This window comes from Petromyzon marinus, unplaced genomic scaffold, assembly GCF_048934315.1.
Source record: "Petromyzon marinus isolate PM22_M1 ecotype Great Lakes invasive population unplaced genomic scaffold, UKy_Petmar_22M1.pri1.0 PM_G_Scaffold_119, whole genome shotgun sequence".
NCBI classification, from domain to species: domain Eukaryota; kingdom Metazoa; phylum Chordata; class Hyperoartia; order Petromyzontiformes; family Petromyzontidae; genus Petromyzon; species Petromyzon marinus.
In genome coordinates, this window is record NW_027422672.1 from 323,701 (window position 1) to 395,163 (window position 71,463).

A 71,463-nucleotide genomic window follows, 5' to 3' on the forward strand; every position below is an offset into this window, starting at 1 on the left:
ACCACAACAGCCACCACCACCACGACAACCGCGATGCGAATTTCTCACCTCAGATGTCAGTGCACGGGCGGAGGCAACTCCCTGTTACCTCGCGACGTCACGCGGCAGCAGGTGGCATGACGTCCCTTCCGGGAGACAATACTCTCCTCCCACAATGAGTCTCTACAACTGAATAAATTATGCTAACTAGTTTGGTCCATTTGTCGAGGATGTTAATGATCCGCCAGTCACTGGGCGTAGCTTTACCCAAATAAGGATTGTACCGGAACAGATTTCGACAGTGACCAAGCGGAGGTGACGTCACGCTCAAGAGCGCACCGAATACCTCGGTGACATGACGTCACTTGCGAAGGACACCGCCGCCTGGCGTTTCACGCCGATGAGATAATGCTGAGTGGTGACGTCACAGAGCGGAGTTCGAGTTTGTTTATTTAGATTAATTTTCCATTGCTCCCTCTCTTGAACAGAGACCCCTTGGGTGCGTAAGCTCAACAAGAACGTAGATATTATTGTGTGTACACTGTGTGTGTGTACAAACTGTGTGTGTGTTCAAACTGTGTGTGTGTACACTGTGTGTGTGTGTACAAACTGTGTGTGTGTACAAACTGTGTGTGTTCAAACTGTGTGTTCAAACTGTGTGTGTGTACACTGTGTGTGCGTACAAACTGTGTGTGTACAAACTGTGTGTGTGTACACTGTGTGTGTGTACACTGTGTGTGTACACTGTGTGTGTACAAACTGTGTGTTCAAACTGTGTGTGTGTGTACACTGTGTGTGTACACTGTGTGTGTGTACAAACTGTATGTGTGCACTGTGTGTGTACAAACTGTGTGTACACTGTGTGTGTGTACAAACTGTGTGTGTGTACACTGTGTGTGTGCGTACAAACTGTGTATGCGTGCACTGTGCGTGTACAAACTGTATGTGTGTACACTGTGTACAAACTGTGTGTGTACACTGTGTGTGTGTACAAACTGTGTGTGTACACTGTGTGTGTGTACAAACTGTGTATGTGTGCACTGTATGTGTACAAACTGTATGTGTGTACACTGTGTGTGTGTACAAACTGTGTGTGTGTATACACTGTGTGTGTACAAACTGTGTGTGTACACTGTGTGTGTTCAAACTGTGTGTGTGTACACTGTGTACAAACTGTGTGTGTACACTGTGTGTACAAACTGTGTGTGTGTACAAACTGTGTGTTAAAACTGTGTGTACAAACTGTGTGTGTGTGTACACTGTGTGTGTGTACAAACTGTGTGTGTGTACAAACTGTGTGTGTACACTGTGTGTGTACAAACTGTGTGTGTGTACACTGTATGTGTGTGTGTACAAACTGTGTGTGTGTACACTGTGTGTGTGTACAAACTGTATGTGTGTGTGTACACTCTGTGTGTGTGTGTACAAACTGTGTGTGTGTACACTGTGTGTGTGTGTACAAACTGTGTGCACACTGTGTGTGTACAAGCTGTGTGTGTGTACACTGTGTGTGTGTACAAACTGTGTGTACACTGTGTGTGTGTACAAACTGTGTGTGTACACTGTGTGTGTACAAACTGTGTGTGTGTACAAACTGTGTGTGTGTGTACACTGTGTGTGTGTACACTGTGTGTACAAACTGTGTGTGTGTACAAACTGTGTGTGTGTACACTGTGTGTGTACAAACTGTGTGTACACTCTGTGTGTGTGTACAAACTGTGTGTGTGTACACTGTGTGTGTACACTGTGTGTGTGTACAAACTGTGTGTGTGTACACTGTAGGGGGCACAGGTGGTGCATTGGCCAGTCATCTCAGTTGTGGTGCCACGACCACGGAGCAACTTCGCAAATACCACAATCCCCTCCCGGCCCCCGACTAAGCGCACAACCCGCACACAGCGCCACCCCCCTAGTAGTGTCCTGACGGGGGGTTTCCTGGCACATCGGGTTTTAATATAAAGGGCGCCTAGAGGGAGAGTCCCACGGTTTCCCGGTGCCAGGAGATTGGCCGGCCCCCCACAGGACAGGTTACATTGCGGTGCCCCTAAATTGGCTGAAGATTTTATGGGCGCAGAAGGGAAAGGTTCACTGGACCAACCGCGATGAGTTACTCACGACCTTGGGATAGGCGGAGTGTGGAATAATTGGCCAGAAGAGCAGACCAGTGGGTTAGAATTAATGAGCACGGGAGGACAATGGGTGAGCGGCAGCAGACCCCGTGGCCCTCCATTTAGACGGCGCAGGTTAAGCGCGCGATTGGCCGCGCGGTACAATTCCACCTTGGGCCTTTTAAGTTTAGAGAATGAAGGTGGGAGCCCCGGGACGATTGGGGCAGTTGTCTTCAACCTCCGGGCAATCCAGACCCACTGCCTGCCGTCCTGCCTCCTCGAGCCGCTCGCAGCATCCATGTGATGCCAGCAAGTGCTGCTATGAGGCAGCGATAGGCAAGGGTTTCGCTCGTCCTTCTCCCTCTGACTCTCATAGCGTCCGTGCGATGCCGTGAGTACAACAATGAGGTGCATGGTAGGACGTTTGTGTAACTGGGGGCATAGGCAGAGTTAGGCTAGGTTCTCCTCACGAAATATTCCCCCTCCAGGTAGCGGGTTTTTGTGCCGTTAATAAACTTTAGTTCATTTCTGTGTGTGTGGGTAGAGCCTCGGCGTGGAGTCTGTGATTTTTGTGGGGAGACGGTGTGCATGAGAGGGTGTGCATGAGAAGGTGTGCGCGGGGCTGCAAGGTTTCGGCGTGGGGCCCGCTTGCTGGCAATCGCGCGCACTTACACAGCGTGTGCATAGTAAAAACAGCCTTAGCGGCGAGGCGTGCACCCAGAGTCCTGCCGCAGCCATCCCTTTTTCGTTATCGTTAGCATTGGTACACAGCGGATTAGGGCCTCGCCACGGTACATTCTAAATCCACTCACACGCTCACTCACCCTCATGCAGAACAAGGGGAGTACATTCCAACTCCACTCACTCACACGCTCACTCACCCTTATGCAGAACAAGGGGAGTACATTCATACTCCACTCACTCATACGCTCACTCACCCTCATGCAGAACAAGGGGAGTACATTCCAACTCCACTCACTCACACGCTCACTCACCCTCATGCAGAACAAGGGGAGTACATTCCAACTCCACTCACTCACTCACCCTCATGCAGAACAAGGGGAGTACATTCCAACTCCACTCACTCATAAGCTCACTCACCCTCATGCAGAACAAGGGGAGTACATTCCAACTCCACTCACTCACACGCTCACTCACCCTCATGCAGAACAAGGGGAGTACATTCCAACTCCACTCACACGCTCACTCACCCTCATGCAGAACAAGGGGAGTACATGCCAACCCCACCCAAAAAAGCACACGAGTCTGGAATCGATCCCAGACCCATTCTGGTGCACCACTGCCCCCCAATAGAGCGTGATTCAATTATTTCTGTCAATATGTAGCGTTGACTTCGGATGCACCTCATGTAACTCCTGAACCCCGTTAAATCGGTTGCATTGGATTGTTGCAGCCAACTCTCTGGGAACCAGTTCCTTCAACAAAGTGCGGGCTTGCGTGTGGCGGTCTGAGTGTCTGGCGACAACTGGAATTGGACTCTGCGATGCCTGTAATGTGAAGGTTTCTGGTCTTTTTCACAAATGTCCAGCAGGGGCGGATCAAGTTACAACAAGCAATACAATTTTGTTAGGAGTACAAAATAGAAAAAAGTAATGCAAGTCACTAAAAATGTACGAATATAAATATAGTATCTAAGTACAAATTAAATGAGTACATACATGCCTGCCGATGTATCAATACCGAACGCAAGCTAGGGCAAGGCAGTAAAACACCAACAAAACAGTCCCAGACCACACCAAGACAACACGCAGTCATTTAATTAAATGTTCTGATCTGTGTTCTGACTTTACTGCTTCCTAACTTGTATTCTCCTGCAAGAGATGATGACATTCTAACTTGCAACTTTCATCAGCTAGCTGAGACCAGGCCACTGTGGCTTTGAATGGTGTCCTAGATGGACACCCACCACCGGAATGGAAAATCTTACAGATGTCAAGCATATGGTCAGCGGGCAGATCACCTCAACAGTAGGTCCTGGTGTCAAGGACATGGGCTCGCATTCGGTGTTCTGTTACTATATAGTCCAGCAGATGTTCCTGCTTGGACCCAGTGTGCATCCATGATGCTGTGTGGATGCGCCGATGCCGGAACAGCGTGTTGGTAAGCCCAATGTGCTGCATAGAAGTCTAGCAGCCTCCTACCGTTATTATTGAGCTGTTCTGGCCGATGCCTTCCAATCACTCTGGCCCAGGTGCCAGTGTCATGACCCACTCAGGTATTAAAGTCATCCGACAGGATGACTCCATCCCAAGGGGCGACTTTAGCTAGTACTTGTGACAGGTCATAGAAGGCATCTGACTCACCAGCCTTGCCACCATCCCTCCACTGGTGTTAATAGTCGGTTGAGGCGTAAGCAACCACCATTACCATTCCTCGCGTTTTGTTTATGGGAAAGCCAGACCATAGAAGCCTGGGACTTACAGTTTCCTAAACCTCAGCGCCATGCTCCCACACCTGTTGTATATATGCCTCTTCCAAAAAAAATGTTATTGTGTAATATTGTCTATTTTTTATATCATGGCTCCTTGGAGACAAATATGCGTTCCCTGCATGCTGAAGCTTGGGAAAACCAGATGACGAAGCCAAAACAGCACTATAATGAGAAACGGGTAAACATAATACAAGAGACATTGATCAGATGGGCATGATGAGAATAACCAGAGCTGAGGAGGGCCTTAAAGCCGTCGAATATTTCGCTTCTCAGGAATAAACCTAACTCATGTAGCAAAAGGTGAAACGTTAATGAAAGGCCATAAAGGAATAACTCTTCCATGGGCAAGGAGTGACTCAGGGAATTTCTGAGAGAGCAAGGGAGGACCCATGGCAAAACACCATAAACTCACTGCACCCGAGGGCAAACACAGGACAAAGAGACGAGAATGTCCCTTGCTGTTTCACTCTCTGAATTAACAAACCCGAGTGCCTGGAAAGTTGAAACGTAAAAATGCCAACCCGCTGCATGTGAATATTGTTAAACGTCATGATTTTAAATGTTAACTTTTGTGAAAGGATACATTGTTACATGACAAAACAGAAGGTTTTGAATACGACTAGTTGCATGTTTTATTAACATTCACTTATCAATATGTAATCAGCGTCTCCGACCTGGGTTAAACTTCAGTTGTATTTATTCTCAAGATGCAGTACAGCACGTGTCTTCCTTCGCGGCTGGCTTCTCTCTTGCTCTCTGGACGGCGGCGCACGCTTTGCCTCCCGCCGCCGTGGCACTCGCTCTCTCTCCGCCTCGCCGCTGGCTGACGGCGTGTCGGAGAGAGGGGAGGCTCAGCTGGTGGAGCCCGCCACGTGGCCGATGGGTGGTAGCGCAGGTGGTGACGACGTTCGAACCCGGGCTCTTCACACACCGACGACCCAGAGTCCTCTGCTGCTTCTGCTTATATCCCTCTCGGCGGTGCTAAGCTCTGCCTCTAGCCACGCCCCTCTCGGAACATTCTAGAGGGCTCTCGAGGCTTCCCGCTAGCTCTACCCATTTACCTTTCACCCAGATGGGATCCCCCTTACTGATTGGATGTGAGACAACATAGCACGTGTCTGCAATAACCCCCCGGTCGTCCTGTAGGTGACGCACTCTCATTACAAATACATAAGTGCCATGATATCTGGGTTAAGCATATAAACTTGTTAACGATTTATGGAAGTTTTGTATTGAAGTATTCTACCAAAGGATCATCCCTAAGATAAACACGTACAAATTACATATTGTCTCCACTCTCACTCACTTTTCTCCTCACCCTCCTCCTGTCACTAACCCTTCTCATCACGCTCACTCACCCTTCTCCTCACTGTCACTCTTCTCCTGTCACTCACCCTTTTCCTCACTCTCACCATTCTCACTCTCACTCACCCTTCTCCTCACTCTCACCATTCTCACTCTCATTCACCCTTCTCACTCTCACCCTTCTCCTCACTCTCACTCACCCTTCTCCTGTCACTCACCCTTCTCCTCACTGTCACTCACCTGTCTCCTCACCCATCTCCCTCGGGGCAGCAGCGGCCCGAGCACGGCTCTGCCTCAGGGCAGCATCGGGGGGCGTACATGTTTGGGAGGGGCTCATCTCTGCTTGGATGGTTGCTCGCGGTCACGTGACACACTTAAACCAATCCGGGGGCGTACATGTTTGGGGGGGGGGGCGCACCTCTGGTTGGCTGCTTGCTCGGGGTCACGTGACGCACTTAAACCAATCCGGGGGCGTTAATCACAGTCACAGAATGACAGGACAGATCTGTGATATTATATATGTAGATAAAGAATAGTAATAGCATTTTGCTGTATATGTTTAAAACTGGTCTGCAAGATTGATAATACGTGATAATGATGATTTCTGCTGAATAATCCATCGTGAAACTATCTAATGCAACAATTCAGAAATGTCAACTCCATGTATTGTTTAGGAATACATTAACATGGCTTTATAATTTAAAATGAGCTGTATGTATCAACAGCTGGTGTTGTTACATATTCAAATACACAACTATATACATTTGGATGTATAAATATATTCCTACTGAATCTATTATAATGTTTAATGTGAGTCTTTACTAGCTCATTTGGCCCAAAACACACCTGTCATTCAAATTATCACTCAAATTAAAAGTTTAATATCGTATGTACATTTTTTTTTATCACCACAGGATTTACTTTTTAAAATCCTGACACTCTGGGATTTGACTCTTCTCCGTGGATATGAGTCATGAAAACAATAAGCTCATTAGAGACTGGTAGAACATGCACACTGAACATTTATTTAAATAAATTTGTGCCACATTTTAAATGTTTTAACCTGAAAACATTTCGAGTGGTACTCCCAAAAGCAATAGAAATAATTAGGATTGGTTTAAAATAAACCAATGTTAACTTCCCTAGCTTCCATAAGACATACCAATACAAACCCTATTGTGCCCTGGTGGATTAAAATGCAGAAAAAAATTAAGATAACAAATTTTAACTGTAAACGCAATCATAAGATTAGCAAATAAATATGTCCCATACATTGACCACATTCGCAAACGGAAAACTCACAAACACCGGTGTTTAACTTAAATTGCAAGACCGCAAAAAACGCAAGACGACAATCAACGCCGCCGCCGCCACCGCCGCCCGTTGTGCCTACTCATTCCAGAAGACCCTGTTGAGGACCTTGTTGACATTTCTGATCAGAGTGGCATTGTATCTCCACAGCGTGAGGTCCACGACCAGCGAGTCGAGCGGCAGGTCGGGCTGCTTGGGCGATCGGTAGTGGTGCATGATCGCGATGTCTCCGGGCACCGTCTGCGAGATGCCCAGCGCGTTGAGCGTACTGTGCACCGACGTCTGCAGCACCGCGCGTGGGTTCAGGATCATCTTGGTCGGGTTGAAGACCTCCGGCTGGTTTGGCTCCCGTCTAATGTGGCGCATGATGTTGACGCCCGGGATGGCGTTCCACGCCTGGAACTTCGACCCAAACTCTTCCGATACCGTGTAGGGAAACACGTGGGTTTTTGAATGTGTAAATGTCGGCGCCGTACTTGTCGTTCAAGTACCGCATGAGGTCCTTCCAGTTTGTGTGCTTCAAAGGGATGATCACTTCGTCGATGTCCGTGAGGACCAGGTAGCGCGTGCTGTACATGTGCCGAGACACGCAGTCGTTCAGCGCCGCTATCTGGCCATAGTAGTGCAGCTCGCCTGGGTGCTCGGGGTAGTGCCACCCTCTGGACACCCGCACGTAGTCCGTGATGGGCCACTGAACGACCTCGACGAGGCCGGTCTTGATGTAGTAGAGGAGCACTTTGTTCAGCTCAGAGCTGCAGCTTGTGTTGTATACCGTCACGCGGCCCGCACCCAAGATGCGGTACATTTCGATCGCCTGCACGAACTGCAGGACGTTGCCGTAGTTCCCGAAGAGCGTGGAGATGCAGACGCTGAATTCCTGTGTGAAGGTGGGGGGCATGTAGAGCCGATTTCGCACGGGCATGAAGACCCACTCGGCCTCCTCCTCGTCCGGTATTGTGCGCATGCGCTGGACGGACACGTGTCCCAGCTCGCAGTCCAGCGGCTCCGTGCACAGGAAGTCGGCCGTGCCGTACGGGAAGTCAAAGTGATCCGAGTGGACGTAGGCGCTGGCGGTGACCGTCAGGATCTCCGAGTGCCCTCGGCAGCAGAAGTGGCAGGAGAGCACGTCCGGCTCATACCGGTTGGCGATGCCGATGATGCGTGTGCTCTGACCGGCCTCGCGCTAGTCGTGGTACGCCGACACCAAGAATATCTTGGTGTCGCGCACGCGCATCATCGACGTGTTCTGCAGCGCTCCCCGTTGCCCGCACAGCGTCACGCGGTCGATCTTATCAGAAGCAGACCCCGGCTTTGGCCTGAAGACGGACGAGTTAACCTGGATAACCTGGATATAAGCATGCGTTAAATGTATTACTAAACAATACGCTCCCAGCAGCACTGAGCCTGCAGCTGTCAGAACGGTGAAATAGTTTTTTTTATTTCTCTCAATTTCAACAGATGATCTAAATAGTCGTGGCCAATAATAATTCGTTTTACACAAACATCAACATATTTCTTTGGTGTTATTTTAGTCTTAATACTGGCCAATACTAATTATAAAATCTATTGAAATTGAGAGAAATACAAAATATTGTCAACCAATTACACAGCCACCACCACAACCAGAGCCACCACCACCACAGCCACCACCACAGCCACCACCACCACAGCCACCACAACCACCACTACCACAGCCACCACCACAGCCACCACAGCCACCACCACAACCACCACCACAGCCACCACCACAGCCACCACCACAGCTACCACCACCACAACCAGAGCCACAACCACCACCACAGCCACCACAACCACCACCACCGCAGCCACCACCACAGCCACCACAACCACCACCACAGCCACCACAACCAGAGCCACAACCACCACCACCACAGCCACCACCACCACCACAACCACCACCATAGCCTCCACAACCACCACCACTACAACCACCACCACAACCACAGCCACCACCACAGCCACCACAACCACCACCATAGCCACCACAACCACTACAACCACCACAACCACCACCATAGCCACCACAACCACCACCACTACAAGCACCACCACAACCACCACTACCACAACCACCACCACAACCACCACCACCACAACCACTACAACCACCACCACAACCACCACCATAGCCACCACTAACACGACCCCAGGCCGCCACCACTGCACCTGCCAGTCGAGGGCGCTGTGCTCCTGCTGCTGCTGTTCCTCTCCGTAGAAGCGCCGCTTCGCGTCGCCCTTCGGCTCGCACGCGAAGCTCAATGCAACCCGCGGGCACCGGCGGCAGCAGCAGCACAGAGGGCAGCAGCAGTAGCAGAGGGCAGCAGTAGCAGAGGGCAGCAGTAGCAACAGAGGGCAGCAGTACAGAGGGCAGCAGCAGCAGAGGGCAGCAACAGTAGCAGCAGCAACAGAGGGCAGCAGCAGTAGCAGCAGACGGTAGCAGCAGCAGTAGCAGCAGCAGAGGGCAGCAGCAGTAGCAGCAGCAGAGGGCAGCAGCAGTAGCAGCAGAGGGCAGCAGCAGCAGCAGCAGAGGGCAGCAGCAGCAGAGGGCAGCAGCAGCAGAGGGCAGCAGCAGTAGCAGAGGGCAGCAGCAGTAGCAGCGGGCAGCAGCAGTAGAGGGCAGCAGCAGTAGCAGAGGGCAGCAGCAGCAGAGGGAAGGGCCGCACCTGATTCAAGAGCTGAATGGCTCACAGGGTTATACCAAATACATGGAACTGAATTGAGGCCGCGTTGCCGCCAGCACCACGTGCTTCCTGCTGACCTCCGACCCCGCCGCGCGCTTCCTGCCGACCTCTGACCCCGCGCTTGAACCACGACCCCGCTGATCTATGGCTGATTGTGTTACGTTATGTAAAACATAAATATACCATATACACTTCGTATTCACAATGTACAGCTAAAGTTGACAGTGTAAATGTATTACAATATTCTTGGTTCTTTGCGGTAAAGTCACAAAGATAGAAAATAAAAATAATAAAATAACATTTCAAATAAAAATAATAAATTGAACATTAAAAATAATAAAATCATAAAAGCGATGGTTTCTGCCTGTAAATTTTGCGTGCAAACAGTTGCTGAGTAGAGGCCCAACGCGCGAGGCGGCCAGGCACAAACAGCACTCTGATGGGAGCTGTGGTTGATGGGAGTGGAACGCGGTTCTTGATCTGAGCCAGAGTCATGATTTGTTGTACGTGCACGTGTGACATTCAAGGCAGGGGTAAGCCTGTGGTCACAATCCTGCCTTGTGCTCAAAATGTCAATGAGCCAGCAACAAACAGTGCACTAGAAGATGCAAAAAAGAAGCGTCAACACACTTCCTGCAATAAGCAAGGTAATAAGAACTTAAGAAAAGTGACGAGGGGTATTTTATGTTTATATTTGGTGTTTGCAGTTTCTCCCCGTGGTCCGGTTTTCCCTCCGCATTTTTGAAACATGCATTTGGAATATTTGGCTGCTATAAATGTCCACCACACACAACATAAGCACACTTCGCTGAGCTATAATGTGTGGCCAGGTTGCTCGCTTCTGACAAAAATATCTGCCTGTGTGTAGCTCAGTGGGGCCTTTCCTGGTGAAATGAAAAATAGTTCAGAGTTTCGTTTTTAGTTTATTTCAAAGTCGAGCAGTGGGAGGAAAGAAGGAGAGAAAGAGAGGACTGCAAAAATTGGCTGACTGTGATGACTTGTGGGGCTCAACATAAAAAATCGTGTTCTTGGTGACAGAACGCCTCGAGGGCGTGTGACAAATTTTCTCGGAATGCACCAGGTCATCAAAACACTCAGAAGCTAAGCAGGTTTGAGCCCGGCTAGTGCATGGATGAGTAACCACCGTGTACAAGAGGGCTGGGGCAACGCGGTGTGGTAGGAGAAGGCAGTACAGGAAAGTTCATTGTTGTAGAGTTCTTCTACGCTCCCACTTCATACGCACCTCCATTCTCACCAACCTGCACTGACCGGCGCGATGAAATGTGTTCAAATAACGCACACGGACCGCTCGGCATGGGGAGGCATTCATCCCGCAGTTGATCGACGTAAAAGAACAGCGGATTAACATGATGGGGGCAGAGAGAGAGAGAGAAGTTGGTGTTGGAAAAGATGTTTCAGAGTAAAGCCAGAAGTGAGCACCACAGTGTGTTGAGGAGCACACTACCTGCCACTGCTGACGTAAACATTCCATTTCTAACCACAGCGGGACCGCCAAGTCCATTGGAGAGATTGCTGAGATTTGCTTTCATAGACGTTCTTCAGCTCTTCAAACGTGACTAAAACAACGGTCTCTTAGAGATGATGCACTGATTCATGTTGAATTATTAACCTCACGATGCATCATCGTGTGTGCGTGCACATGTAAGAATAATATTTGTTTTGGTGAAATCGTATACGTATGTTGCATGTCATGGGATCGTGTAACCCTCGCAGCAGCCACTAGTGGCCGATACATTCACCGCAATTTTATATATAAAAGAAGAATGGATTATTTAATCAATTCGCGACCCTGAATTGTGACAATTCATTGAAATTGCCTGGTGAGTTGGGATGGGGGCAGAGGGTTGGGGGTTACACCACGGAATAAATGTTTGCTTTCTAACCTTAGGCCTTCACCCAGCAGTGGATCGATCATAGCTGCTGATGACGGTGTAGTAAATGTGGCTTTGGGAAGTACGACAAGGACTCAACAGTACCGTGGAACTTGTGCTGTGTAAGACATTACATTCATAATCATTGTAAACATCCTGCATGTGTGTTCCGTGTATACATGGTACTGTGTTTGCGCGCACACATCGTGTACGTGGCGACATGGATACTGTGGAATATTGAGGAGAGTTGTAAATAAAGCGTGTTCGAAGAAAGACAAAAGTTGTCCGAGTGAAATCGAACACTACATATCTACCCGATCCAAATTCACATTGGTCCGGTGGATCTTTGCACCGCTTACCATATATACGCGTAAATATATACAAAACATTTACCAAAAAATATTGAAGGTACAATTCACGCACGCGTAAATATGCACATGGAAATAAAATGGTCCGCACCTAGAGAATGAAATGTTTCATGCCAAAATAATCCCGCGGACCCACCCGAAGTGAGACCTGGGCTGGAGGGCCCACCGTGGGCTCCCTGGATGCGCTGAATGGAGCTCTCCTGCGCATCTCACTGCAATTGGATAAATTCTCGCTCCAAAGGTTTCATTGCCTTGCGACGGACGCCTTTTAAGGGACGTACAAAAGGCGTGCCCGTTGTGTAGATCAGGAAGCCGATTCACTGGAGGAGCGGCGCTTGACGTCACCTTGCGGGTGCCCCTTTCTCTGACGCGGGGCCACGCGCCACGCATTGCCGTGACGTCGATAACAAACGGCGTGAAATAATGGAAAACAACAGCAAAGGTGGCAAACAAAATAAACGTTCTGATATTATTTTAACGTGACCATCACTAAAGGATTCGTGTACGACGGTGTTTCACCTTATTAGTTGGCTGTGTCGGGTGGTAGCGGCTTTAACGACACATTTAGATATTTACGCGATCTAACCCACACACCTCTGTTATGGATGAACTGCTTCGTTTTGCAAGTCGTCAGACTGGACGAAACGTTTGCGTTTCGTCCAGTCTGACGACTTGCAAAACGAAGCAGTTCATCCATAACAGAGGTGTGTGGGTTAGATCGCGTAAATATCTAAATGTGTCTGACAGGGTGACTGTAGCTGTGACACACAGCTACAGTCACCCTGTGTGACACACAGCTACAGTCACGCTGTGTCACACAGCTACAGTCACCCTGTGTGACACACAGCTACAGTCACGTGACACACAGCTACAGTCACCCTGTGTGTCACACAGCTACAGTCACCCTGTGTGACACACAGCTACAGTCACCTTGTGTGTGACACACAGTTACAGTCACCCTGTGTGTCACACTGCTACAGTCACCCTGTGTGAATTGTCTTGCAATTAACGTCAAGCTGCAAACGTTTCGTCCACTCTGACGACTTGCAAAACGATGCAGTTCATCCATAACAGAGGTGTGTGGGTTAGATCGCGTAAATATCTAAATGTCGTTAAACCCGCCACCACCCGACACAGCCAACAAGTAAGGTAAAACACCGTCGTACACGAATCCTTTAGTGATGGTCACATTAAAATAATATCAGAACGTTCATTTTGTTTGCCACCTTTGCTGTTGTTTTCCATTATTTCACGCCGTTTGTTATCGACGTCATGGCAACACGTGGCGCGTGGCCCCGCGTCAGAGAAAGGGGCACCCGCAAGGTGACGTCAAGCGCCGCTCCTCCAGTGAATTGGCTTCCTGATCTACACAACGGGCACGCCTTTCGTACGTCCCTTAAAAGGCGTCCGTCACAAGGCAATGATACCTTTGGAGCAAGAATTCATCAAAATGAAGTGAGACGCGCAGGAGAGCTCCATTCAGCGCATCCAGGGAGCCCACGGTGGGCCCTCCAGCCCAGGTCTCACTTCGGGTGGGTCCGCAGGATTATTTTGGCAATAAACATTTTTTTCTCTAGGTGCGGACCATTTTATTTACATGTGTATATTTACGCATGTAGGGTGCGAAAGAAGATTCAATGTAACATGGGGGACTCACAGACGACCCGTAGACTCATAGATTCACCCATAAACTCACAACAGACACCCACACACAACAGACACCCACACACAACAGACACCCACACACAACAGACACCCATGGGTGAGTCTATGAGTCTACGGGTCGTCTGTTAGTCCCCCATGTTACGTCGAAACTTCTTTCGCACCCTAAAGCCGAGTGTGCGGTGCAACATCGGGGAGGTGATGGGGATTCGCCTCCCCGTGGAGAGGCAACAGGCAGAGTCCACGCCTCGTTGCCATGTCGTCATCTCCTGGCGAGCCAGGGGGGGCTGCGTGGCTTGTCGATTGACGGCCACGGTGAAGGGAGTTGGCACAGCATCATTTGTGGGGGTGGACGCCCACCTCCCCACTCCCCGTGAGCAGGCAGGGCGTGACGTCCACCCCCTCAACTCCCCCCTCCTCCTCCTCGTTGGCCACCTCTCGCCGGGCCCCCGCCGATCGAGTGATCGCACCCCCCGCCCCCGCACCAGCTCCGAGGGACATCTCTACACGGCCGGCTCACCGCCGCCGGCGTTCTCCCGCGCACGCCGAGCGCTAAACAAAGAAATCGGCTGCTGCTGTGTCAGTAACACGCGCGCACCTCCTAGGATTAAGGCCTAATCTGCGTGCCCGCAATCCTAACTGAAAATAACTGGCGGCTGTATGAATATGTAGTGGAGTAGGAAGGTGTGTAGTGCAAACAGCGTGATTACATAACACAGACAGTACGTGTTATGTTGGATCAGCCTGTCGTGAAGGCAAATACAGTGCAGGTTATGTTAGGGCAATTAAGCTGGGAGAGCCAAGGACGGCTGTGATTGGCTGGAGCTGTTGTTAAGGCTAGAGTGGCGCCTAAAGGTCTGGGTGAGAAACAGGTGCGAACGACGCGGAGCGTCGTTGGGGCACGGACTAATTAATTGGGGAGTAATGAGAGCGGGGATAAATTGGGGAGTCGGGAATTGGAGCGAGGTTGTTGAAGTTGGAGAGCTTGGAGTCAGCAGCAGGGAATTGAAGGGTGGAGAACTTGGCGACAGAGTTGGAGGGACAGAGTTGGAGAGACAGAGTTGGAGCCGGAGCTTGGAAACAGCATAGCGATAGCGGAGCTGAAGAAGAGGAGCAGCCAGCAGTGGCGACAGCGTAGCGATAGCCAAGCTGAAGAGAAGTAGCCAGCAGTGGAGAGAGCGTAGCGTTAGCAGAGCTGAACAGAGACTAAGCAGTTAGCAGTGGAGAGAGCATCGTGATGGTGATAGCGGTGAATAGAGACGAAGCAGTTAGCAGTGGAGAGAGCATCGTGACGGTGATAGCGGAGAGCGGAGACGAAGAAGTTAGCGGTGGAGTAAGCGCAGTAATCGTGGGGAGTGGAGAGACAAAGGTGGCGAGCGAGTCGAGTGAAGCACGGCGAGCGAGCCGTGGCGACATGGATACTGTGAAATATTGAGGACATGTGGAGAGTTGTAAATTAAGCGGTGTTCGAAGAAAGACAAAAGTTGTCCGAGTGAAATCGAACACTACAAATATGCACCCCCCCCCCCCCCCACCGTGGATAAGCCTTAATCCGCTGTGCACAGGTGCTAATGCAAGCGGGAAAGGAATGGCTGGGACCAGGCTATGGGGCACGCCTCACCGTTAACGCGAGCACGGCCGCTCCGTGTGCTGCAGTACACGGAGTGCCTCACGCGCACCGCGCTCAAATCACTCGCACGGCGCTGCAGACGCGCGTCTCACACACCACGCCGAAACCCTCGCGTAAACCGTAGCGGGTCGTAGAGATGGCGATCTACGCACACGGCGGTGGAGTGGATTTAGCGCACCCCGAACCCCACCTTAATCACTCACGCTGCGCTGCAGACGCGCGTCTTCTACACACACACACACACACCGCGCGATACCCCGTGTAACCAGTGGCGGTCGTATAGACGGTAATAGATGTGTAGTGATGGTAGCATCACTACTGCGTACACACGCACACGTGTGACGTCACTATGCGGGGGAGCGTCACTACCACGCCGGTCTACACACACACATGACGTCATCCCGGCTGGAGGCGGGAATGACGTCAGGGCCGGTTCTGGACTCGGGAGGCCACGAGGGTGGTGTGAGGTCGTGGCCCTCTCTGTGACCAAGGCTGGACACGTGACTGGACCCCAGTGGGGGCCGGGGGCCTAGGGGGCACCTCGGGGGGCATGTGGACAGCAGGGGGGGGGGGGGGGCTTCGAGAGGGTTCTTCGAAGGGAGGCATGGCCAAGACGGAGCCCGGGCACGCCGAGGCCCATATAAGCAGCCTCCTCACGAGATTCGAGGCTGCCCGTATCAAGAATGAAGATGCATCGTGAAGACGCCAAGAGATCCATGTGTAGGTCCCAGCCGGAGGACTCTAGGATAGCGGTAGACGTGTAAGTCCCGCCAAGACAGGAGGCTGTACCTCCCTAGGGTATCTGAGAAGTGTGTGTTAGCTAGAGTAAGTCGGTGGTCACCACCCTATGCGTAATGTAAGAGTTAACTGTTGTGTTCATTAATAAAAAGTGTTGCCTCCCAAGAAGTTGTGTGTGCACCTAATTCGAATTCACTACAGATGCGCACCTCACACACCAACCCCGTGCCAACACTCTGCAGCCCTGCGCTCGCTCTCTCACGCACCCCGCCCCCCGCACGCAGTCGCTCCACTCAAAAATCACAGACACCATGCCGAAGTTCGCCCACACGCGCACACAGAAATCGCACCACACCGTTCTTCTGAACTGAAGTTTATTAATGACGCGTCTAAAGAAAACCCTGTGCGGCCCAGTAGTAAATATTCCACGAGCAGCACGTAGCCTATCCCTATTCAATCCCTGGGTGTACCCCCCACACTCTACTTCTCAACTCGCAGACACACTCACGGTGTCGCACGGAAGCTGCGGGAGTCGGAGGGACGATGATCCAAGAGGTCTCCGCCTGGGGTCGAGTCGTAGCGGTGCTCGCCAGCGTCCCTTGGACGCCGCGAGTGGCCGGGAGTCAGACTGGGGTGGCTGGACGGCTGGAGGAGAACCACCTGAACGTTTTTTCACCTCCCTCCCTTTGACGCCCTGGGAATCCGAAGATCCAGGGTCACGTGGTGTTATCCTGCGCAGACCAATCGAGCGCCTACCTATCGATTTTAAACCGATGTCCCCGCCCTTACCTGGAGCGTGACTTTCCATTGCGCCTTGACCCATTGTCTACGCACCCCTCCTCACAACCCCCTCCTCCCCACCCGGTCCTCCCCACCCGGTCCTCCCCACCCGGTCCTCCCAACCCCGCGCCAGCAGAGTGTTCTGCCCTCGAGGCCCCATCTCCCGTGTTGCGTGCGCTTCATTGCGGCCAGCCTGTAAAACTCTATGCACCTCTGCGACTTTTTAAAGCTGATTTTAGGGGGGGCCGCCGTGTAATCCGGCCTGGGGGGGGGGGGGAGGGGGGTCGGCCAATCTCCTGGCAACGGGAAACTGGGGGACATCCCTGCTAGGGGCCCTTCGGATGAAAGCCCGTGGGCCAGGCACCCCCCTTCGAGACCCTACGTGGGTGCGTGTGTGTGTGTGTTAAGTGGGAGTGTGCGTACGTTCGTGTGGAGGGGTGCGAGGGGATGGTGGCGCCGGCGGAGTTGCTCCGTTGCTGTGGCACCACAGTATCTATGGAATCGATAGTCATATCTATTGACTATAGTATTATCAGCTAACTATAGCAGTGTCCGCTTACTCTATAACAGTATTTAATTACTCTAAAGTAGCATCTACTCTGCAGCAGTATCTACCAACTCAACACTAGTATATACCGACTCTATTGCAGTTAACTTCTTACTCAGAGTACCGTGGTGAGGCCTAATCTCGTGCAGAGCCCCCGGCCTCGCCTAGATTGCCCAGCCGGCCGAGGTGGCATCTTGGCAGGCTGGGGCTGGGCTGCCACACCACGCTGCTTAACATACCAAGCACAGATTCATTTTTCAAAATCGGTCCTCAAGCTGGAACAGATGTCTCAATTTATTGAAATGCACTTTACTTTTTTTCAAATACAGCAAACCTCCCCCCCATCCCCGATCCTGTTAAAGCCATGCTTTGTACTACATTACAGCCAAAGTTTACAGGAATCTAAAGCAATGCAGTAAAAATTCAACGAAGCAATGTTGTAAAGCTACAGTTGGCCAACTTAATTATTTGCCGGCCATTTCACCACAGCGAATGCACCGATATAAATTCCACAACATTTAATGCTGCCTTGTGAAATACAAACACAACTCAATTAAATTGTCATGTCCATGGTTATTACAGCTTAAGACTGGTCGCACAAAATAACCAATTTTAGGAGACAATTAAAGCTTTAAAGTTAAGTCCGACTTTACAGAAATGTTTTACCTCACCCATTAGACTAAGGTTAAAAACTATACTTACAATTATAAATGTGTAAAGTGTTCAACAAAACGAGGTGTGTATCTTATTTACACACCATAGACATTAAAAGAATCGCATATCAATTAACAAAACCCACATACAGTCCTCGGACTACCCCTCTACGTAACGTTTCTTCAGACCAAACAAATGTGTTTTTAAATCAAGCAAACCCCCAATATATGTGCACTCTGGGAGGAAGTGTGGTTCTCTGCAACCTGCAACAACAAAAGCAAGCATTGTCGACATCAAGAAGGAAAACCAACAGATTGTCGTCGACCCCACAAAGGGCTCCATTCTCATTTGGAGAATTTGGTTTGCGTGGTCCCGATTTAGGCCAAGATTCGGTGACAAGGTGTCTCTCCAAGCTATCCAATGCCCTTCGTCAATCTCTAAAATTGGGCACGAGAGCGTTGCCAACCAACTCCATTTGAAAGAAACTACTCTACATTTGTATTTTACCAGGTACGACCCACGGAGCTATAGAGCGCTCTTTCAGGAGAGACATGGCCACTGTTCTGCCCCACGGCAGATATGGAGCTGTGTTTACAGAAGAACTTCCTGATATGATGGTGCCGAGTTTGGTCACGTGACCAGGAAGTGACGCGTTAAGGGTCTCGAAGCGACGAGGCAAGGCAGGGGTGTCAGTCCTTACAAAGAGTACAACATGGAGGCACAATTACCATCTCAGTGAAGACGGGTGCATCTGCTCCTTGTGGGACTTTAATAATCATTGTCTGCAAGTTCGTTTATCGCCATATATATAAAAGGCAAAGTTGTAATGTGTGCCTGTTCAAAATGTTTAGCGTACTTCCCGACTTGCAACCAACTGGAAATTGGCCATGTGGGTACTTACCAGACTGTATACCACGCAAAAATGATAAAAATACACTTTTTTTTTTAGGGGGGGGGGAGCTCAATAATGGATATATTTTTTGCACGGCAAGTGAGCTGTGGCGTCAAATCTGTCACGTGACCCTCGCATGTGGAAGCGTAACGCATTGTATTGTAGCAGTTAGCATTGTCTGTGTGTGTGTGTATCTGTGTGTGTCTGTGTGTGTGTCTGTGTCTGTGTGTGTGTCTGTGTCTGTGTGTGTCTGTGTGTGTGTGGAAGCATAACGCATTGTAGTGTAGTGGTTAACGCTACGCTGCGCTATGAACCCGGCGACCCGAGTTCGATTCCCGCTCGCGGCCACCAAACGAGTAACTGCTTGGGTGTCAACATCGCCACTGGGGAGATAAAGGTGGCAGGGCGTGCTGCTGGCCACCAAACCCCTTCGTGTTCTTATAATACTGGGACTCCTGTTATGTTAGGATTGCCGTTATAATGCTGTAAATGCCTTTATAATGCTGTTAAATTGTTACGATAAATATGGAGGCCTAGTTAACAACGAAGCCTGCCACTTGCATTATTGTGAATAGTTATTTGTAATTAGATAAGTCGAGCCAGACTTGTGCCCATGTAACTTTAATGTATTCTTGAGAGCAAGGATGAAACCATTTATTTCAATGGTATCAGGTACTGGGACCGTGATCTGATCCCATCCCATCCGTGAAGGTAGGATGTCATTCCTGACTTACAGTACCCCGGGGTTTACAAATTGAGTTGTACCTGCGGTGATTGCTATATCGGGGAGACAAAGCGACATGTCTCTGGCCGAATTCGCGAGCACAAATCAGATTTGAAACACATCAAAACGAATTATTCTGCCGTGGCTGATCACTGTTACAGCGCTGTGGGTGATCACGATATAATTTTCTCCGATACCAAGGTTCTTTGCAAACCCACGGGTTTTATCAGAGATGTGTTCACGAGGCAATTCAGATCTACAAACAGACACAATTTCAACCGAGAAGATGGTTTCAAATTAAGCAACCATTGGAAAGATGTTCTAAATCGAACTAAACATTAAACTAATTTTCAATGGTACAGTATATTTTTCAAGTAGTGGTACCCCAAACTTTCGCAGCTCTTAAAAATTCCCTTTTCACACCATCAATAGGTCCACCCGCACGTACACCACCTCTATGCTCAGTCGGCCAATCAAATGCTAATTTTTATGCTAATTCCTTTGTCAAGGCACCTTGTTTCCTCGCACACAGCTTAAAGGTCCGCGGTCTGAGCGTGGCTGTGTTTCACTCCAGCACTGTCCTCGAGACAGCCTGATCCCTTCACCCGATGAAGGCCGCTTGTGTTGTGGCCGAAACGTCGTGATTTTTGTTGTTTTATTTTTTACCTACGTGACTTTACCGAATAGAACCAAAGAGTATGGATCCTTGCAGTCACGAAAGCTTTAAATCTAGAAGTGTACCCATGGCTACAACCACGAGAAGGCGAGTAGAGTCAAGGACGTAATGAATGGGAAGAGGAATAGAAAGGGGTAGAGGAGACAAATGGAAAAATGGGATCAGAGACAATGCTATAAAAGGGTCTCTCTATCATCCTCCACGGAGCAGGGTATTTTCACAGGGGGGGTTTTTGGGGGCAGAGGGTAAGGGACTCAGCAGGGATGGCCACACAAGTCACGTGACTTCCTCAGGGAGGCACGAGCAGATTCTCGATATTGTTTTGCAGCTTAACGGGAGTGCAGGAGCGGGAGCTGCCCTTACCTGCACGTGCTCCTCCTCCTCATCATCATCATCTGTCTAGTCCTGCACCTTGGCCGGCAGAGGAGACCGCACCCCTGCTTTGGGCATGCCCGGCCGCCTGTCCCCGCCCCACAGGGTCCAGCGGTTGAACCGGGACGCGTGGCCCCAGCTGTGCCAGAAGCGGCGAGCGCGCGCAGCCGGGAGGTTCACCCCGAACGTCTGCATGTTCAAGCGCTGCTCCTCCGCCAACGTCATGCGGCAGTTCCTTACAAGATGGAAGGGAGGGGGGGGCGGGGGTTGTGAGCACAGCTGGTGCATCTTGCCAGTCATCTCAGTCTATCCATGGCCACCTGGGGTCTGTCCCATGACCTCCTGTCAGCGAGCCTTCGACATTCCACGTGTACCTTCACCGAGCAGTGAATGGCGCGTGTTGGTATTGGAGGTGGAGGGAGGAGATAAAGACGCAGCGCTACAACTTCTTGCCCGTGCCACTACTACTGGCAGAAGGGCCACAGTAAGTCACTCATTTTCATTTTGGCAAATATCGCAGTTTTTACACCGGCACACGAAAAATGCCTGCCACTTGTAAAACACGTCACGGGATTCTTTGAATGTTCCCTGCCAAGCAGCAGGCGTACATCCCTACGGTTAATGCGCCCGCAGTATTATAAATCAGAGCAGCCACTAGATTTGCACCGCGAATAGTTTTGTTGTTACGCGACAACGACTCTTTCTGACGCTCCGAGCAGTGGCTCACCCCACACCATGTTGAAGAGTGGCCTGTGGATGACGACAGATCACGGTACTACAGAATTGCTCGAGTGAACGCTAAACCCTACATTAGAGGTTCCCTGCACGGTTCCACACCATCCTGCGTTTTAGAGAAATGTTCGCCTCGTGCCCAGTCAAATAATTACACGGTTCTTCCTCTTATTTTCGAGCTTTGATTTTTTCCCGAATCAAGCGCAACTCCGCAATTCACGCGGCGTGCATTTTCTGCGCAGAGTAATTAAAGTTAACGTCACACATTTGCAACGCCCCAAAGTTTCCAGATATTCAGGAGGCGTAGTCAACCGCATACGAGTGAGAAGGCAGCCAGCAACGGCACTAACAATTGCCCGAGATCTGTCATCCTATATTAGGATGGTTAGGCCAACTCCATTTGTGAGTTTTTATTACACGAGGGACGAAACCAAAGAAAACCCACACGTGCAAAGGTGGGAGAGTGAAGGGGGGGGGAACAGCAACCCCATCTCCGTACAGATGGAGATGAATCAACTTGCTGTACTGCTACCTCCTGGCAAGTCGGTGCACATGGCAGAAGATTGTGAACCACCAACCCGTTGCCTCCTCCAGGCGCTGTATATAAAGGTGTGCCGCCACCACTGCCCGTCCGAGACCATCAACCCCGCGATGAGCAAGGAGACCCAATTAAAAATCACAAGTGGCAGAAATGCCATTACCTGCTGCCATCTTTGGAAATGTTGTCAAAGAAGCATCTTGTTTTGTCGTAGAAGCATTTGTCAGGAAACACGGCAGAGCTCCTGCTGGGACCCCTCTGCATGTCTGCAGCACAAAGGGAGACGTCAATGTCAGAAACTAATTAAGGGATGGCCTGGACAATTAAAGACAAAGATCCCCACCCCGTTTCGCTTCAGACTATCGGGGCAAGTGCTCTTAGTGAGTGGCACCCCGAGGCCGGCACGGCACACGAAGGCATGGGTGGGCCTAGCACCATGCCCGGCCACCTTCGTCTCCCTCATGGCGATGGCTGAGGTGAGCCACTAGAGGGGGGCGACGGTACAGATTTGTTGAACCAAACTTTTCAACAGAAGACGCCGTGGCAGCAGTGGCAACAGGCCACCGTGATGGACGCTCGTGGAGATTGCTCCTCGTGAACAAAAATTGTCAAAAGTGCATCATGGTCCTAAAGGGACCAACATTTAGTACAGGGGATTCTCCAAAATTTTTTACCATTTGTTAAAATACAACCATTCACCAATGCGAGTCAGGGCTAAACCAATACGACCATAAACTTTGCATTATATTTCAGGCCCATCAAGCTATATGGCTCTTTTTCAGAAGAGACCTGGCCACAAATGATAGCTCAACGAAGTGGCTTATTACATGAAAATTTATAGCAGGTAAACTCCAATAAGTGCACGTTGATTCTAAAATGTGGAGGGAAAAACCGGATGACTCAGAGAAAACAGGTTTTTTTGGGTTAGATCGTGATCCAACCCAAAAAAAAAATCTATCATGGATGATATTGGTCGCAAAAGCCTACAAGTTAAACCGACCCAGAGAAAAATCCACACTACCACGGGGAGAGAGACGCATGCAAACTCCAAATATACAATGGTCAGGGTTTTGGTGAAACCCACGAGGCAAGGTAGCCCCCCCCCACAGCCGCCTAATAATTTGTTGGCACAAGAGAGGCGGTGTAAGACAAATCCACTGTTGCACTGCACATCCATGCTTTACATTGTCCAAGCTCCACTCTTTCTGCAACCCACACCTGACCAGAGTGATGCGAGGCCCTCACCCACAAGTGCAGTGACAGCCAAGCTTACTAAAGGCTGTCACATGCGGAGAGTTTCTCAAGTTATCATTCCTCACGATTACTCTAACTCGTATGAAAAAAAGGGCCTAATATAAATGTCCACATAAGCTACTTCATTGAGCTATCATTTGTGCCCAGGTCGCTTCTGAAAAAGCGAATATCTCAGTGATCTTTACCTGGTAAGACAAGATTAGTTGATTTTTATTTTTTCAAGCGATTTGTTCACTTGACCTATAGACTGTGCACTCCCATCGTGTTTTTGTATTGTATGTTGTTACATTCTGACCCGCCCCCACTGAACATCTGTGGACAAAAAAACCTTTGTAGTGCATCGAAATCCCCCAGTGGACAAATAAATATTCTGATTCTAAAAGGAGACATCCCACAGGAGTGGTGGTGGTGGTGTGAAACCGGGTCCCTCAAAGTGCTCCTTTAAAAAAAAAAGGTCCACCACCTTCTCTTTGCTTGGCCTTGTTGTTCTGGAACTCCTTGTCCAGCTCCTCGCGGTCCAGCTGCGCGTTGCTGCTCTCAAAGTCAAACTCCGCCTGAAACTCATCGCCCAGGTTCAGGGCCTGTGCCTTCTGGGGGCGCCCATGGCGGCTCGAGCCTGCGGGGAGAGAAAAATAAACGGCAGCTCGGTTTGTGATCCACCAACGCCGCGGTGGTGGCGGTGGTGAGATGTTAACTACCTAGCCTGGTACGCAAGAGCTCGTGGGTTCTATCCCGACCCCCTGCTGTATACTTGGAAGTTTGCATGTTCTCCCCAAATGTGAAACATTTCCTGCAAACTTTCTCCATTGGAATAATGCATCAATGAGTACACCCTGCTGCAAAGAAAAAAAAACTTTTGCTGTACCCTCATGGACAAATGTGAGTCTCTTACTTTCGACCCAGGTTTCCTGGGTAAATATTCACGACCATAAAAAAATAGCGCACCGGCTGCCCGGTATTCAGGTCGGCACCAGCGGCCAAGAATCTGTTATTCTCTCCGCCCTCTGCACATGTTCAAAAGGCCATTGCCAAAGTCCAGGCTAATGCACCGCGTCGCCTTTGAGGCAACGTCAGTGATAAAAGCGGCAAGGGGTTTTTGCCTTCCCACCGCGATTTACAAAGCCCCACGACGAATGCGTCCACAGAAGCTGTGCACGGCGAGCCTTCAATACGCAAACGCATTAATTAGTCTCCGTCGGTACGAGACGCCGACTGTAAATTGGGACACGTTGCTTCAAAACGAACTTACAAATTTGATGAAAAGATGAATGACGGCATGGGGGGGTGGCGGGTGGAGAGGGCGAACACCACCCACACCACCCGTAGCCGTACCTGCAATCTGCTTCACGGGGGCCCTCCGCCACCGCCGCCGCCGCCGGGGCACCGTCTGCACCCCCCGCTCCACCGTGCCGCTCTTCCTCGCCGGCTGCTGCGGCGTGGCGTTGACACGCGCAGCGGCCGCGCCGGCCGTGGGCGCTGCCGCACCTGTGGGCGATGGGCACAGCCGGCGCGCACCCACCGGTCGTCTCGGTTCGTCAGCCCGTCGGGGGGGGGGACACGTGGGACCCTCTCGGTGCCTCCCGGCAACGACCGGCGACACTTCATCTGGCACGGGCGCCGTGGTGACGTCACCGTCACTTAGTGGCGAAAGGCGGCTGTTGGTATTATGGGGCGGGGGGGGGCGTTCTACAACAGCTGTGTGGGCAAGACACAAGTGCCATAGCCCTCCATCACCCATCGTGGTGTCAGTGTCATCATCATAATTACCACCACCACCCCTCCCCCCCTATCGTTCCTCACGACTGCAGGTCACACGTTTGTGTTGTCACCAGGCAGAGGGGCTCACCGCACACAAATCCCAGCGTATCCGAGCGTGCCATTTTTACGTCGCTTCGAGCGAGGCCGTCAAAACCGCACAGATCACTCAGCGGCCAAGCGCAGCGTTTGCCGACCACCCCGTTTGCGTCTCCAACATTTTAGAAAAGGAAACTCCGCTTTCATTTGCTCTTGATGCAACCAATTGCCACAGCCACGTAGGTAAAAAATAAAATAACAAAAATCACGACGTTTCGGCCACAACACAAGCGGCCTTCCTCAGGTGAAGGGACGAGACTGTCTGGAAGACAGCGCTGTCCTCCAGACAGTCTCGTCCCTTCACCTGAGGAAGGCCGCTTGCGTTGTGGCCGAAACGTCGTGATTTTTGTTATTTTATTTTTTACCTACGTGACTTTACCCAATAGAACCAAAGAGTATGGATCCTAGCAGTCACGAAAGCTTTAAATCTAGAATTGCCATAGCACCACCATTCATATATTTTGTCAAAAATGATGATTTCGCACGGGTTTAAAATATAAAAATATTAGCACACGTTTGTCGTTAGGGGCGTTTGCGCGCAACTTTTATGGGTCGGGCAGCATTACATTGGGGGGGTGTTAACATTAATAAACGAGACGGTGGAACGAGGGTCACCGGGGCTCTTGTCCACAAGCCACGGCAGACTTCACGACTCGTCCTCTTGCCTGCAGAGGGAGGCCTCGGCTGCACCAACACGGGCGGCACGAGGATTCACGACGCTTCCGTTAAAGTCGGTGGCTGTTGTAACCTTTGCCGCAGCCTTGCAACCCCTTTGGTTCCCAATCGTTCACAAACAACGTGCAACGTCAACAGACGTAAGGGGTTTGATGAAACAAAGCGGTTGCACTCGGCCCGCGCGCCCGCGCCCAATCTGTATTTCGATGATATACCTTCGAAAGAAATCCCCAGAAAGGGGATCTTGCAACCCCCAAGGGGTGCGTGCACCCCTGGGTTAAGAACCACTGGGCGAGACGATCGTGGGGTAACACAGTAATATCAATTTACAACTCACACCCCTTTCACGTCGTCGCTTTATTATGAACACCGCTAACACAATTTACGTCGGTGACAGCATCGATCCTTTCTCGTATCCCCATCGCCTCTTGCTTCACCTACCCTGTAAACTACCCTGTGGTGTCGCGCGCATGACGACATGTACTGTGCTTTCGATAACAAAATACATTATTGATGTACGGTATTTTGGGAAAAAATTGCTTAAATTTACGTCGCACATTTCAGGAACGCATCACCAATGTAAATTGGGGTACTGCTCTACAATGCCCAATGTTCTGCTACACCATCTGCCACCCAACAAATCAAATTTGTCACCTGGAGCACCACACCAATTTATGTGGTTTCGGCAAACCAGAATGTTGAAAAAAACCCAAAAAAACAATCATATTTCCGTACGACGTCTCATTGGACATTACAAAATCGGGCATCAGGTGTTTGGTAAAAGATGCAGGTGGAGATCCGATCAGAAATCCTCTCTTCTCTCAATACCCAGCCAGTGAACAGGGTGGCCACAACCTCAGCACCACGATAGCACCTCGTTGAGATCAATATAGCAAGTTGCCTCTGGCAACCTCGTTTCTCACAAAACCACAGATTTTAAAAAAGAAAGTCTTCGTTCATCATCGCCATGGAGAAATGCATCGTGCAGGACCTTGAAGCCGCAATTAAATTTTGTTGGTGCAAATCTTAATTGGGTTAAGTTGTGGAAGAGGGGTAATTTTAAAACGTTTTTATTTTTTATCAGGCAAGACACCGAGCTATATTTGCACTTTTTCAGAAGCCACTTTACCACAAATGATCGTTGAATAAAGCGGCTTTCTTGATAAACGCCGTTATTGCAAACAACAAAACCCATTTAGCACCACATTTGTATTATCTCGTGGTAGAAGAGTGGCTCTCGCACAACTACGAACCCAACGACGCAAAAAATAACTCGATTCTCAGCCACATCACGAGCGAATTATATCCAAATCGGTGGCTGGCTCCCCACCTTCCCATTCACCACAACCGCACAAGTGAAGCGTGGCAGGTGAAATAACCACCCCACCCCGCATGACAAGACAGCGCGGCCTTCGCCGAGCAGTTCATTGACAGGGCACCAAATAATAACGCTTTAAATGACGGGTTATTTTGAAAAGGCGACAATTTAAAATACAATCACTGGGTATCACCATCAAGTGCAAAGTAAAAACAAAAATGCTCGTCCGCATGCACTACGCATTATCATCATCATCGAGCTGTTATACACAGAGCCTTTTATTTTCCTGCATGCGCTTACGGAAATAATTCCATGAAGATAGCTGCAACTCAACTGCGTTCAATTAAGATCGCATTGAAATCACGCAGTTGCCTCTAAACGAGCAAAAGGCGAAAACGACCCGAGGCAAGGCCACTGGGCAACGGAAACCACGTGGCATTAAGAGGGCAAAGGTGCAGCCCTGCAGTGCCGATGTTTACCGCACACCGCACCCCCCCCCTCCCGTACCCGCAGCTCCTCCGTACGCAGGCTGCACGAAGGGACGGTGCCCGACCGCTGTGGCCCAGGCGTCGTGCCGCGCGTGGCCCGGGTGGCCGCCCGTGGCACCGCGGGGGGGTCCGGTCGGCGTGCCCGGCGCGGAGTGGCAGCTCGCCGCCGCTCCGATACCGCACGTGTGGCAGCGAGCGGCGGCCCCCCCCGGGGTGCCCGGCGAGGACTGGACGGGGGGTGAGGGTGGGTTAGGCAGCGATTAGAACAAATGACGACGGACGACGTACGCATGTCAAACTTCTTATGCACCTTCTTGGTTCTTTCGGTAAAGTCACCACCACGTAGAAGGGAAACAATAAAATAATAAAAATATAAAACTTTAAAATTCTCACGACGTTTCGACTGCAACACAAGCAATCATCATCAGGTGTAAAAACCACAGCAAGACATTTTTTTTTTTTAAAGTGGCGGGTTTTTTTTTTACGTTAGCACCACGGAGAGCGATTTGGCAGTTATTCAGATGGACGAGTCCATCTATGTTCGGAAAAGAGGAGGGGGGAGACGAAAATGATGGATGCGGTCTGAAAGCCACCGTAAGCGTGAACAATCAATTAAGACCCAGAATGGTTTATCAAATCCTTCCAATGATTGCTAAGCCAGAATTCCTTCCTCTCGGTTTAAATTGTCTCTGTGTTTGTATATGTGGATAGCCTCATGAACGAATCTCTCATGGTAGCCAGATGGCTTACAGAGAACCTCTGTAAGCCATCAGGCTACCATGAGAGATTCTCCCGTTTCAGTCTTAGGAGGAGGGATAATTGCGATGTCATCACCCGAGAGCCAATCAGGTGCCAAGGGTTGCGCAATTCAGCCACTGGCACGCTGGCACCCGGGCTCGGATCTTGGTAGCCTCTTCCATCTCCTCCTCCTCAACCTGTAAAAACCCTCCACAGCTACCACTGTTAGCTAACTATTGTAACTCTCAAATGCAACTTTCATCAAGCCCCCCGAGTGTGAAGTGCAGTCTCCAACCTCGTATTCTCCACCATCTCTGGCTTCCTCGATTCCAGTGCCGTGAAGGGAAAATTTGCCCGAAATGCGGCCGATCAGCGTTGACTTTTTTTTCCACATTTTGTCAACATGTTGCCAAAGATGTCCCTTAAAGGCTTAACGGACGTTCGGGGCAAGTGCAGTGCGAGCAACTACGAGGCCGGCAAAGCACACGGAGGAGGTGGGGAAGCCAGACCCACGCCCGACCGCCTTCTCCCCAGTGGCGATGTTTATACATCGCACCAGGTGCTCATTGGATAGACCTCAGGAAAAGCCCGGGACCGTTTCAGATGATCGTCACCTGGCGTTGGCCGTAAGTGGGAATCAAACCCCGGTGGGTCGTAGGCGGGTTTGTGGTGCAGCGCATCAACCACTGTGCCACCGCTCCCCTAAACCATGGCACTGCTGCAGTGGCAAGATGTTAACTACCTCGCCTGGAGTACAATAGGTCGTGGGGTTTGATCCAGACCCCCGACGCCTGCATATTTTTGGAGTTTTCAACGTCCTCCCCCGTGGTCACGTGGATTTCTCTGGGTCATCCAGTTTCTACCTCCACGTTTTAGAACCGACGTGCATTTGGAGTATTTGGCTGCTGGAAATGTCCACGCGATAAGCCGCTTCGTTGAGCAAATCATTTGTGGCCGGGTCGCTTCTGAAAAGAGAGTTAAGTAGCTCGGTGGGCCTCACATGGTACAATAAATAAATAGTTTAATGGTAAAGAGCGGCGGCACCTCTCACCTGCACCATGGCCACGTCGTGGTGCAGAGCGGACAGCATGTACTCGCACGGGGTCAAGTCCTTGATCTCGCTGATGCGAAAGACAATGTGTTCGAAGACCTCCTCGCGAGGGGCAATGGGACGGTCGGCGGGGCGCCCCTCCGTCCCGCGCAAGCACACTGCGCGCACACAAAGACGCCCGCCGCCGGTACAGACCTCCACGTACCCGTTTGGTCAAGCGTTGTTACGGTCGAGAGCACCTATGCAGGTCGGAGCAGGTGCGTGGTTGTGGGTTTTGGGCGCCACTGTGGTGAGAAGTTAACTACCTCGCCTGGTATATATCGAAGGTCATGCGTTTCATCCCAACCCTGACAACACCTGCTGTATATTTGGAGTCAGCGAGGTTTTCTCTTCCCATGGGTCGAGCGGATCCCCCCCCCCCTCCAGGTCCTTCGATAAGCCACTTCGTTGCGTTACCTACCATTTGTGGGCAGGTCGCTTCTGAAAGAGCGATATAGTAAGTGGGCCTTACCCGCAACTTAAACAATTCTTTAAAATAGTTTCTAGCTGGTTCAGCTACCTTCATCCTCCCCAGTGCTGATTTAATCATCTTTTTTACTTACACACCACACCAGGTAACTTCACTTGAAGGCAGTCTACCTACGCGAAAACCAGAATGTGTTGGGATACAAGGCCACCACCGACGACGTTGTCTGTAGCCAGGAATCAAATCTAGCTCGCGGGGTTCTGAGCTGCACACATTTCTCAACTCTGCAAGCCATGCAAGCCAAAAATTGAGATTCATTTATTTCCTGTAACAAGCTATATTAAATATTCTTGTTTCTTTCGGTAAAGTCACGTAAAAGGGAAATAATAAAAATAAAACATAATAAAATAAAAATGAAATTTATTTTATTTTTATTTAAATAAAATTAAAATGAAATTTATTTTATATGTATTTTATTTTATTATGTCTTAGCTGTATTAAAACCAATAGCCCATCATCCATAAGCCATATGCCTGCAGGTATTGAATGTTTATGGGTATCAACATCACAAATCCCTATCATCACTGTCGCAAAGAAGAAGTTCTCCATTGTGCCAATTTAATCCCGACAGGTGCCGTTGGCCCAAATCTGTGAATCCGTTTAGAGTATTTGGCGGCTAAACGTTCCCACGCGCTAAGCCACTTCGTTGCGTTACCTACCATTTGTGGGCAGGTCGCTTCTGAAAGAGCGATATAGTAAGTGGGCCTTACCCGCAACCTAAACAATTCTTTAAAATAGTTTCTAGCTGGTTCAGCTACCTTCATTCTCCCCAGTGCTGATTTAATCATCTTTTTCACTTACACACCGCACCAGGTAACTTCACTTGAAGGCAGTCTACTACGCGAAGCCCAGAATGTGTTGGGATACAAAGCCACCACCGACGACGTTGTCTGTAGCCAGGAATCAAATCTAGCTCGCGGGGTTTCGAGCTGCACACATTTCTCAACTCTGCAAGCCAAAAATTGAGATTCATTTATTTCCTGCAACAAGCTGTATTAAATATTCTGGTTTCTTTCGGTAAAGTCACATAGAAGGGAAATAATAAAATAATAAAAATAAAACATAAACTCAAAATGAAATTTATTTTATTTTTATTTAAATAAAATATAAATGAAATTTATTTTATATGTATTTTATTTTATTACGTCTTAGCTGTATTAAAACCAATAGCCTGTCATCCATTAGCCATATGCCTGCAGGTATTGAATGTTTATGGGTATCAACATCACAAATCGCTATCATCACCGTCGCAAAGAAGAAGTTCTCCATTGTGCCAATTTAATCCCGACAGGTGCCGTTGGCCCAAATCTGTGAATGAAGGCAAAAATGAATCTGGAACATTTCCAAATTAACTGTTTTGGGGCCGTCCAGAAATGACGTCACGCACCTGGGGGGGGGGTCAGACATTTGTGACGATGTGTGACGACTGGGGGGGGGGGGAGTTTGATAAATGTGACGTCACATCAAAATGCGCAACTTTAAATATAGACAACACGTTCCACTTAATTAGACTTTTTAATGTTTTCTCCTACAAGATCAGAGTGCAGCGGCACATTAAATACGCACTACAATGACAACAATAGTTTAAAGCGATTTGAAGCGTGTTTTTTTTTTGCGGGGGGTGAGGGGGGAGGGGGCAGAGCTTTGTGACGTCATATTTGAGGGCGGGGGGGGTCAAAAAAATCGTTCAGAATCACGTGACGTCATTTATGGACGGCCCCTTATGTGGCACCGCCGGGCTCTTTGGCCGGGTCACGCGCCGTCTATGACCAGCCGCGTCTCATTGCCCTGTGACTACCGACCCGGCTTCAACACTTGATTTTTGCACACAGCGTTTTAATAAGTTTTTTTTGTGTGGAATATTTGCTGGTTTATTCCAGAATGTTTCTGTTACGCGTTGTCGCTTTAAGATGTTCTGTGTTCAAATGTTGTTTGTTGCGGTTGCACCCGACTTAAGAGCCGCATGGCTCACAGGGGTATACCTAATAAATGAAACTTGAAACTTGAACACGCGCACGCACCGAAACCACGAACTTTTTCAGGTCAACGGGGTTAATCGCGCGTTCGTGTTGGCATAGCTGTCAACCCCTTATCAGTGCCCCTAGATTGTTACAGATCGATTCAAACCCTTATTGGTCACCCCCTGCCCTTATAAACATCAACGTTTAGCCAACGAGGTCCCGTTGCCAAGGGAGAAACGCAAACAGATGGACGAAACAATGTGTGCCCGTATTGAAACGGCTGTGCACCCAATAACCTTCGTTGAAAAATACTTGAAACCACTGCGACCCAGAACCAGCAAGAACAACAACCTCAGAACATTCGTGATTAAGCGGGTGACGAGTTGAAGAACTTTGCCCCAGTACAGCTAGAGGCGCCGGCCATAAATGACGTCGCGCGATTTTGGACGATTTTTGCCACCCCCCCCCAAAAAAAAAATATAAAACATGCTTCAAATCTCTTTAAACTATTATCATTGTAGCGCGTATTTAATGTGGCGCTGCACTCTGATGTTGTAGGTGAAAACATTTATTAAAAAGTCTATTTAATTAAGTAGAACGTTTTGATTTAAAGCTTTCGTGACTGCAGGGATCCATCTTATTGGTTCTTTCGGTAAAGTCATGTAGAATGGAAATAAAATAAAACATAATAAAATAACATTTTATTAAAAAATCAAATAAAGTAAATAATAAAACATAATAAAATTTTATTGAAAATTAAATGTTATTGCTTTATTTTTATTATTTTATTTCCATTCTACGTGACTTTACCGAAATAACCAAGAAGATAAGTAGAACGTGTTGTCTATATTTAAAGTTGCGAATTTTGATGTGACGTCACATTTCTCAACTCCCCACCGCCCCTCGTCACACATCGTCACAAATGTCTGACCCCCACGTGACGCATCAATGGCTGTTATTTTAAACATTTCTGGGCAATTCCCACTGAGATTAAGGACTCTCTTACAAATCCAGGTTAATTGAAAACGCAAAAGTACATACAGCAATCCAATACAATCATGATTTTATTTATTTCTTTTCATTTATTTTATTGATTTTTTTCATCTACGTGACTTTACCGAAAAAAACCAAAGACTATCTTATTTGTCGTTTGAGCATCTTAACACCTCCTGTTTGATTGCTCTGAAAAGGGTCAAACCCCTCTTTAATACCCCCCCCACACATTGACCCCACGACACCCACACCAATCTGTCCAGAAGGCGACAACGTCGCCGACACGTTCACCTCCTCCTGGCAAACTTTCCCCAGTCCCAAGGCCTCCTCCTCCTCCTGCTGCTGCTGCTGCCCGAGCGAGTCGCCTGTTAGGACGACTCAAGCGGCTTCATTAAACCCCTAACCCGCAGCTTCGCGGTGTCCACAGTCATCCCGTGAACCACCCACCCCCACCCCCCAGTGCGTAACCTTTCGCCAAGACGACGGTGGAGTCGTCCGTGTTGATGTCACAGAGGATGCCCTCGTAGCGGATGCCCGCCATGGAGAGCAAGCTCATCCTGACGCCCATGCAGGCCGCCCAAGTGGCCATGGTCGCCGGCTCTGGCTACGGGCGACGAGAGGGGCTGGTGGGGCCGCCTTGGTGGGGCCGGGCAGGAGGAGGGGGGGGAGGGGGGAACTTGGCCCGGATCGTGAGACGACGACGATGATGATGGTGGTGGTGTTGGTGGTGTTGATGGTGGTGGTGTTGATGATGGTGGTGGTGTTGGTGGTGTTGTTGATGATGGTGTTGATGATGGTGGTGTTGATGATGATGATGATGGTGGTGTTGATGATGGTGATGATGGTGATGTTGATGATGGTGGTGTTGATGATGATGGTGATGATGATGGTGGTGTTGATGATGGTGGTGTTTATGATGATGATGGTGTTGTTGATGGTGATGTTGATGGTGTTGATGATGATGGTGGTGTTGTTGATGGTGTTAATGATGGTGGTGTTTATGATGATGATGGTGTTGATGATGATGGTGGTGTTGATGATGGTGTTGATGATGATGGTGTTGATGATGATGGTGTTGATGATGATGGTGGTGATGATGATGATGGCAACAACCCACCGCGTGGCCCCCACGTGTTCACGGACACGCCACTGGCACTGCAATGCACTCTGGGTAGCGCCAAGTGGGCGGGATTGTGGGGGGAGGGGGATTTGTTTCTCTTCCGCTCAACGTCGTGGGTTTTTTGCTTTGTGTTTCATTTTAGTCATTTTTTATTTAATTTTTATTTTCTATCTACGTGACTTTACCGAAAGAACCAGGAATGTGAACTGCATGAAATATAAAGTGGGTCACGTGCATGCCTCTCGACCAATAGAAATACGCGGCGTTTTTTTAAACCGAGGGGCAATTCCCCACCCCACCCACCCTGCCCCCCGTCCACCCCGCCCCTTACACCCCCACCCCGCCCCCTTACACCCCGCCCCCTTGCACCGCCCCGCCCTCTTCCACCCCGCCCCGCCTCCTTCCACCACGCCCCCTTCAAACCCCGCCCCTCCTCCACCCACGTCTCTCCGTGACGGTTTGAAGGCCCAGTTCAGTTTTCAGTTTATTTTAGCCCTGTGAGCGATTCGGCTCTTGAATCGGGTGCAACCACAACAAACAAAAAAAACAAAAACACGAACAAGAAAAACATCTTAAAGTGACTATGTGACTGTGCAAACAGAAAATCCATGAAAAAAACAGCAAAATATTCCTGAAAAAAGTAGCCGTACACCAACGCTGTGTGCAAAAAATCCCAGTGGGATGCAAGTCAAACAACAACCACAAAAACTTAGATTAAGGCCATCAGTTTAACTCCGTACTACAACAAAACAAACATGTCCAAACCTAAAAACGTTTTCCAAATCACCAAAAAATAAAGCCATAATTGCAGCGTAATAGTGATCACAGGGACTGTGACCGAATTTTTACAATTAACTACATAAATAACATGTAACACCAAATCCTAGAGCCATAGTTGGCTGCATGAGTTACTCCACAACAACAGATGCATCGGTCTGAGTATCAAATTACTCAATGTACCTTTAAGATCAGCACGCTAAATCAAAATACAGATAATACTTTGCAGCGTCATCCGGAGCGAAACATTTTATTTTATGTTACGCCAATGAATAGCAGTGGCAGCTAGGGGTGTACAACTCCTCGAGAGCAGTTTTGAGAGAAGATCTCATTGGTAGCGATTCAAGTTGCAGTTTATTGGCAATAGCATTCCAGACGCTGGGGGCATCAATAGCAAAGGCCCTTCCTACGGCAATAGGGAATGTGAAGCTGGTAAATGAGCGAAGACCTGAGGTCAAATTTGTTATTTGAAATAGAGTGGAGATCCAGCAGGTAGTCTGTGGATTTTTTTGTAAGTACATCGTGAATAAATAAGATCTGGTGCACAAGCCGTCGAACATTAAGAGACGTTAAGTTTGACCCAATGTAGAGATCACAGTGGTGAGTCCTATATGTGCAGTTCAATGTAAATTTTAAGGCCGAGTGATAGATGGAATCAAACTTCTTCAGTACAGTACTTGGGGCTGATTTATACACGATGTCACAGTAGTCAAGTAGAGGCAGTATGGTAGCTTTTATCAATTCCAAACGGAACATTGGGGGGAAGCAGTGCTTGTGTCGATACAGAAAACCAATTTTTATTTTTGTCTTTTTACCAATATAATCAATGTGATCTTCAAAATTCAGTTTTGAATCCAGGATGACCCCAAGATACTTATAGATCTTGACTTGCTCTATTTTATAATTATTTAAGGAATGTAATTGGGGAAACATGACTTCCTGCTTCAGTCCTGGTGAGAAGCATAGCACCTTGGTTTTGTAGGTATTCAGGACTAGTTTAAGAGCAACTAGCTGATGTTGTAGTTTGTTGAAATCACCCTGTAGCTTAGCAATCACGTCATCCGGAGAGCGGCCAGCAGTAATCACTATTGTGTCATCTGCAAAAAGATTTACCCTGGAATGATCCAGGTCAGTGCCCAAGTCATTGACATAAAGAGAGAAGAAAAGGGGGCCGAGGATGGAACCCTGTGGAACCCCTTTTGTTATCTTAACACTGTTTGACCTCCAACCATCTGTGAATACAGTTTGGGTGCGAGAAAAGAGGTAATTTTGTAACCATTTTACTGTGTTTTCGGAAAAACCGAGGCAACTTAATTTACTAAGCAGGGTGTTGTGGTCTACTGTATCAAAAGCTTTGGACAGGTCTAGAAAAAGACAGGTACAGTACTGCTTATTATCAAGGCTACTGTAAATGTGATTCAGAGAGTCTAATGCAGCAGATGTGGTGCTGTATTTTTTTCCGAACCCAGATTGTTTCAGATGTAGTAGATAGTTGGTGGACAGGAAACTGCTAATTTGGTAGGTCAATAATTTTTCAAAAATTTTCATCAACGGGGACAAAATTGAGATAGGTCAGTAGTTATTTGGATCATCTTTAGGGCCCCCTTTGTGAAGTGGACGGACATAGGAATGTTTCCATTCTAGAGGAACTGATGCTTCTTTGATGGACAGGTTGAAAATATGGGCTATATGTTTGTATATTAGGTGACCAACAGTTAGTAGAGCAAAGACGGGAATACTATCTGCTCCGGAAGAGGAAGACCCTTTGAGGTAAGACAGTTGTTTCAGAACATTACTTTCGTGGATTGTCTGGAAACTAAATTCGTTTAATGTTTGGACAGGGGTGTAGGAATTTGCATGAGCAGAGGTGACTCCCAATACATTATAAAAAAAGATTAGAGGCTTCAGAAAAATGAAGGTTAAAATTGTCAACTATTTTTTTGGGATCTGAAAAATATTCCCCATTTCGGTTAAGCTCAACGGGCAGATTGTCTGTTTTGGATGCCTTTTCGATATATTTGTTTTCAAGAAAATCCTGGCATTTCCATGTGATTCCAGGAGAGTGGAGGAAAAGTAGGCATTTTTTGCATGCCGTATTTTTTTGACGTATCTATTCCTTAAAATCCTGTATTCTAGCCAGTCATTGACCAAATTACTTTTCTCAGCACATGCCCAAGCCTTGTCCCTAGTTTTCATTAGCTTTGTAATCAAATGATCAAACCATGGTGGGCGGTTGCATTTAGTTTTAAATCTAACCAACGGAGCATGTTTGTTAAGAATTTGGAGAAACGTGTACCTGAAAGTCTCCCAAGCCGTAATCAGGTTGGGGATATCACAGACCTTGTCAATATCCGAGTGAAGCACATCATTAGCAAATGCCTGAGTGCTGAAGTGTCTCATAGAGTGCTTCTCAACCAATTTAGGGGGGCTTTGGGTCTGGCTGATGATCTCACTCCAAAAATGAAGGAGTGATCACTAAGGTTATTACCCAGAACACCAGTCAGTGTGAAATTGTGAGGGGCATATGTCAATAGGACGTCAAGCAGAGTTGACTGTCCCGAATATTTTAGGTTGGGTCTTGTGGGGACATTTATTAATTGAAACAGATTAAATTCATCTGCAAAATGTGTGGCCACGGCCGGCGGGTTTAGCCAATTCCAATTTAGATCACCCACTAAAACTATTTCACCTTTAGGGAGGTGCCCAAAAAGCTCTCTCAGTGCAGACGCAGCTTCAACATCCTTCCCACTAGGCGGTCGATAGCAGCACACTACCAATATCTGTTGATTATTTGGGAGCGTTATTTTGAGAGCGAGACCTTCAAAGCAACATTTTTTAAACAAGGAGTGAGCTAGTGAACAAGCTCCTCAGCCGCCACCATTTCAGTCTCCGACCGCCAGCGCTTCCTCTGCGTCTTCGCCATCAACAACTCCAAGTCCTTCGAGGACATCCACCAGTACAGGTGGGTCGGTGTGTGTGTGTGTCGGACTTAACGCATCCACAAGTACAGGTGGATGTGTGTCGGACTTAGTGCATCCACAAGTACAGGTGGGTCGGTGTGTGAGTGTGTCGGACTTAGTGCATCCACAAGTACAGGTGTGTGTGTCGGACTTAGTGCATCCACAAGTACAGGTGTGTGTGTGTGTGTCAGACTTAGTGTATCCACAAGTACAGGTGGATCGGTGTGTGTGTGTGTCGGACTTAGTGCATCCACAAGTACAGGTGTGTGTGTGTGTCGGACTTAGTGCATCCACAAGTACAGGTGTGTGTGTGTGTCGGACTTAGTGCACCCACAAGTACAGGTGTGTGTGTGTGTCGGACTTAGTGCATCCACCAGTACAGTGGGTCGGTGTGTGTGTGTGTGTGTCGGACTTAGTGCATCCACAAGTACAGGTGTGTGTGTCGGACTTAGTCCATCCACAAGTACAGGTGTGTGTGTGTCGGACTTAGTGCATCCACAAGTACAGGTGTGTGTGTGTCGGACTTAGTGCATCCACAAGTACAGGTGGGTCGGTGTGTGTGTGTGTCGGACTTAGTTCATCCACCAGTACAGATGGGTCGGTGTGTGTGTGTCGGACTTAACGCATCCACAAGTACAGGTGTGTGTGTGTCGGACTTAGTGCATCCACAAGTACAGGTGGGTGTGTGTGTGTTGGCTTAGTGCATCCACAAGTACAGGTGTGTGTGTGTCGGCTTAGTGCATCCACAAGTACAGGTGTGTGTGTGTCGGACTTAGTGCATCCACAAGTACAGGTGTGTGTGTGTGTGTCGGACTTAGTGCATTCACAAGTACAGGTGTGTGTGTCGGACTTAGTGCATCCACAAGTACAGGTGTGTGTGTCGGACTTAGTGCATCCACAAATACACGTGGGTGTGTGTGTGTCGGCGGTGGGTGGCTTACTGCAGCTACCATATCATGCGTCTTGTGCTGGAAGAAATAAAGCCTCCAGTTAAATTTTTGACTTGTTACACTGGTCTACAGCCAAAATGCTTTCGAGAAATAAACATGTAGTCCAACTTTACTAATTCTGTGTCACTGAGCTGTCCACTTGACACCACCTGAAGAAGGAGACTTGTGTTGCCTCCTAAACGTCGTGATTTAATTGTTTTCTTTTGTTTTATTTTATTTTTCCTCCGTGACTCCACCGTACAAATTCTCAACATTGTTTCGTGAGGAGTCGACTCCTTTTTAATCGCATTAAGAATCGACTCCCATTGACTTGCACGGGGAATCGGATTGTAGAGTTGTGTTAGAAATCGATTGCTCATTGAATTGCATGAGGAATCGACTTAGGGTCTGAATCAATTCCTTGTCGACTTGTGTTTGGAACCGGTTCGTCGTGTGGAGTTGGATCCGGGTCCGGGGGGTTCAGCATTGCCTGGTGAGTTTACACTCAACACTCACCACTACTCACCACTAGTACACTCACCACTACTCACCACTACTCACCACTCACCACTAGTACACTCACCACTAGTACACTCACCACTACTCACCACTAGTACACTCACCACTAGTACACTCACCACTAGTACACTCACCACTACTCACCACTAGTACACTCACCACTAGTACACTCACCACTACTCACCACTAGTACACTCACCACTAGTACACTCACCACTACTCACCACTCACCACTACTCACCCCTAGTACACTCACCACTACTCACCACTAGTACACTCACCACTACTCACCACTAGTACACTCACCACTCACCACTAGTACACTCACCACTACTCACCACTAGTACACTCACCACTACTCACCACTCACCACTAGTACACTCACCACTACTCACCACTCACCACCAGTCACCACTAGTACACTCACCACTGGTACACTCACCACTGCTCACCACTCACCACTACTCACCACTAGTACACTCACCACTAGTACACTCACCACTCACCACTAGTACACTCACCACTACTCACCACTAGTACACTCACCACTCCCCCACTCCCCCTCCCTCCCCCCCAGGACGAGGGACTTTGTCACCACCATGGCCAACACGGCCTTCCTGTCTCACGCTCCGCGCCCTGTCCCTGATGCTGCCCCTGCTGCTGTCCCTGCTGCTGTCCCTGCTGCCCCTGCTGCTGTCCCTGCTGCTGCTGCCCCTGCTGCTGTTGCTGCCTCTGCTGTCCCTGCTGCTGTCCCTGCTGCTGCTGTCCCTGCTGCTGTCCCTGCTGCTGTCCCTACTGCCCCTGCTGTCCCTGCTGCTGCTGTCCCTGCTGTCCCTGCTGCTGCTGTCCCTGCTGCTGCTGTCCCTGCTGCTGCTCCTGCTGCTGCCGCACTGCCGCTTGGCTCCCCGCTGTGCCGCTGGTGGCTCGGCTTCCTGGGCGCTCTCAGACGCTGCTGCTGCTGCACCACCAACACCACCGCCGCTGGCTGTGGTGTTGGTGGTGGTGGGGGTGGTGTTGGTGGTGTTGGTGGGGGTGGTGGTGGTGTTGGTGGTGGTGGTGTTGTCGGTGGTGGTGGAGGTGGTGGTGTTGGTGGTGGTGGGGGTAGTGGTGGTGTTGGTGGTGGTGGCGTTGGTGGGGGTGGTGGCCGTAGTGTTGGTGGTGGTGGGGGTGGTGTTGGTGGTGGTGGCGGTGGTGGTGGTGGTGGCGGTGGTGTTGGTGGTGGTGGTGTTGTTGTTTGGCCGGATTGAGGGGGCTAAGCGGGCGCGGCACGGGCTAGAGAAGAGATGGAGTGATGTGGTACAGGAGGACGTGGAGCTGAGTGGACTTGCCGATGACTGGTACCAGCGGTGTCAAGATCGGCCTCTGTGGAGGAGGCTCGTGAAGGATGCTACTGGGCAGTTGGAGGCAGTCGCCCTCCAACAACAACGGAGGGCGGAGGAGCGACGCTCACAACAGCGAGCGGAGCGCCGGGTGGCTAAAGCACAGCAGGTTGGCACAGTAGGGGGCACAGGTGGTGCATCAGCCAGTCATCTCAGTCAGTCGACCCGTGGCACCTGGGTCTGCCCCGTGACCTCCTGCCAGCGGGCGTTCGACACTTCACGTGGCCTCAGGGTGCACATAGCCTGGCACAAGCGTCGTGGTGACGTCACCGCCACTTAGTGGCGAATGGCGGTTGTTGTTGTTGTTGGTGGTGGTGGGGGTGGTGTTGGTAGTGGTGGTGTTGGTGGTGGTGGTTGCGGTGGTGGCGGTGGTGGTGGTGGTGGCGTTGGTGGGGGTGGTGGCCGTGGTGTTGGTGGTGGTGGTGTTGGTGGGGGTGGTGTTGGTGGTGGTGGTGTTGGTGGTGGTGGTTGCGGTGGTGGCGGTGGTGGTGGTGGTGGCGTTGGTGGGGGTGGTGGCCGTGGTGTTGGTGGTGGTGCTGGTGGTGTTGGTGGTGGTTGCGAGTAACCCGAGAAGTGGGCGGTTGGGGTGGTGAGGGCGGCTGGGACGCTGCGCTCACTCCTCACGCTGCTCACTGACCGTGAGGACGACGACCAGGTGAGACCACGCACAAGGATATGTGTCTGTGTGTGTGTAGGTCGACTCAGCCTCAAATGAGTACCTGGAGCGATGTGTAAACATCGCCGCTAGGGAGACAAAGGCGGCCGGGCATGGTGCTGGCCACCCACCCCCTCGTGTGCCGTGCTGGCCTTTAAAGGCGCTCGCTAACAGCACTTGCCCCTACAGTCTGTTAAGGCTATACGGGGTATCTTTGTCTGTGCGCGGCACGGGCTAGAGAAGAGATGGAGTGATGTGGTACAGGAGGACGTGGAGCTGAGTGGACTTGCCGATGACTGGTACCAGCGGTGTCAAGATCGGCCTCTGTGGAGGAGGCTCGTGAAGGACGCTGCTACTGGGCAGTTGGAGGCAGTCACCCTCCAACAACAACGGAGGGCGGAGGAGCGACGCTCACAACAACGAGCGGAACGCCGGGTGGCTAAAGCACAACAGGTTGGCACAGGAGGGGGCACAGGTGGTGCATCAGCCAGTCATCTCAGTCAGTCGACCCGTGGCACCTGGGTCTGTCCCTTGACCTTCTGCCAGCGGGCGTTCGTATTATGAAATAAAAGGCATAATTTTTGTATGTAAATATCTTATCTATAAACGTCTCCGCGCGCGTGCGCTTGCGAGGGATTTGCCTCTCGAACCGTGGGGTTGACATCGAAAAAAATGTGCCAGCCAGCACGCCCTAAGCCCCACGGTGGGAATAGGCTCTTCCTTTTTCATGTCCATCACCTTTAAATTAGTCACAGCGATTTCATGGGATTTCGCTATATGAATTTATTTACTGCGCGACATTGACCGTACCAACTCACGCCAATTGCTTGGGGGGGGAAGGGGGCGGTGGACCGCGCCAAGTGTTGTGCGTTCAGTGGAGCTCACACCGGACATTTTATTTCACGTGTTTGACAGAACACCCGGCAGCCGCCTCCCCCCAGGAGGGACCCCGGCGGATCCCAGGACACCCAACAGCCCCCTCCTGCTACGGGGCAAGGGATATTGCGACTGCCCCTACTGGACTATGTCAGTCCTTACAGGTAAGTTGTACACAGACCGTCGCTACACATAGCCCATGTACACGCCCCTCCCTACACTATTATCAAACAAATAAGTTGCCAAATATTACAATGATAATGTTCGTGCGCAGATAATAACTCGGGTTCATTGTTTACTATTCCCAAACAAATAAGTTGTCTGATATTACAATAATAATAATGTTTGTGTGCAGATAATAACTCGGGTTCATTGTTTACTATTATGAAACAAAGAAGGTGGCAGATATTCCAATCACTTTCTTTGTGTGCAGAAAAATACTTTTTAAATTCTTAGGTTGCTACATGTTTCCTTTTTGAGCTGTGTTTTTATGACGCTGAGACCGTGCACTGCCAGTCTGTGATGTGGCTTGTTGCCTGCTGATTAATTCACGCCAGTGCACCGCCGCTATTATACACACTGCTAATTTATCTTTTGCCCATTATGAGTGTATGCCAGTCTATAATCTGTTGCCTGCTTCTTTACCTCACTCAGTGTACTGCCAGCCTTTCATGTCGACTGTATCCTGATTTTTCAGCTGCTGCCCATATTGCCAGCTTTTTATGTCGACTGTAGCTATGCTTATGTCATTGAGTCGACATACTGCCACTCTATAATCTAGACTGTAGCCTGCTTCTCAACTTACCTGTGCATACTGATGCTCATTCATGTACACTTATTTCAGCTGATTTCTTCTATGCATTTCTACTATTTCGATTGCTCACGTCACACTATTTGCTGATACGTAGTACTGCGATGCTCATAGCTGTGCCATCATCGGGGATTCCTGTGCACGTCGATGTGTGTGTGTGATTTGATGTGGGGAGCGATAGTGTAGCGGTTAGCGCACTGCGCTATGAACCTGGCGACCTGGGTTCGATTCCCGCTCACAGCCAACACCAGTGACGATTATCTGAACCGGTCCCGGGCCTCCCCTAGGTCGACTCAGCCTCTAAATGAGTACCTGGTGCGGTGTGTAAACATCGGCACTAGGGAGACAAAGGCGGTCGGGCGTGGTGCTGGCCACTCACCCCCTGGTGTACCGTTCCGGCCTTCATAGGTGCTCGCTAACAGCACTTGCCCCTACAGTCTGTTAAGGCTATATGGGGGATCTTTGTTTGTGATTTGATGTGTGTGTTTGAGTCCATACGTGTGTGCGTGTAGGACCATGCGTGTGTCTGTCTTTTTCTAACGGACAACCCCCGATGTGTGTGTGTGTAGGTCGATGTGTGTGTGTGTGTGTCAGTCCAAGGGTGCGTGTCAGTCCATGTGTGTGTATCAGTCGATGTGTGTGTGTGTAGGTCGATGTGTGTGTGTGTGTCAGTCCAAGGGTGCGTGTCAGTCCATGTGTGTGCATCAGTCGCTGTGTGTGTGTGTAGGTCGATGTGTTTGTGTGTGTGTGTCAGTCCAAGGGTGCGTGTCAGTCCATGTGTGCGTGTCAGTCGCTGTGTGTGTGTTAGTCGATGTGTTTGTGTGTGTGTTAGTCAATGTGTGTGCATGGCTCCATGTCAGTGTGTAAGTCAATGTGCGTTTGTGTGTCTATGTGTGTCAGTCGATGTGTGTGTGTACGTCCATGTGTATGTGTGTCAGTCCATGTCTCTATGTTAGTCCACATGTGTGTGTGTAAGTCCATACATGTGTGTGTGTGTAAGTCCATGTGTGTGAGTTGATATGTGTGTGTAACTCCATGTGTGTGTATCTAAAGTAGAGTCCATATGTGTGTGGGGCAATGTGTGTGTCAGTCTATTTATGTGTGTGCGAGTCTATGTGTGTAAGTCAATGTGTGTGCGTGGGTCCATGTGTGTGTATATATACGTCCGTGTGTGTGTGTGTCTTACTCGATATGTGTGTGTGTGTAATGACGTGTTTTTACGTCAATGTGTGTGTGAGTTCACCTTTGTCTGTGTGTGAATCGATGTGTGTGTGAGTCGCTGTATGTGTGTAACTCCATGTGGGTGTATCTAAAGTGGATGTCTATGTGTGTGTAAGTTCATATGTGTGTGTGTGTAAGTCGATGTCTGTCTGTGTGAGTCTATATGTGTATGTGTGTGTGCGTGTAAGTCGATGTGTTTCTACGTGTGTGGGTCGATGTCTGTGTGTAAGTTGATGTGTGAGTCTATCTTTTTCGCCCGGGCAACGCCGGGTACTTACCGCTAGTAAAATAATAAAATATAAAACAATACAATTGTAGTTTTATAAAACAATACAATTTTATTGTTTTATAAAATTGTATTCTATGCTAATTCCTTTGTCAAAGGGTACCTCTGCGGATGTGTATACTTTAACTTAGCTATTTCAATGAGCCATTTCAATGCTAAATTATATGCTAATTCCTTTGTCAAGGCGCTTTGTGTTTTTCTTCTCACACAGCTTAAAGGTCGTGATCTGAGCGTGGCTTCTCACACTCCAGCGCTGTCCTCCAGACAGTCTCGTCCCTTCACCTGATGAAGGCCGCTTGTGTTGTGGCCGAAACGTCGTGATTTTTTGTTATTTTATTTTCACCTACGTGACTTTACCCAATAGAACCAAAGAGTATATTTAATACTTTTTGCATTGTTTACAGTCTGGAAGCTACCCACATGGCAAATTTCAAGTTTGTTGCATGTCGGGAAGTATGCTAAACATTTCGAACAGACACACATATTCACAAATTTCGCTTTTATATATACAGACGAAGGGGTGGGTGACAGCACCACGCCCGGCCGCCTTTGTGTCCCCAGTGGCGATGTTCACACACCACAGCAATTACTCGTTTGAGGCTGAGTCGATCTAGGGGAGGCCCAGGAGCGGTTGAAATAATCGTCACCGGTGGTGGCCGTGAGCGGGAATTGAACTCGGGTTGCCGGGTTCGTAGCGCAGTGCGCTAACCACTACACTACAATGCGTTAAGCTTCCACATGCGTGGGTCACGTGACAGATTTGACGTCACAGCTCACTTGCCGTGCAAAAAAAATGCATTATTGAGCTCCCCCCCTCCTCCCCCCAGAAAAAAACACAAAAGTGTATTTTAATATTTTTTGCGTGGTGTACAGTCTGGAAAGTACCCACATGGCAAATTTCAAGTTTGTTGCATGTCGGGAAGTACGCTAAACATTTTGAATAGACACACATAATCACAACTTTGCCTTTTACATATGTATGGAGATAATTTCGGCCAGGGCTGTTCTGTGTCAGCGACTCTGAAAAATCTGCTGACACCCGGCACACCACGTCCAGTGTGTACCTTTCGCTATCGCCGTGGATACCGGGGCTGTGCTGCCCACTCCACTCCGCACCAGCGACCCGGAAAATATTCAGTGACAGATTAAGCCCTGATTATTATTCACACAATTACACATCCAGTGGAATTTGAACACGTGATTTCGTGCTTACGGGACAAGGTGTTTACTCGGTGGGCCATAGCTGCAGCTCCCCAATGCTGCATAAACCCACGGTTCTTGTTATAATTCCAGTTACAGTAATGCTACTTTATCAGGCACTGGCTGTATTTCCACTGAAATACACAAGGATAATTCTCTGTTATTACGAATCTTATATCTGACATGTTTAAGTGGTGCTTTTCTGTTCGGTGAAATGTGTTGCTATTAAATGTGATGCGAGCAAAGAGACTTGTTTATTGATCGCTGATCGATCGATTGACTTCATGGCCGAGCGGTAGCGCGTTGCAGATGTTTGTGGTACGAGCCCCACGACCACCCCGGTTAACGCTGTGGGTGTATGAACTGTAAATATTGCGGACTGTCTGCTTCACAGTCGGATGCTAAAGATCTCGGAGATGTAATTTAAATCAGTAGTATGCCACGTGTGTCGGCACAATTCTGTAAATGCGAGAACTACTGTGGGCTGTCCGTGAAGCGTAGCGCCTCCAGGGTGTAGCCTCGTGTGTACGCTGAGCTTGTTTCGCACCGTACGTAGCCAACCGTGCTCATCGGAGGCGCCTTGCGCTGCACGAATGGAGCGGATGCCAACGTGCACTTGCAAAACCCAAAAGCTTTTTGATTGCCCTCGTTTTGTCCGTTGAAGACGATGCAAGCCGCGCCGCAGGACGATGGCAGCGAGCACGAGAAGCCGTGCCTCAGCGAGTCCCGCGCGGCGGAGCTGGTGGAGCGCCTCTACGGGGTGAGCGTGGCGGGGGTGAGCCCGCTGGCGAGCTACGTCGACCAGAACTACCGTGTGCTGGCGCGCGACGGTCGCCAGTTCGTGCTCAAGGTCACCAACACGCGGGACAGCCAGCGGCCGCAGATGCTCGAGGTGCAGATGGCCATGATGAGTTTCCTGCGGGAGAGGGGCTTCCCCATGCAGGAGGTGGTGGACAACGTCAGCGGGAAGATCATGTCGCTCGAGAACATCGGTGAGCTGCGCCCGCGTGGGTCCCGGGAGCAGAGACATTGGAGAAGAGATGTACGTAATACTAAATCTTGTTCTACTTGATGTGCGTCTCCATCTCCCTTTGTCTCCCCCTACATGCTAAGGCCTCGGCACAGAGACCCTATCTCTCTGTGCTCCGTACGTTGTGTCTCTCTTTGTGTCTCTGTGTGAACTCCCTTCTACTTAGGTGTCTGTATATATATCTGCGGTTCTGTGTTTCCTCTCTCTTAAATTTAGCTCTTCTATGCCTGATGATGATTGCTTGCGTTGCAATCGAAACGTCGTATGCTATTATGTAATTTTATTATTATTATTTCTTATTTCTACGTGACTTTACCGAAAAAACCAAAGAGTCATTCCTGCAGTCACGAAAGTGACAAATCAAGTTTAATAGATGTACAGTGCAGTACAATTGATTTTGCTGCAACTGAACTCTGGCCCCCACAACATAGCACCACGCAGCAGCCTGTGATGCCTGTTTAATGCACGATTGTAACCCATAGAAGCCCTAATCCAGGCTCAACCTGCTTAGCTTTCAGATCTTATGATAGGGCACATTCCAGGTGATTTAGTCATAGGCTGATAGTAATCATACGAACACAGCATTGGTTTATACTTGCAAAGACAACGATCAATATCCGAGCATGAGGCGGTGGTATAATACTGGGTCTCACTCCACTGACGATAAGTGATGTAAAAGGATCGTACTTTTTAGTTTTTGTGAGGTTGGTGGATGTAACGCACTGCTTGTTGGTACTGGCCCAAGGTCCACATTGTGATATTTTGTAAATTCTTCATATATATATAAAAAAAAACAATGTTTGGTGTGTGGGATGAAACTGGAATGACTGCTCACAGCAAAGCCACACGGACGAGACGATAACATCTGTGGTGAGAGATCAGAAGCACACTTGCTGTTTTCTCATCTACTGACCTGCAAGTTGGTAGATATAATGTTTGTACAGTTCACCGACGCCGCCATTCGCCAACTGCACAGTGTGTTCCACCTCCCCACACCTCCGATGAGCACGGTTGGCTACGTACGTATGGTGCGAAAGAATTTCAACATACTTACAAAACCTAAATCGTAATTTTTGTTTCTGCTTATCTTCCCACGAGACCCTGAGAAGCAAACGTCAAACTCTTTGCATCGAGTTCCGGATTGGCTGACAAGGGGAACACGTCAAACCAAAACCATGTATTACATGAACAAGCATAGACGGGAAAGATATGTCACAAGTGATATATTGTAGAGATATGAGAGAGATTTATTCATGATAAAGGTTTTTGGGTGAGATCACGTTATTTATAAATGTGTCATAACCCTCCACCACCCGACACAGCCAAACAGTAAAAAATGTGTCACGTTGACAACACATAAAATAGTTCACTACTTTAGCCCACCGGTGTGATGAAGAGTGAATCCACAACATTTACAATATTTGAATACGACGTTTCGCTGGTAATTACATCCAGCATCATCGGGCAATTCGCCAGAATGGTGAAGCCCTCACTTGCTCCCGGTCTTAAATAGAGCAGCAGGGTGATGTCATCATTTAACTCATTCAGAGAGAGATTTAATCAGAAATATGATATTTATATGGAAGAGATAGGAGAAAGATCTATCCGCAAGAGGAGAGATTTAGAGAAATGCAAACATGTCGATACAGAGCTTATCTCTCCCCCACACCCACTCCGGCCTCCTGCATCGCATCACTTCTATTAATATTATTATTGTAATCATCATCGTTACACTTGTTTTCACAGCAGAGCCTCACTGAGTATCGGGAGGGTCTTGTCAAACTTTTCAGTTGGGGGGAGGGCGCGGGGGCGACGGTTGTCGTGTGTAATTTCAAGTGAGTATTGCTGACTGAGACATGTACTTAATTAGTTCTTGTAAGGCGTGGCGGGATAGTTGTCCTGTAGACCAGAATGAATTAATTTTGGTGGTTCGGGCTTGGCCCACGGGCTGTAGTTGGGACAACACTGGGCTGCTAAACATTTGTAAAGCAAAGTGCTTCATAGCTCATCGGATTCCTCCAGTAAAAGTACATATTCTGATTATAATGCCTGGGCTAGCAGCGCTCCTTTAAACCCAGGCTCGGGGTTCATCGCGTGAGCTGACATCGCCGCCCAACGCCGTGTTTGGAATGCGAAGATCACGGAATGCCGCTGACCCTTATATTTACGTGATGGAACGAGCGATAAAAGTCGCCTCCTGATGCAGATGGGGCCCCCATTCACCCTGCTCCTAAGTAATTTGCTCAAGCTGAACCCAGGGAATTCAGCTAGACTCGTGGTGCTGACGTATCCATTCTGGCCCGAACCTGGGCGAATTGCCCCCGGTTCCGGCCAGCGTGCGCTAAGGCGTGAGGGTTGCGTGCCACGTTGCAACTTTGGCGGATGCCTTACGCATGGGTGTGGTGAGGTATTATTCCTCTCAAATGCTTTATTTAGCTACAGCGGTTTAGACAACAAGGCCATATAGGAATGCGAATTTCGGAATGCGTTCTTGTTATTAATTTCTGCGTTAATAGTATCGTGAAAGAAAGTCATGAGGAAAAAATCACTCCAATTTACTATTGTTGGGGGGGGGGAACAGAAATACTCGATTCAAGTTGCTTGAGAGATTGGCGTTTTAAAGACTACACGAATTTTATGTGCGTTATATATGGGACTTAGCACGTTCATTATTGTTATTAACCATTTAATGCTGAGCAGCAAATTGTCGCTTAATTTCCTAAAAAAAGAATAGTAGCCTTGGCTATCAGTTGAGCAATTCATCAGAGACCCTGTGTAGTATAGCACGTGGGTAATGAACACAGGGCGCAAAGTGGTGAGTTGACACTTTGGCCAGACCTTGGAGGTTCCGATATCAGCTTCCAAACAGCTTTTTATGTTCCAGCAAAAGGAAGCGACGGTGAGATTTCACTAACCGTGGTGACCTCTTGACCTCGGTGGCGACTCCTGCTGTGAATTCTCAGACTGCGGCGAAGGAGAGAAGGAGTTCAACGTGCGGCTGCTCACGTACCTGCCCGGCGTGCCGCTGTCCAGGGTGCTGGCGGATGGCAGCCTGTACTACCAGGTGGGCAAGCTGGCAGCGAGCATCCACCAAGCCCTGCAGCAGGTACGAGCGCACGAGCGCCTCTTGACAGGTGACGTGAGACTGCAGGGATTCATATTCTTGTTGCTTTCGGTAAAGTCACCACGTAGAAGGGAAACAATAAAATAATAAAAAATATAAAACAATAACATTCTCACGACGTTTCGACTGCAACACAAGCAATCGTCATGAGGTGTGAAAACCACAACAAGGAAATAAAAAAAAATTCTTGTTGTGGTTTTCACACCTGATGATGATTGCTTGTGTTGCAGTCGAAACGTCGTGAAAATTCTATTGTTTTATATTTTTATTATTTTATTGTTTCCCTTCTACGTGACTTTACCGAAAGAAACAAGAATATGAGAATATTCGACAAAGTAAAGAGGCAAAAAAGAAATAACTCGCAAATTACTTCATTGGGAAATGCGGAGCGATAGTTTCCCCAACCCCTTACTGCGACAATCTTAAAAAAAAAGTCTTGAGTCTCGGCGAGCCTTTTCTCTCGGTAAGCAAGTGTAATGTGACGTAACGAGCCCACTCGCTCAGAACGTACGCAGCTGTTCATAATTAGCAATGTGAGAGTCCTTTCAAGTGATCGAATGGCTGGTTTTCAAGCAACGTATTTTTGTTTCCCCCCCCCCCAAATTTTATTCCAAGCGTCGGGGTGGAGCGGTGGCGCAGTTGTGCGCACACTGTGCTACGAACCCGGCCACCTGAGTTTTATTTCCGGCCACGCCTAACATTCGTGGCAAGTGATATCTGAACCAGTCCTGCCCACCCCCCCTTGTCCTCTATCCTTCACCAACCTACACTGACCAGTTTGGCGAAGTATGGTCAAACACCCTACATGACCAACACTGAATACGGCAGTGCCTTGATAAGGGCTGTATGAGTTGTGCTAATTGGTGCCATGTCATGAGATGGAAAAAAACATCTCATTCTGTGCATCACCTCTGGTTAGAGAATGGCCCGCAGAAGGTGATCTCACAAAACTACTTCTCAGATCCATTCAAGTGTCCTGTTACTCACAAATACCAATCAAACATTTGCCAGCCGCACGCAGGACTTGGGCAGCCCCACCCTCAGCTGCATAATAAGTCTAGATTTTTAGCTTTCGTGACTGCAAGGATTCATACTCTTTGGTTTTTTCGGTAAAGTCACGTAGGTAAAACTATAAAATGATAGAATTTTTAAAAATGTAGTTGTTTTTTCATTTATTCTTTTATTTTATAGTTTTACCTACGTGACTTTACCGGAAAAAAAAACAAAGAGAAAATAATAAGTCAAGGAGAACATCTTTTTTGAAACGAAGACTATCCTTTGCTAGCTTGACGTTTTGCTGCCTTTAACTTACATGTGTACTCAACTGGCCAATGCGATGTTAATCTCGTATTGCATTTTTTGTCATCTTACCGCCTTCGTTTTTAAACATCTGCATAGTTTGAGCACCCGTTCCTGCACTCCCTGCAACTAGACGATTTCATCTGGAACCTGTCAAACACCCACCTGCTCGAGCCCTACCTCTTCACTCTGGACGGCGACCCCAACCAGGGTCTGGTCAGGGAGGTCATCGCCAAGTTCCGCGAGGAGATCCAACCCAACCTGCACAAGTTTACCAGATGTACGCTCGCCTCGCAGCTTCACCCGGGACGTAGCTCCATGCCTCAGGGGGCGAGGGGCGCTTCAGGCCACCGACGAGGCCTTGAAGCCACGACGGGTGCCGCGTACGTGTGTACGTTGAACTTCTTTCGCACCGTACATAGCCAACCGTGCTAATCGGAGGTGCGGGGGAAGGACAACAAACTAAACACAAAAAATCAGTTCAAAAATAAATTAGTGTTCAATCTAGGTTTAAAAGTGCATAGCTCCAGTGCTTCCTAATATCGGAAAGAAGAGCTTTTCAGACGGCCGCAGAAGTGCATCTGAAAGCGCGCGATGCGGTGACCGTCTTTGTTTGTTCGATGGTTAGCCAAAAGCCGCTGCGAGGATCACCCGAATTCGCGTGATGGTTTATGCTGCTTGACGAGATCAGCAAGGTATTGTGATTCATTTGTGGCAAGCATTTTCTTTGCAATGTGCTTTACGTGATTACTTTTACCCAGCATACACAGATGCATTACAAGGCATGCATGTAATGGGGGACACTCGCACAGACACTGATCACAGGTGAAATCAAATGACAGGGTTATTACATTCAGACGCTACTGTATATAAATCATAATTGTAATTTCTACCAAATCATTTTTCAATGGATGCTAAATCGTGTTCAACAGTTTTTGTTACACATATCCTCATAATAATAATGTACAGCCCTTTGTCAATGCACTATCTGGACGAAGGCATTCCCAGGCTGTGTAGGGTCATGGGGGTTGTTTTGCCTCCTTCACCATGCTGGTCGGTGAGGAGGTAGGTAGGATCCCAGGACTGGTTCAGATATCAGTGATGTTCTCCATGGCCGGGAATCAAGGGCTCGTGATGCGGTGTGCATACCACTACACACCGCTCCATATCTTGCCCCCGTGCAGGGTTGTACGACGCTGGTGGGTTATTGTAATTCTGTGCCTTTGAAGGCAGGAGAAGAAGTCGGTGATTCACTGAGACTCTGCGGGGGCCGTTCTTAGACTCGCACACGCGGCTTGCGCAACACCAATCGTGCGGAGGGAATAAAAACGGCACGGGCACGAACGATGACGACGGCGACGAGGGGAGGACGGTCAACAATAAAAGACAACGGACGAAATCAAATTCGACGTTTCCCCCTCGCCGCAGGCATAATCCACGGTGACTTCAATGACGACAACATCCTGGTGCAGGAGGTGGCCGCGGGAAGCGAGCAGCAGCAGCAGCAGGGGCCCAAGTCGGCGGAGGGAGCGCCGCGGCACCGCGTCTCCGGCATTGTGGACCTCAACTCGATGATGTTCGGCTACCACGTGTACGACCTGGCCATGGCCATCATGTATATGATGGTGGAGAGCGGAGAGGCGATGGAGGCCGGGGGTCACGTCCTGGCCGCTACGAGAGCGTGCAGGCCCTCACCGAGGACGAGAGGAGGGCCGTTTACTTCCTGGTGGCGTGCAGGTGAGAGCGGAGGTGGGGAGGGGGGCCGGGGCAGGTCGGGTCGGGTCTGCCCGGATCGCCGTTGGCCGCATCGGGAAACGTTGGCTTCAAAAACCTGTGGCGGTTGCGTAACGAGAATTAATCCAGGTCTGGCGAGAATCCGATAAACTCGATGATTGTGCGGCAAAAAAAAAAAAAAACACGTGCTTTATTATTTATTTAAAGCTCTTCATCAGACCAATGATGAATGAAGGTCTTGCCAATGCCATGTCGATCGTCGCGGTGGTTGACCATACTTCACCATGCTGGTTAATGTGTATTGGTGAACGGGGGGGATCAGTAACAGTTTAGACATAATAATGCTGATTACCATGATGTTGCTAACAGCACTTCTACGGATGCTGCTGATGACGGTGATGATGATTATAGAAAAGACACTCATAGCAATGTTGTTTACGATCATGTTGCTGATCACGCTGCTGCTGCTGCTGCTGGAGACGAGGAAGATGAAGACGGCGACTTTCCTTCTGCTGGCACTTCTGCTGCTGACCACGAGACTTGATCCAACTATGGCTGCGATTCCTGGACGCTAAAATCCCAGCCGATCAACAAGTCGGCAGCAAAAACCCTCTTGAATAACAAACGATATTAACCGTCACGACAGCAACGGCGACAACAACAACATGGTCTACTTTTCCCCGCAGGTTCTGCCAGTCGCTGGTCATGGCCCGCTACACGATCCTGCGATACCCGCAGAACGCCGACTACCTGCTGATAACGGCGCGCACCGGCTGGGTGAAGCTACGCGAGCTCTGGACCAGGGGCCTGGAGGACATGCAGAGGCTGTGGTCCGATGTTGCGGCACGGTACAGAAACTAGAACCGCGGTGGAGATCGAGACGGACGGCGAGGAGAGAGAAGGGGGAGTTTGGGGTGGGGGGGGGCCCACCGTGAGACACGTCCTCCCACTCGCCCCACCGGTACCTCCCGAGGCTTCGCAAGGAACCGGTTTCAACTTGAACGTGGCGCCGTTGGTTTTGGACACGTGCGATCTTTGAATACGGAATCTGAAAAATGTGAATTGCTCATGCCAGGCACTTAATGCATAGGGGAGGTTTTTCGTGGCTTCAGGTTAGGAACGTATTGTTGCTGCATCCAGCGCTGTTGACAAAACGGCGTTCACATGCGCATCCGTGGGTGATAATAATAATAATAGTACTGTCAGAATATTTGTTTCCCGTTCATTTACTCAGGAAATCCTGACTGTTTCTGAGATTTTGTATTCATGAAGTTCCAGCGTTCAGATGTTCGACCAATTCCTTTGTAGCTTGTTTGGCTCGTGAGAGGAAACCGGAGTAACTCGGAGATTACCTGTGCATACGAAAGGTGGTGGGGGGGGGGGGTAACACTCGACAACTGCATAGATGTTTTATATTTTTATTATTTTATTGTTTCCCTGCTACGTGACTTTACCGAAAGAACCAAGAATATAAAAAGCGTCACCGTACACCGACATCTGTTGGCCAACTTGCAGCGCAAGGCCTAAAACGTCTGCTTTTCCCAGACAGTCTTCAAATTAAGCACTCAACCCAGGCTCTTCCCCGGTTGAGCTTCAAAGATCTGACGAGATTTGGTGCATTCTGGGTTAATTTTGTTATTTTGTGAGTTGCAGTTGCATTCAGATATTTTTTTAATCTAAACTACAGTTGACCTTAGAACCCTCAGACATGGGCGTGGGGAGTCCTGGCCTCGTGAAAGATCAGTCGACTTTCTTGCGTTGCCATGACCTTCCACTCGGCGGACTTTGGGAACGGTAGTGGGGTGGGGGTGGTGGGTGTTTGATGATTTTGCTGTAAAGGTTTCCTCTACAAAAGTGGGACACTCCTGGGTTTTGCCACCAAGTACTAAGTCATGTTTTGCAGAGGGGTCAAATACTTATTTCCCTCATTAAAATGCAAATCAATTTATGAAATTTTTGACATGCGTTTTTCTGGATTTTTGTTGTTGTTATTCTGTCTCTCACTGTTCAAATAAACCTACCATGAAAATTATAGACTGATCATTTCTTTGTCAGTGGGCAAACGTACAAAATCAGCAGGGGATCAAATACTTTTTTCCCTCACTGTAAGTTCGATTACAGGGAATGACTATAACATGAATTGAAAGTGATATCTGGACCCCTTCAAACAAACCGCATTGACCAGTGTGGTGCAGTATGGTCAAGTAACCCATATAATATGGGGAAAGGCATCATCCAGCAGTGGATTGATCTGAGGCTGTGAAAATTGGCTAAGCCTCGAACGCAGATGCACCACGTATACACTGCCGCCTCCTGTCTTATGCCATTACCGACGAGAATGTTGCCCTCTCATACTAAATTAAAACTTTTTTATTTTACCAGGGCCCACTGAGCTGTAAAGCTCTTTTTTTTAGAAGCGACCTGGCCACAAATGATAGCTCAACGAAGTGGCTTATCGTGTGAAAATTTCTAGCAGCCAAATACTCCAAACACATGCTTCTGAATTGGGAGGGAAAAACCGGAGGACTCGGAGAAAAAGCCACACGATCAAGGGGAGAACATCCAAATATACAGCAGCAGGCATCAGTCGAGATCGAACCAATGACCTCCTGTATACCAGGCGAGGTAGTTAACATCTGGCCACTGTGCTTGCAGCCCATCTTACCCGAGTGAATGTGAGCTTGCATTCTGTGCTCTGGTAACCCGTAATTGTACACAAGCGAGAGTGAGAAAGTACACCGCCAGTTTTTCAGGTCGCCCTATCCGATGAGAGCGATCAAACACAATGTGCGATTCTCAGAGACAGCAATAATATAATCCCATTCCTCTAGAATTACTGTCAGCTGTGCCCCTATGATAGGAAAGGTTATGCCACTCTTCAGAGGTATGGGGTGCTCTCCTTTCCTTCTCACCTCATCTATGCCAACCGTGTCACGATGTATTTATTTCAATTGTGCCTCTCGTTCGCCAGTCTGATTCTTCAGCTTGTGTACGTCTTGTATCGAGTAGGTGGTGTGGCCAACACCACGCCAAAGGGGTCGTCCATAAATGACGTCACGCACCTGGGGGGGGGGGGGGTCAGACATTTGTGACGATGCGTGACGAGGGGGGGGGGGTGAGAAATGTGACGTCACATCAAAATGCGCAACTTTAAATAAATATAGACAACACGCTCCACTTAATTAAATAGACTTGTTAATAAATGTTTTCTCCTACAACATCAGAGTGCAGCGGCACAATAAATACGCACTACAATGACAATAGTTTAAAGCGATTTGAAGCATGTTTTATCTTTTTTTTTGGGGGGGGTCAGACATTTGTGACAATGACGAGGGGGGGGTCAAAAATCGTCCAAAATCGCGTGACGTCATTTATGGACGGCCCCAAAGCCGCTTTTGTCGCCCCAATGCTGACGTAATCCACAGCACACCAGGTACTCATTTAAGTCTGAGCCGACATAATTGAGGCCCAGGAAGTCACCGTTGTGACCACATACACACGCACGAACATTCGCCAATGCGTCATCATCGCCACTCCGATCACTTAGCGGCCGACGACAACGACGACGACGACGATGTCTGGGGCCGCTCTACCCGATGCAAGGATTCTGCCGACGGCTAAAGGCTCCTCCTCCCGTGCGCCTCTGGCGATGCCCCCCGAACAGCGCTGTGCCGAGATGGCTGCGTCAACGGCGGGCGCTGCGCGGCTCCCTGGCGTGTGCACCTGCAGGGACGGCTACTCGGGGCTTCGTTGCCACAAGCGTACGGCCACCATCTGCTGCTGCTGCTGCCGCCTCTCAAATCCCCGCCGTCAACTCTTCGTAGAGAGAGATTGGGGGGGGGGGGGGGGTATCCGATCGGGATTTCCTTGGCATTTTTCCATCCAGTCCTCTGCATTCTCAAACTGAAGTTTGTGGGCCAGTCTTCCACGGTCCATTCGCATCTCCCATTAGTCGCCATTGAAGTGTAAATTGGACCGTATCGCTGCATTGTATTGCAGGCTGCTGATTTTGTGGGAAGTGAAAAGTGGGCCGCAGAAAGGTGTATCTACTGGCTTTACGAAACACCTGTTGTAGCCTATAGTTACCTGTGTACTAGAGGACATCGAAAGAACGGGTCAACTCCTTGGTAGGTCGGTAAGCTGTACAATGTGGTTATTTATATAAGCATCGTGTCTATCTGTTGATTTGAGAGCTGGAATCGAGACATTCTTCCATATAAGCTGGTATGCTTGATTTGTCACATCGTGTTCCCTGAGATATCACAAATAGTGGCATCAAATGACTGCATCTAACAGAGAAATCCATGTTTAGAAGTCTGTCTCCTTCCTGTTTTATTTCCTCGTAATGATGAATATTTCAAATTTTCAGATTCAGGTTAATGTATCAAGATGCGTTAAAATTGTGGGGAAGATATGTGACCGTTAGTCATTATACCCTGGTCAATGCAGGTTGGTGAGGAAACTCACCCGACGTGGATAACCACACACCACTTGCACTCAGATGACCCCAACCACTCGGGACTCAAGCAGGTACACGGATAGCACCGGGAGGTCTTCATCCAGCTGTGGATTGATCGTGGTCAATGATGACATTCAATGTTTAAGGTGTAGTAGCGGTGCAATTGTTAGCGCAATGCACTATGAACCCAGCAGCGACTCAAGTTACTGATCACGGATGACATCAGTAGCGAGTGATATCTGAACTAATTCTGGGCACCTACCTGTCCTTCACCAATCCACACTGACCAATGTGGTGAATGATGGTCAAACAACCCCCATGGCAGAAACATCGTGGTGGAGGAATTTATCCAGCAGTGGATCGACAAAGGTCTTCACATTTAAATAAAATGTTTAGTGCCAAGCGATTCGACTACACATTTTAATTCTAGATTTAAAGCTTTCGTGACTGCTAGGATCCATACTCTTTGGTTCTATTGGGTAAAGTCAGCGCTGTCCTCCAGACAGTCTTGTCCCTTCACCTGATGAAGGCCGCTTGTGTTGTGGCCGAAACGTAGTGATTTTTTGTTATGTTATTTTCACCTACGTGACTTTACCCAATAGAACCAAAGAGTACTACACATTTTACCCAGCAGAATGGCGGTGATTATCGCACGCGCAAAACGAAATTGTCTCGCAAGTTCACAGTGTCACATTGTGCGTCTTCATTCTTTGTGCCGTCTGCCTTTTGCTCAGGCCAAGCGCGACATCCCGTGTAGTCACGGCGCTGTCACTGATCACCAATCGATTATATAATTACTGCACCTGAATGAGTTAAATGAAGACGTCACCCTGCTGCTGCTCTATTTAAGACCGGGAGCAAGTGAGGGCTTTACCATTCTGGCGAATTGCCCGATGATGCTGTATGTAATTACCAGCGAAACGTCGTATTCAAACTGTAAATGTTGTTGATTCACCCTTCAACACAGCGGTGGGCTGATGTAGTGAACTCTTTTGTCTTTTGTCAACGTGACACTTTTTTTGCTGATTGGCCGTGTCGGGTGGTGGAGGGTTACGACACATTTATAAATAACGCGATCTAACCCAAAAACCTTTATTATGAATCACGACACTAATTACACCATAACTAGCTACGTGTCCACCAGGCTAACTACACTAATTACACCGTAATTAGCTACATAACCACCAGGCTAACTACACTAATTACACCGTACCTAGCTACGGAACCACCAGGCTAACTACAATAATTACACCGTAACTAGCTACGTGACCACCAGGCTAACTACACTAATTACACCGTAACTAGCTACGTAACCACCAGGCTAACTACACTAATTACACCGTAACTAGCTACGTGACCACCAGGCTAATGACACTAATTACACCATAACTAGCTACATAACCACCAGGCTAACTACACTAATTACACCGTAACTAGCTACGTGACCACCAGGCTAACTACACTAACTACACCGTAACTAGCTACGTAACCACCAGGCTAACTACGCTAATTACACCGTAACTAGCTACGTGACCGCCAGGCTAACTACACTAATTACACCGTAACTAGCTACGTGACCACCAGGCTAACTACACTAATTACACCGTAACTAGCTACGTCACCACCAGGCTAACTACACTAATTACACCGTAACTAGCTCCGTAACCAACAGGCTAACTACACAAATTACACCGTAACTAGCTACGTAACCACCAGGCTAACTACACTAATTACACCCTAACTAGCTACGTCACCACCAGGCTAACTACACTAATTACACCGTAACTAGCTACGTCACCACCAGGCTAACTACACTAATTACACCGTAACTAGCTCCGTAACCACCAGGCTAACTACACCAATTACACCGTAACTAGCTACGTAACCACCAGGCTAACTACACTAATTACACCATAACTAGCTATGTCACCACCAGGTTAACTACACTAATTACACCGTAACTAGCTACGTCACCACCAGGCTAACTACACTAATTACACCGTAACTAGCTCCGTAACCAACAGGCTAACTACACAAATTACACCGTAACTAGCTACGTAACCACCAGGCTAACTACACTAATTACACCCTAACTGGCTACGTCACCACCAGGCTAACTACACTAATTACACCGTAACTAGCTACATCACCACCAGGCTAACTACACTAATTACACCGTAACTAGCTCCGTAACCACCAGGCTAACTACACGAATTACACCGTAACTAGCTACGTAACCACCAGGCTAACTACACTAATTACACCGTAACCAGCTACGTAACCCCCAGGCTAACTACACTAATTACACCATAACTAGCTATGTCACCACCAGGCTAACTACACTAATTACACCGTAACTAGCTGCGTAACCACCAGGCTAACTACACTAATTACACCGTAACTAGCTACGTAACCACCAGGCTAACTACACTAATTACACTGTAACTAGCTACGTGACCACCAGGCTAACTACACTAACTACACTGGGAGTAGCTACAACGGACAGGACCCCAGCTTGGGTCCAAGTCCACGTGTTGGTGACTCTTCACGGACGTCGAATGTAGATCTTCAGGATGACAACAGCAACTCTGGGGAACCCAGCTTATATCCTCCGTGGCCGTGGCTGGCCCCACCCTTGGCCACGACCACCTTCTAGAATCCACGAGCAGGATCTCGCCCCGACACGTGACCACCCCTAGCCCCCCCACTTGGGGACCCTGTGTAGACTTTACCAGTCACGTGTTCTTCGGGGTCAATCCGAGTGCCATGGCCTAAAGTAACCCGATTCCATGGCTGACACTCTCACACCCCATCCTGTAGGGGTCGGCAATGCACACCTGAGCGTGGTGTCACTCAGCGCTATGACTCAGCGCTCACAGAGCCCCTCTAGGGCCAGCACGACACCCGCATACAAGTGGTGTCCACGATGTGAGTACATCGCACACCGTGCCCCTCTAGTGCCGGCATTACACAGTGACATCCACGATGTCACTATATACGTGGTGTCCACGATGTGACTACATCGCACACCGTGCCCCTCTAGTGCCGGCATTACACAGCGACGTCTGCGACGTCAGTACATCTGCATTCCTCTTTCCATCCCAGAGTAACTCTCAGCATGCACCGCTCCACGCTTTTTTCCTAAATACTTTTCAGCTTTTGTTCCATGTTCTTGTTTGATAATTCTTATTTATCACCGGTGCTATGGTATAAGCCATGGTGCTTGTGTATTCTGTGCAACGGCATGGACCATAAATAGCTCGGCACACACCCGGCTTGTTGATGTCCAATTGAACGATGCAATGCGGTGGCACTGGAACCTTAAAGCAGGATCCAAAATCCTGGCTTCTCGAGTTGCCACGCATCACTTCCCCATCCATTTGCCTCAATACTGCAACTGTCCGGGAAGCACAGCAAATCGTGGAAAAACGAACGTCTCCCCATCCATTCGGATCTCAATACAGTCCCTCGCCAGCACTCGAGTCGCGCAAGCCTTTTTGGACCCACGCGCTTAACCTTCAACAATGTAACTTCAAACGTGATATTCTTGGGTCTTTCGGTAAAGTCACGTAGATAGGTTCAAAGAAAATAACAAAAATAACAAAAAAAACTGCAACGTTTCGATCACAAGACAAGCAATCGTCATCAGGAGAGCAATCTTATTATCTCTGAGATCAGGGCTAGGCCAGCCCTGAACAAGATCCGTCGACTCGATCAAGTCACTCACATTTCTGAAGAGATGCCGCGACACTAAGGTAATACCGATCGCCTTCACACTGACATCTGCTGTTGTCACTTCTCCCAATGGTAAACGGATCTTGTTCAGGGCTGGCCTAGCCCTGATCTCAGGGATAATAAGATTGCTCTCCTGATGACGATTGCTTGTGCTGTGATCGAAACGTCGTAGTTTTTTTGTTATTTTCTTTGAACCTATCTACGTGACTTTACCGAAAGACCCAAGAATGTGAATTCCTGCAGTCACGAAAGCTTTAAGTCAACATTCAAACGTGATTCTTGGAAATCCGAATGAAGTCCACAAGACACAAACACCTCATGAAAGACCCGATGTAAAAGGTACCTGGCTTCGATCTTCCGTAAAGCTTACGGGCTACCCTAAACAACATCCGGTCGATGCACAAAAAAGGAAAACAGAAAAAACTCTCCAGTGTGCGACTGGGCTCACCCAGAACCATGGAACATATAACAATTCAATGCCCGATTCACAAACATAATGGAGGCATTACAGTGATACAATCTGCTACAGCTGACGCAGTCATCCGGCTCTACCACCTCAAATAAACATTATTGTAGTTGCTACACGTCTGCACATACGAATAAGAGGTTTGTGAAACTTGAATCGATGTGGTCATGCTATATAAAGCTGCTGCACTGGCTGAAATTGTCAGTTTGTATTTATGCATGTTGTTGTTGCAACGCGTTTTCTCAGTGGTCCGTGAACAGTACACGTCGTGTTGAGTGACCAGAACGACACGTACTGCCCCTTCGAGCTTAGTTGTTCCCCTAACTGATAAATGGAGGCTAATGAAAACACTGTTCGTACAGACGTGTCTAATGCCAGACAAGACATTGATTTATGGCACCAATTACCGCAAATGCGAGCTGTTACCTGAGCAAAATGTAACCAAGCAAAAAGTACATTTAAAATGAATAAATCCAACACTCAGTTCAGCAGAAAATACTGAACGTATGACCACCAAAAATAGAATGCGACTTCTAGATTTGAAGCTTTCGTGACTGCAAGGATGAAATTGTCAGTTTGTATTTATGCATGTTGTTGTTGCAACGCAACAACAACATGCATAGTGGTATTCCAAACTCCCAGGGTGGTGTATTATCATCTTGTGCTAATTCCAAGCTTTGTCAGTGGTGCGTTTCATGCTAATTTCCTTTGTCAGAGCGTTTGCTGTTTGCCCCCTCACAGCTTAAAGGGAGGCGACCAGCGCTTGGCTTTCTTCACTCCAACGCTGCCCCCTGGACAGGTTGGTCCCTTCACCTGATGAAGGCTGCTTGTGTTGTGGCCGAAACGTCGTGATTTTTGTTGTTTTAATTTTTCTACCTACGTGACTTTACCGAATAGAACCAAAGAGTAAGAATGCCACTTATAATTATACACATTAAACAGGATGTAATTGAATAGAGTGGTGGCACTAGGAAACTGATGAAACAACCAGTTAAATTCCCAGCCACAGTTAACATCAGTGGGTGAAGAATGACCGACATGGTGTGGTGAGGCCTTCGTTTAAGCAGTGGGTTGACAAAACGCTGTAAATGATGAACAGTGAACACATTACAATTCTCCAGTGAACTGTTTATCAACACATGGTAAACATGCCTTTAAAAGTGGCAAGGCTCCAAAATACAACTTGTTAAAATGTTGTTGGGTGTCAATTGAAATTTGACATATCTGTAACATTCCCAGAGTAAAGAACATGACAACTTAAACTGGACATATTTCCAGGTACATTCATGTTTATTCAACTTTTAAATACACTGCAAAATAGATTCAAAGCTTTCGTGACTGCAGGAATGACTCTTTGGTTCTTTCGGGTAAAGTCGTGTAGTAATTTCTTTCGACGAGACTTTACCGAAAAAAAGTGTAACACTGCAAAATGTCATAAATGAAAATATTAACATTATCAAAAACAATTTTAATGAAAAAAATGTGGAATAAGTGGTGCAGAGCTAAAAGCAGCTTTTTTTCTTATATCCAAATACTGATTTCTAGAAGAGATCAGATAACGGTAATTGTGCTGGTTGTATTGTATAGGTGACTTCCAAGTGAGCCATATTGCTTGGGGGACATTGTGCTGGTGGCCATGTTCTATAGGTGACTTCCAAGTCAGCCATATTGCATGGGGGACATTGTGCTGGTTGCCATGTCCTATAGGTGACTTCCAAGTCAGCCATATTGCATGGGGGACATTGTGCTGGTTGTCTTGTATAGGTGACTTCCAAGTCAGCCATATTGCTTGGGGGACATTGTGCTGGTTGCCATGTTCTATAGGTGACTTCCAAGTCAGCCATATTGCTTGGGGGACATTGTGCTGGTGGCCATGTTCTATAGGTGACTTCCAAGTCAGCCATATTGCTTGGGGGACATTGTGCTGGTTGTATTGTATAGGTGACTTCCAAGTCAGCCATATTGCATGGGGGACATTGTGCTGGTTGTATTGTATAGGTGACTTCCAAGTCAGCCATATTGCATGGGGGACATTGTGCTGGTGGCCATGTCCTATAGGTGACTTCCAAATCAGCCATATTGCATGGGGGACATTGTGCTGGTTGTCTTGTATAGGTGACTTCCAAGTCAGCCATATTGCTTGGGGGACATTGTGCTGGTTGTATTGTATAGGTGACTTCCAAATCAGCCATATTGCATGGGGGACATTGTGCTGGTTGTATTGTATAGGTGAATTCCAAGTCAGCCATATTGCATAAGGGACATTGTGCTGGTTGTCTTGTATAGGTGACTTCCAAGTCAGCCATATTGCTTGGGGGACATTGTGCTGGTTGTATTGTATAGGTGACTTCCAAGTCAGCCATATTGCATGGGGGACATTGTGCTGGTTGCCATGTTGTATAGGTGACTTCCAAGTCAGCCATATTGCTTGGGGGACATTGTGCTGGTGGCCATGTTCTATAGGTGATTTCCAAGTCAGCCATATTGCATGGGGGACATTGTGCTGGTTGCCATGTCCTATAGGTGACTTCCAAGTCAGCCATATTGCATGGGGGACATTGTGCTGGTGGCCATGTTCTATAGGTGACTTCCAAGTCAGCCATGTTGCTTGGGGGACATTGCGCTGGTTGCCATGTTGTATAGGTGACTTCCAAGTCAGCCATATTGCATGGGGGACATTGTGCTGGTGGCCATGTTCTATAGGTGACTTCCAAGTCAGCCATATTGCATGGGGGACATTGTGCTGGTTGCCATGTTGTATAGGTGACTTCCAAGTCAGCCATATTGCATGGGGGACATTGTGCTGGTTGTATTGTATAGGTGACTTCCAAGTCAGCCATATTGCATGGGGGACATTGTGCTGGTTGCCATGTCCTATAGGTGACTTCCAAGTCAGCCATATTGCATGGGGGAAATTGTGCTCGTTGTCTTGTATAGGTGACTTCCAAGTCAGCCATATTGCTTGGGGGACATTGTGCTGGTTGCCATGTTCTATAGGTGACTTCTAAGTCAGCCATATTGCATGGGGGACATTGTGCTGGTGGCCATGTTCTATAGGTGACTTCCAAGTCAGCCATATTGCATGGGGGACATTGTGCTGGTTGTCTTGTATAGGTGACTTCCAAGTCAGCCATATTGCATGGGGGACATTGTGCTGGTGGCCATGTTCTATAGGTGACTTCCAAGTCAGCCATATTGCTTGGGGGACATTGTGCTGGTTGTATTGTATAGGTGACTTCCAAGTCAGCCATATTGCATGGGGGACATTGTGCTGGTTGCCATGTTGTATAGGTGACTTTCAAGTGAGCCATATTGCTTGGGGGACATTGTGCTGGTTGTGTTGTATAGGTGACTTCCAAGTCAGCCATATTGCATGGGGGACATTGTGCTGGTTGTCTTGTATAGGTGACTTCCAAGTCAGCCGTGTTGCATGGGGGACATTTTGCTGGTTGTCTTGTATAGGTGACTTCCAAGTCAGCCATATTGCTTGGGGGACATTGTGCTGGTTGCCATGTTCTGTAGGTGACTTCCAAGTCAGCCATATTGCTTGGGGGACATTGTGCTGGTGGCCATGTTCTATAGGTGACTTCCAAGTCAGCCATATTGCTTGGGGGACATTGTGCTGGTTGCCATGTTGTATAGGTGACTTCCAAGTCAGCCATATTGCATGGGGGACATTGTGCTGGTGGCCATGTTCTATAGGTGACTTCCAAGTCAGCCATATTGCATTTGGGACATTGTGCTGGTTGTCTTGTATAGGTGACTTCCAAGTCAGCCATATTGCTTGGGGGACATTGTGCTGGTTGCCATGTCCTATAGGTGACTTCCAAGTCAGCCATATTGCATGGGGGACATTGTGCTGGTTGTCTTGTATAGGTGACTTCCAAGTCAGCCATATTGCATGGGGGACATTGTGCTGGTTGCCATGTCCTATAGGTGACTTCCAAGTCAGCCATATTGCATGGGGGACATTGTGCTGGTTGTCTTGTATAGGTGACTTCCAAGTCAGCCATATTGCATGGGGGACATTGTGCTGGTGGCCATGTTGTATAGGTGACTTCCAAGTCAGCCATATTGCATAGGGGACATTGTGCTGGTTGCCATGTTGTATAGGTGACTTCCAAGTGAGCCATATTGCATGGGGGACATTGTGCTGGTTGCCATGTTTTATAGGTGACTTCCAAGTCAGCCATATTGCATGGGGGACATTGTGCTGGTTGCCATGTTGTATAGGTGACTTCCAAGTCAGCCATATTGCTTGGGGGACATTGTGCTGGTTGCCATGTTGTATAGGTGACTTCCAAGTCAGCCATATTGCCTGGGGGACATTGTGCTGGTTGTATTGTATAGGTGACTTCCAAGTCAGCCATATTGCATGGGGGACATTGTGCTGGTTGCCATGTTGTATAGGTGACTTCCAAGTGAGCCATATTGCATGGGGGACATTGTGCTGGTTGCCATGTTTTATAGGTGACTTCCAAGTCAGCCATATTGCATGGGGGACATTGTGCTGGTTGCCATGTTGTATAGGTGACTTTCAAGTCAGCCATATTGCTTGGGGGACATTGTGCTGGTTGCCATGTTGTATAGGTGACTTCCAAGTCAGCCATATTGCCTGGGGGACATTGTGCTGGTTGTATTGTATAGGTGACTTCCAAATCAGCCATATTGCATGGGGGACATTGTGCTGGTTGCCATGTTGTATAGGTGACTTCCAAGTCAGCCATATTGCATGGGGGACATTGTGCTGGTTGCCATGTTGTATAGGTGACTTCCAAGTCAGCCATATTGCATGGGGGACATTGTGCTGGTTGCCATGTTGTATAGGTGACTTCCAAGTGAGCCATATTGCTTGGGGGACATTGTGCTGGTTGTGTTGTATAGGTGACTTCCAAGTCAGCCATATTGCATGGGGGACATTGTGCTGGTTGTCTTGTATAGGTGACTTCCAAGTCAGCCGTGTTGCATGGGGGACATTGTGCTGGTTGCCATGTTCTATAGGTGACTTCCAAGTCAGCCATATTGCATGGGGGACATTGTGCTGGTTGCCATGTTGTATAGGTGACTTCCAAGTGAGCCATATTGCTTGGGGGACATTGTGCTGGTTGCCATGTTGTATAGGTGACTTTCAAGTCAGCCATATTGCATGGGGGACATTGTGCTGGTGGCCATGTTCTATAGGTGACTTCCAAGTCAGCCATATTGCCTGGGGGACATTGTGCTGGTTGTATTGTATAGGTGACTTCCAAATCAGCCATATTGCTTGGGGGACATTGTGCTGGTTGCCATGTTGTATAGGTGACTTTCAAGTCAGCCATATTGCATGGGGGACATTGTGCTGGTGGCCATGTTCTATAGGTGACTTCCAAGTCAGCCATATTGCCTGGGGGACATTGTGCTGGTTGTATTGTATAGGTGACTTCCAAATCAGCCATATTGCATGGGGGACATTGTGCTGGTTGCCATGTTGTATAGGTGACTTTCAAGTGAGCCATATTGCTTGGGGGACATTGTGCTGGTTGTGTTGTATAGGTGACTTCCAAGTCAGCCATATTGCATGGGGGACATTGTGCTGGTTGTCTTGTATAGGTGACTTCCAAGTCAGCCGTGTTGCATGGGGGACATTTTGCTGGTTGTCTTGTATAGGTGACTTCCAAGTCAGCCATATTGCTTGGGGGACATTGTGCTGGTTGCCATGTTCTGTAGGTGACTTCCAAGTCAGCCATATTGCTTGGGGGACATTGTGCTGGTGGCCATGTTCTATAGGTGACTTCCAAGTCAGCCATATTGCTTGGGGGACATTGTGCTGGTTGCCATGTTGTATAGGTGACTTCCAAGTCAGCCATATTGCATGGGGGACATTGTGCTGGTGGCCATGTTCTATAGGTGACTTCCAAGTCAGCCATATTGCATTTGGGACATTGTGCTGGTTGTCTTGTATAGGTGACTTCCAAGTCAGCCATATTGCTTGGGGGACATTGTGCTGGTTGCCATGTCCTATAGGTGACTTCCAAGTCAGCCATATTGCATGGGGGACATTGTGCTGGTGGCCATGTTCTATAGGTGACTTCCAAGTCAGCCATATTGCATGGGGGACATTGTGCTGGTTGCCATGTCCTATAGGTGACTTCCAAGTCAGCCATATTGCATGGGGGACATTGTGCTGGTTGTCTTGTATAGGTGACTTCCAAGTCAGCCATATTGCATGGGGGACATTGTGCTGGTGGCCATGTTGTATAGGTGACTTCCAAGTCAGCCATATTGCATAGGGGACATTGTGCTGGTTGCCATGTTGTATAGGTGACTTCCAAGTGAGCCATATTGCATGGGGGACATTGTGCTGGTTGCCATGTTTTATAGGTGACTTCCAAGTCAGCCATATTGCATGGGGGACATTGTGCTGGTTGCCATGTTGTATAGGTGACTTCCAAGTCAGCCATATTGCTTGGGGGACATTGTGCTGGTTGCCATGTTGTATAGGTGACTTCCAAGTCAGCCATATTGCCTGGGGGACATTGTGCTGGTTGTATTGTATAGGTGACTTCCAAGGCAGCCATATTGCATGGGGGACATTGTGCTGGTTGTCTTGTATAGGTGACTTCCAAGTCAGCCATATTGCATGGGGGACATTGTGCTGGTGGCCATGTTGTATAGGTGACTTCCAAGTCAGCCATATTGCATGGGGGACATTGTGCTGGTTGCCATGTTGTATAGGTGACTTCCAAGTGAGCCATATTGCATGGGGGACATTGTGCTGGTTGCCATGTTTTATAGGTGACTTCCAAGTCAGCCATATTGCATGGGGGACATTGTGCTGGTTGCCATGTTGTATAGGTGACTTTCAAGTCAGCCATATTGCTTGGGGGACATTGTGCTGGTTGCCATGTTGTATAGGTGACTTCCAAGTCAGCCATATTGCCTGGGGGACATTGTGCTGGTTGTATTGTATAGGTGACTTCCAAATCAGCCATATTGCATGGGGGACATTGTGCTGGTTGCCATGTTGTATAGGTGACTTCCAAGTCAGCCATATTGCATGGGGGACATTGTGCTGGTTGCCATGTTGTATAGGTGACTTCCAAGTGAGCCATATTGCTTGGGGGACATTGTGCTGGTTGTGTTGTATAGGTGACTTCCAAGTCAGCCATATTGCATGGGGGACATTGTGCTGGTTGTCTTGTATAGGTGACTTCCAAGTCAGCCGTGTTGCATGGGGGACATTGTGCTGGTTGCCATGTTCTATAGGTGACTTCCAAGTCAGCCATATTGCATGGGGGACATTGTGCTGGTTGCCATGTTGTATAGGTGACTTCCAAGTGAGCCATATTGCTTGGGGGACATTGTGCTGGTTGCCATGTTGTATAGGTGACTTTCAAGTCAGCCATATTGCATGGGGGACATTGTGCTGGTGGCCATGTTCTATAGGTGACTTCCAAGTCAGCCATATTGCCTGGGGGACATTGTGCTGGTTGTATTGTATAGGTGACTTCCAAATCAGCCATATTGCTTGGGGGACATTGTGCTGGTTGCCATGTTGTATAGGTGACTTTCAAGTCAGCCATATTGCATGGGGGACATTGTGCTGGTGGCCATGTTCTATAGGTGACTTCCAAGTCAGCCATATTGCCTGGGGGACATTGTGCTGGTTGTATTGTATAGGTGACTTCCAAATCAGCCATATTGCATGGGGGACATTGTGCTGGTTGCCATGTTGTATAGGTGACTTCCAAGTCAGCCATATTGCATGGGGGACATTGTGCTGGTTGCCATGTTGTATAGGTGACTTCCAAGTCAGCCATATTGCATGGGGGACATTGTGCTGGTTGCCATGTTGTATAGGTGACTTCCAAGTGAGCCATATTGCTTGGGGGACATTGTGCTGGTTGTGTTGTATAGGTGACTTCCAAGTCAGCCATATTGCATGGGGGACATTGTGCTGGTTGTCTTGTATAGGTGACTTCCAAGTCAGCCGTGTTGCATGGGGGACATTGTGCTGGTTGCCATGTTCTATAGGTGACTTCCAAGTCAGCCATATTGCATGGGGGACATTGTGCTGGTTGCCATGTTGTATAGGTGACTTCCAAGTGAGCCATATTGCTTGGGGGACATTGTGCTGGTTGCCATGTTGTATAGGTGACTTTCAAGTCAGCCATATTGCATGGGGGACATTGTGCTGGTGGCCATGTTCTATAGGTGACTTCCAAGTCAGCCATATTGCATGGGGACATTGTGCTGGTTGTCTTGTATAGGTGACTTCCAAGTCAGCCATATTGCATGGGGGACATTGTGCTGGTTGCCATGTTGTATAGGTGACTTCCAAGTCAGCCATATTGCATGGGGGACATTGTGCTGGTTGCCATGTTGTATAGGTGACTTCCAAGTCAGCCATATTGCATGGGGGACATTGTGCTGGTTGTGTTGTATAGGTGACTTCCAAGTCAGCCATATTTCATGGGGGACATTGTGCTGGTTGTATTGTATAGGTGACTTCCAAGTCAGCCATATTGCATGGGGGACATTGTGCTGGTTGTATTGTATAGGTGACTTCCAAGTGAGCCATATTGCTTGGGGGACATTGTGCTGGTGGCCATGTTGTATAGGTGACTTCCAAGTCAGCCATATTGCTTGGGGGACATTGTGCTGGTTGCCATGTTCTATAGGTGACTTCCAAGTCAGCCATATTGCATGGGGGACATTGTGCTGGTTGTGTTGTATAGGTGACTTCCAAATCAGCCATATTGCATGGGGGACATTGTGCTGGTTGTATTGTATAGGTGACTTCCAAGTCAGCCATATTGCATGGGGGACATTGTGCTGGTTGTCTTGTATAGGTGACTTCCAAGTCAGCCATATTGCATGGGGGACATTGTGCTGGTGGCCATGTCCTATAGGTGACTTCCAAGTCAGCCATATTGCATGGGGGACATTGTGCTGGTTGTCTTGTATAGGTGACTTCCAAGTCAGCCATATTGCTTGGGGGACATTGTGCTGGTTGTATTGTATAGGTGACTTCCAAGTCAGCCATATTGCATGGGGGACATTGTGCTGGTTGCCATGTTGTATAGGTGACTTCCAAGTCAGCCATATTGCATGGGGGACATTGTGCTGGTGGCCATGTTCTATAGCTGACTTCCAAGTCAGCCATATTGCATTTGGGACATTGTGCTGGTTGTCTTGTATAGGTGACTTCCAAGTCAGCCATATTGCTTGGGGGACATTGTGCTGGTTGCCATGTCCTATAGGTGACTTCCAAGTCAGCCATATTGCATGGGGGACATTGTGCTGGTTGTCTTGTATAGGTGACTTCCAAGTCAGCCATATTGCATGGGGGACATTGTGCTGGTTGCCATGTTGTATAGGTGACTTCCAAGTCAGCCATATTGCATGGGGGACATTGTGCTGGTTGCCATGTTGTATAGGTGACTTCCAAGTGAGCCATATTGCTTGGGGGACATTGTGCTGGTTGTGTTGTATAGGTGACTTCCAAGTCAGCCATATTGCATGGGGGACATTGTGCTGGTTGTCTTGTATAGGTGACTTCCAAGTCAGCCGTGTTGCATGGGGGACATTGTGCTGGTGGCCATGTTCTATAGGTGACTTCCAAGTCAGCCACATTGCATGGGGGACATTGTGCTGGTTTCTTGTATAGGTGACTTCCAAGTGAGCCATATTGCTTGGGGGACATTGTGCTGGTGGCCATGTTGTATAGGTGACTTCCAAGTCAGCCATATTGCTTGGGGGACATTAAGCTGGTTGCCATGTTCTATAGGTGACTTCCAAGTCAGCCATATTGCATGGGGGACATTGTGCTGGTTGTGTTGTATAGGTGACTTCCAAATCATCCATATTGCATGGGGGACATTGTGCTGGTTGTATTGTATAGGTGACTTCCAAGTCAGCCATATTGCATGGGGGACATTGTGCTGGTTGTCTTGTATAGGTGACTTCCAAGTCAGCAATATT

The 71,463-nt window shown here is 48.5% G+C and overlaps 4 protein-coding genes across 4 annotated transcripts; 2 read left to right on the plus strand and 2 right to left on the minus strand.

Moving 5' to 3' along the window:
- Positions 1-6,848: 6,848 nt before the first annotated feature.
- LOC116937220 (beta-1,4-galactosyltransferase galt-1-like) lies at positions 6,849-9,904 on the minus strand. Its single transcript, XM_076059726.1, is given in 3 exon segments — positions 6,849-7,599; positions 7,601-8,500; positions 9,343-9,904. Coding segments are annotated over 2 exon segments (885 nt in total). The 5' UTR covers positions 8,120-8,500; positions 9,343-9,904; the 3' UTR covers positions 6,849-7,233.
- A 7,846-nt stretch (positions 9,905-17,750) lies between these two features.
- On the minus strand, positions 17,751-34,092 carry LOC142909406 (protein LSM14 homolog B-like). The gene is made up of 8 exons (XM_076059725.1): positions 33,389-34,092; positions 29,441-29,598; positions 27,671-27,878; positions 24,649-24,801; positions 23,780-23,932; positions 22,226-22,328; positions 20,784-21,027; positions 17,751-18,391 (listed from the first exon to the last, which is right to left on the minus strand). Exons 1-7 carry the CDS (start codon positions 33,507-33,509, stop codon positions 20,820-20,822), a joined length of 1,104 nt encoding a protein of 367 aa, XP_075915840.1. The 5' UTR covers positions 33,510-34,092; the 3' UTR covers positions 17,751-18,391; positions 20,784-20,819.
- A 5,045-nt stretch (positions 34,093-39,137) lies between these two features.
- Positions 39,138-46,075, plus strand: LOC142909402 (uncharacterized). Its single transcript, XM_076059718.1, has 4 exons — positions 39,138-39,199; positions 39,803-40,326; positions 42,175-42,299; positions 46,048-46,075. The coding sequence occupies exons 2-4, from the start codon at positions 39,871-39,873 to the stop codon at positions 46,073-46,075; spliced, it is 609 nt and encodes a 202-aa protein (XP_075915833.1). The 5' UTR covers positions 39,138-39,199; positions 39,803-39,870.
- Positions 41,117-54,872, plus strand: LOC142909407 (hydroxylysine kinase-like). Its single transcript, XM_076059727.1, has 8 exons — positions 41,117-41,259; positions 41,566-41,712; positions 42,175-42,299; positions 46,318-46,645; positions 49,647-49,789; positions 51,206-51,386; positions 52,535-52,843; positions 53,527-54,872. Exons 4-8 carry the CDS (start codon positions 46,321-46,323, stop codon positions 53,595-53,597), a joined length of 1,029 nt encoding a protein of 342 aa, XP_075915842.1. The 5' UTR covers positions 41,117-41,259; positions 41,566-41,712; positions 42,175-42,299; positions 46,318-46,320; the 3' UTR covers positions 53,598-54,872.
- The last annotated feature ends 16,591 nt before the right edge of the window (positions 54,873-71,463 follow it).

Excerpts from the sequence above, each read along its gene's own strand:
- LOC142909406 (XM_076059725.1), bottom strand. The coding sequence starts at position 33,509 with ATGGCCACTTGGGCGGCCTGCATGGGCGTCAGGATGAGCTTGCTCTCC. Across the intron at positions 23,933-24,648 it reads CCCCGTGAAGCAGATTGCAG|GCTCGAGCCGCCATGGGCGC; the intron begins GTACGGCTACGG and ends CTCTCCCCGCAG. Across the intron at positions 21,028-22,225 it reads ATTTCCAAAGATGGCAGCAG|GAACTGCCGCATGACGTTGG; the intron begins GTAATGGCATTT and ends CCATCTTGTAAG.
- LOC142909402 (XM_076059718.1), top strand. The coding sequence starts at position 39,871 with ATGCTGCCCCTGCTGCTGTCCCTGCTGCTGTCCCTGCTGCCCCTGCTG. Across the intron at positions 40,327-42,174 it reads TGGTGTTGGTGGTGGTGGGG|AACACCCGGCAGCCGCCTCC; the intron begins GTAGTGGTGGTG and ends CGTGTTTGACAG. Across the intron at positions 42,300-46,047 it reads GACTATGTCAGTCCTTACAG|TCGGATGCTAAAGATCTCGG; the intron begins GTAAGTTGTACA and ends TCTGCTTCACAG.
- LOC142909407 (XM_076059727.1), top strand. The coding sequence starts at position 46,321 with ATGCAAGCCGCGCCGCAGGACGATGGCAGCGAGCACGAGAAGCCGTGC. Across the intron at positions 46,646-49,646 it reads CATGTCGCTCGAGAACATCG|ACTGCGGCGAAGGAGAGAAG; the intron begins GTGAGCTGCGCC and ends GTGAATTCTCAG. Across the intron at positions 49,790-51,205 it reads TCCACCAAGCCCTGCAGCAG|TTTGAGCACCCGTTCCTGCA; the intron begins GTACGAGCGCAC and ends ACATCTGCATAG.